The following is a 65175-nucleotide window of genomic DNA, read 5'->3' on the forward strand; positions in this document are numbered from 1 at the left end:
TCCAAATTTTCTACAATGAGCATTTCCAGGTTTTATAATGAGAGAGAAACCCTGATATTTTAGACTCGAAAACATTTGTTTTTTAAGAAACAAGTTCAGGTTTCCTTAAAAGATGTTAAATTGGTATTTTTGTTGAGAATATGTTCAGCTGTAAGTCATGAATCATTTAACGTGGATTAAAAAGTAGACCTAACCCAGGCAGTTACTAGGTTTGGTCAGAGCCCTTATCTCTATGACTATCTTGCATTCTCTTCATGCTTATAAAGAAGGCTGCTTCAACTCCTGCCATTAGACGCATGTTAAGGCAGGGAAAAGGTGAAAGTGTCCCAGTGATGATTTTAAAAAAGATCCCAAATTATTTGACATTCCTCCCTTGAGAGGTAAGGATCTATGTGCTTTCTTCTTGAATCTAGGCAGGCTTATGATTACCTCAACCAATAGACTATAGCAATAGTGGTGCTTTATAACTTCTGAGGCTGGTTCATAAAAGGTCATGCAGCTTCCACGTGGCTTTCTTGGAATGTTCGCTCTCCAGAAACTCTCTCTTGGGATGCTTCGTTTCAGAACCAGCTGCCGGGCTATGAGAAGCCCAAGCCACAGAGAGAGTTCAGAGGCCATGTGTAGATGCTCCAATCAACAGTGCCAACTGAGCCTAGCCTTTGGGTCATCCCAGCCCAAATGCTACTCATGTAAGTAAAGAGGCCTCCAGGACTTCCCTGGTGGCGTGGTGGTTAAGAATCGCCTGCCAATGCAGGGGACACGGGTTCGAGTCCTGTTCTGGGAAGATCCCACATGCCACGGAGCAACTAAGCCTGTGAGCCACAACTACTGAGCTGGTGCTCTAGAGCCCGCGAGCCACAACTACTGAGCCCATGTGCTACAACTACTGAAGCCCATGCGCCTAGAGCCCGTGTTCCACAACAAGAGAAGCCACCGCAGAGAGAAGCCCGCGCACCGCAACAAAGAGTAGCCCCCGCTTGCCGCAACTAGAGAAAGCCCGCGCGCAGCAACGAAGACACAATGGAGCCAAAAATACATAAATAAATAAATTAAAAAAAAAAAAAAAAGGCCTCCAGATCCCTGCTGTCCAATTCAGGAGCCACTGGCCACATGTGGTTATTTAAATTTACATTTAATTTAAACTAAATAAAATAAAAGCTTCAGTTCCTCAGTCACACTGGCCACTTTTCAAGTGCTCAATAGCTACATGTGAATTGGGGCTACCATACTGCACAGCACAGATATAGCATCTTTCCATCACTGGAGAAATTTCTATTAGATGAATCTGCTCCCGGTAAGGCCTGATTGTTTTCCCAGCTGATGCCTGTTTATGTCTCATTGGCAAAACAGTGTCACGATGCCACTCCTACTACAATGAAGGCTGGGAAGGTACGTATTTAGCTCTTATAGCCTCTTTAGTCAGGCAGACAAGAGGAAGGGGAGAGGGCATGGGAAATGGGTGAGCTAGCAACAGTGTCTGCTACAGTTGTGTGTGTGTGTGTGTGTGTGTGTGTATTTCTCTCTCTCTCTCTCGCTCTCTCTCCCTATATATATATATATATATATCTCCAGAATTGCAGGACCATAATATCTATTTTATAAAATAGAATTATGTATATATTTCTATTTTAAGCAGAGCTGCATAATAACAGATGCAATCTATGCTTTAAATTTATGTATCATTACAATAGAGCATTTTCAGTTTTCCTTAACATAGTGTGCAATGGATGAAATCCAGAATTCATATATTTAAAGTGATAACATTGGCTCACGGAGACTTTAAATAAATGTTCTTTGTACTTAAAATGTTGTGAACACTGTATCACTCCTAGGATTTGCAACTATAATCTCTGGGTGAGATCAAAATCCTCATTCTTGGCTAATGGAAAGAAATTTCAAAATTTTGTTTGCATTTTTGTTCATCAAGATAATAGGGAGAGAGCAAGTTATAAGAAGACATTCTCCTATCAGACCAAGTTGCTTCAGTGAAATTGCCTGTTCCAAAGATAAATGGGTTTGTTCAATGTTATCTAGTTATCTTGTAATTACAAATGTGTGTGTTCCCATCTCTCAGAGGATGTATGGCCTTCCTCTACTAATCCATATGAGAAACCACACTGAGGTTCCCTAAGTCATAAGTGCGTGCTTTCCTTTGAGAAATGTTTCGTAAAGAATTGGTATACTTGGCTTTTAATAACTAATGATTAGTTTTTAATTGTTCCTTATTCATAATTTTTTAAAGGTGCATGCTATGGTTTATGTTGCATGACTATCTAAAAGAAATGAATAACCATAATGATAAGAACAACATTACATTTGTATGTTGCCTAATTTTCAAAAAAAAGTTGGTTCCCTAGAAGTGAAATGAGCCTTAGTAAATACAGATCATGTGATGGTGATTCTTCCATAATCTTGTCTCAGTTTACAAGGAAGCAGAATGAGAATTAGAAAGTTTAGGACACATCTCTCTCAGAAATCAAGGTGAGCTGTGTGTGTGTGTTTATATGTGTGAATGAGGTAATAATTCAGGACACTTTCAAGAACTGTTGGAACTTCTCTCTCTCTCTCTCTCTTTTTTTCTTTTTCCTGCACCACGGGCTGCGGGATCCTAGTTCCCCCACCAGGGACTGAACCCGGGCCCCAGCAGTGAAAGCACGGAGTCCTAACCACTGGACTACCAGGGAATTCCATGGAATTTATTCATTTACCAAACAACCATTACCTTTATTGTAAAGCACCACTCCAGAAATTGGAATGCAATGATGTGAAAGGGAAGGGCTGTGATTTTCAGTGACTATCACTTGGCCAGAGAGAGGAATACCTGTTGGTTGTGATACCACCTGGAGCTTAATATCAAATTCTTTTTTTCCTCCATAAATTTAAATATCCATTTATCAGTCTACTCCCCTGCACAATTCTAAAGTAAATGTTAAATAGCAATAGGTCATATAAAGGGTCCTTTAAAGGGCAAAACTTGAATAAAGGGAATTTTATACCTTGTGACTAGCAAGGATGGAAGGATATGAATCTGGTTTTCTGTTTATTTGCAATCTATATTTGAAAAAGAACTACACTGTTTATTTTAGGGGCATTGAGTTTTAAATATGGAATTTTTTAATTGAAAGAGTTAAGAGATTAATCCAATAAATATTTATAGATGAGAGAACTAAAAGCTGAGAAATGGGTGAAATTCAGATTTCCCAATATCTGCTCTTCAGTACTTTTTCCTGTGTGCCACAGGGCCTCACTGTGTGTGTGTTGTATTTATATTTGGTTTGAAACCCTCTCATACCCTTGAGCTGAGCAGCAATAACTCATAAATGTTTTATATCTAAATTTCTGATTTAAAAATTCTATTTACCACTACTAATATTTAATCAATACCTATTTAATCAATATTTGACTGCTCTCAAATTTTAAACCTGGGATTATAGATTGGGGGCATTCAGAAAAGAGAATCTCTGTCTTCCCTTTAGAGAATTCTTGAAAAGTATAGATAAACTTTACAAAATTACAATTCATCTATCTTTAGTTAGACATATTAATCTCAGACAAGCATAATATGCTCCTCTAATTATAGTGATATATTTTCCAAATTACAAATCAAGACACATGGCCGATTCTTGGTCCTACAATTCTGGATGTTTGGTACAGTAATATTACTTGTCTAATGGTAAGAGAAATTATGCTCTGGAGCACACGAAAAATCAAGTGTTCTTCTGGGTAAACCATTCCCAAAATATCCTATCTTCTTGCAATTTCTGCGCTCAACTAAATATAAAATTTTAAAAATAACTCATTTTTAAAAAACAAATGGAATTAATATTCATTATAGAAAACAAAAAAAATACAAATGAGCAAAAAGAAGACAATACTGAACGAATAATATAAATTTTTTTGATGCAGAGGAAGGCGCGTTTTAATTTAAAATGCTTCCGTACTTTCACAACCAAATCTCACTCTTCCTCGTTTACAACTGAAAAACCCAAACACTAGGAAAGCAGAACTTGAGTAAAACTTCTATGTTCTTTAAAAACGCTGCCTTCGTTTTAGGAATCTAAACTAGTACAATAAACAAGAAATCGGTCACCTGACCACTCCCACCCTCAGCCTATTTCCCAAACCCATCTTCCCTCCTCCTCTCACACACTTTGGGACTTTAGAAATAAATATCCTTTTTTCAGTTCGGTTTCTTCTAAAAGGGGAGGAGAGGGGGACAAGAGAGTCAGTTTGGGGAAAAAAAGCTACGACGAGATTTCGCGTCCATAAAGCGAGTTTGTGCCCGAGGAGCACAACTGGTCTACACAGCTGGCTTCGCGAACACCCCACTCCTTGGTGAATTGCGGTTTAACTTCCCTATAGCAGGTTGAGAGTGCCAGCCCCTCCGTTTTGAGGGGAAGGCAGCGCCCCAACTGGTGTTTTTTCCAGGAAGCACTCCTTGAGTGCAGAGGAAAGGGGAGAGGGGAAGGCCAGGCGACGGGCGTTTCATTCATTGCTCCTCTTTCTCCCCCTCCTACCCTTCCCTCCCCCTAGACTTTCTCTCCCTTTTCCCCGAGAGAGTTTGACGTCGGTCTCCTGGATACCAGACAGCCAATCGCCTGGTTGCTAAGGGAGAAGCGTGGCCAATCAGGCGTCGTTGCTACCTGTGAGTAATATTTTTAGCCGCGAGGGAAGGTTGGTTCCGCTCCCAGTGTAACTTCGTGTATTTCTCTGCTGCAGGTTGTGGAAAAGAGCGCTTGCCCGCCCCCTTTGAGTCCCTCTCTTTCCCCGATCCCTATTTACTCGCCCATATTTCAACTGAAAATGATCTTAAATGTACAATACAGGAAGGCACCGTGTTTATTATGTGTATTTATGTTAAAGTAGGCTCTTGAAATACACGCATGCTTACATATATATACTTCGATACGTACGCAATTTGGCATGGAGGCCTGGATTGGGACATTCGGAATAAAATGTGATTCTTCTTAGTCTCAAGCCACCCCCACGTCCGAGTTGCTGCCGGGTCGCACGGGGAAGTCTGATGTGGGAAGCGGAGGCAGTTAAACTGTCAGCTGGGCGGGAGGTGTGACCAGGTGGTCTCTTCCCCAACCCCAGCCTGGCACGGCAGCTTTGGGTTCTGCGGTTGCCCCCCCCCCCCGATGGCAGTTGGCCTAGGCCCTTGAGGTGATTAATATTCAATTAATCGGGTACACGAGTCCCCGTCACACTTCGCCCTTTTTCTAGGCTCTCCTGGGTGCACTGGAGGCCGATTTGGTAACTCGTCCACGAGTGGGATCTTCCTCGGCCACAGTCCCACTCGGGTGGGATATTCTTTGTAAATTCTCCCCTCCCTCTCGGGGTCTTGGGCTCTCCTCCCCGTTTTCCCCAGCCGCTTCGCCCCCAGCTTCACTCCCCTCCCCCCTTCTCCCCGGCGCTCTCTGCCTAGACTTGAGTCAGCCATCCCAACCCACTTCTGTCGCCCTCACTGGCACGCCTCTCCCCCAATCCCTTTCCAAACCTTCTCTTAATCCCGCCCACAGTGACTACAGATCATCAGCTCATTGGCCACCCTGCAGCCCGAGAGGTGTGGCCTTGTCCACCCGGCCCTCCGCCGCCCGTCAGGACATGGGCCGGCGGGACCTGGCCAATGGCGTCCGGGGGCAGGGCAGGGGCGGAGCCAGCCGGCCAGGGTCTCCTTTGCAGGGTGGGAGGGCGGGGAATGGTGACACCGCCTGGAGCTGTGTGACGCGGAGCGGGCGCGCGCATCCCTACGGGAGGGGATGGGGGCGGGGAGGAGAATATAAAACGAGAGGCGGGGCGCGCGCCGCGGCAGAAGGAGCGAAGCTCTGGCCCGGCGCGGAGTGGGCGCTCTACGGGGACGCTGGGCCGGGCACCGGGCTGTGTGGAGAAGTGAGCGCGCTTGCCTGACCCCGTCCTCGCCACTCCGAGCCAGAAGGGGCGAGCTCCTGAGGCCCTCGTCCTCCGCAACCTCCGCCCGGCGGCGTCGGCGTGCCCTCGGCCCGGCCAGCTCGCAGCCGCCTACCCTCCCGTGCCCCCGCCCTGCCGCCCCTTGTCCGCCCAGCGGCCGGGTCTGTGGTGTTAGCAGCCCGTAAGTATCGAGGGGCGGCGGGCGGGGTCAGGAGGAGGAGGGGCTGCAGCGGCGTAGAGCCCCGGGCCTTCGGGGCTCGGGACGGAGGCGTCGAGGCCCGCGCGCGGAGGGGAGCCGCTCCCGACACCCGGCCTGAGGCGGCTCCAAGGGGCCCCGGCGCGTCCGGGGGCCGGAGGTGGGGCCGGCCGGCGCGTCGGGCTCAGCCGGGCCGGGTGACCGGGGAAGGGCGGCCGGGGGCGAGCTGACGGGAATCGGGAATTGGGGCGCCCGGGAGCAGCGGCTAGCTCGAGGGGAACGCTGGGGTCCGCGGGGCCGGTGGCCGCCGGGCCCGAAAATGGTGCCGGGCATCCGGTGCTCCCCGGGCTCTGGCTGGGTCCCAGGAGCCTCGGGGCGCGGGGGGTGCAGGGAGCGGCAGGTCGGGTTACGGCGGGGGGAGGGGAGCGGCTGACCCGGTGCGGCCGGCGCCGCGACCCGCCCGGTGTCCGGCCCCCGGGCCCCGAGTGGTTGCTTTTCCATTTCTCGTGGCCTTCCTCCTCCTCCTCCTTGGGGGAGGAGACTTGCTTAGGCTCCGAGGGCTGTGAGCAGAAATCTAATGAGACCCAACTGGCTGTTTATGTAATTCTTCACGCTCCTGTCTTTAAGGCGTTGCTTTGAAACTACCTTCCGCCGAATCTGAATTTCGCTCGACTGCACCTTCAAGCATTTTGGCTTAATCAGCTGCCTTTGCCAGCACTCGGGCTTTCGGCTTGGAAAGTGTAGTTTGGGGGAAGCCGGGGATTCTTTTCCCTTTGTCGCCACGAATATGGAAAATGAGACATGGATTAATACCAACTTGATTTTTTTTAATGTCCTTTAAAATCAACCTCAGTGTACAGATAGATCTGCAAATATCTTGTTTGCCCTTGGTCTTTTCTTATCCCCACCCAGTGCTGATCCAGCAAACGTTTAAAGGTCGACCTTATCGTAATGCCTCTCTGGCTGTTCTCTTACCATGAGGGAGGGAGGTGGCTTTGAAAATCAGAATAAAACTCAGAAACCCTGCCCTTTAAACAGAATAATCAGTAAAGTTTGAAATTAATTGTTTCTTTTGTTATACTTGATACCCAAGACGTATTTTCAGATTTAGAAAAATACACATTAAAAAGAAAAGCATAGAGAAGCTTGAGTATTACATTATGTGCCCTTAGTATATTTAAAACGGCAACTGTGTAGGATAATTTGGTTCATAATTGTTGTTCACTAGGATGGCAATTCATTTTGTATTTAGTTCCTTTAACTTTACTATCATGTACTTTGGAAATTAAAATAATCTTCCTAACTTCTCAAATTTTGAAATGTTTAATGATGAATTAGATTTAAGCAGTATATATCCAAAATGAACTGAAATACAGAATTCACTTCTAAGTTGATGAATAAGAGTATGAGCAACTTCTAAAACTAGCATGTATATATACATATATATGTGTATGTATATAGAGAGGTATGCTGAGTTTAGTTTCCAATAAATATTTTGAGAACTGCAGGAAGAAAAAGAAGAAATATGCTGTATATTCTGGGAATATTTTTCCTCTTAGAACTCTATTCAGAAACAGAAAGTAAATAATAGGGTTTTTTTTTTTTTAATGTTGTTTTAACTGAAAATCCGGTTTTCCCTTGAGATTTGGATCTTCAATAAATAATTTTCAATTGTAAGTTCCTATATTTTGTGCTGATTATATTTTTCAGACTTTCTAGCCTATTAGACTTTTTCAAAAGTGAAATTACTCTGGGGGTAAAAAAAGGTTGTGGGACTTAACATTTATCTTATGTGGACATGTCTCCTTTTGTTTTGTTTGTTTTAAGGAACAAGACCACTCAAGGTGAAGGATATCTACTAATACCAGCACTTTGAATGAAAATTTGTTTCTCTGCCACAAACTGAACACTTTTTTGTGTGTCTTGGGGAGGGAGTTGAAACACAAACCTAATTTTGTGGCATAGCAGCTATGCAGCTTGAAATCCAAGTAGCACTAAATTTTATTATTTCATATCTGTACAATAAGCTTCCCAGGAGACGTGTCAACATTTTTGGTGAAGAGCTTGAAAGACTTCTTAAGAAGAAATATGAAGGGCACTGGTATCCTGAAAAGCCATACAAAGGATCAGGGTTTAGATGTATACACGTAGGGGAGAAAGTGGACCCAGTGATTGAACAAGCCTCCAAAGAGAGTGGTTTGGACATTGATGATGTTCGTGGCAATCTGCCGCAGGATCTTAGTGTTTGGATCGACCCATTTGAGGTTTCCTACCAAATTGGTGAAAAGGGACCAGTGAAGGTGCTTTATGTGGATGATAATAATGAAAATGGATGTGAGTTGGATAAGGAGATCAAAAACAGCTTTAACCCAGAGGCCCAGGTTTTTATGCCCATAAGTGACCCAGCCTCATCAGTGTCCAGCTCTCCATCTCCTCCCTTTGGTCACTCTGCTGCCGTAAGCCCTACCTTCATGCCCCGGTCCACTCAGCCTTTAACCTTTACCACTGCCACTTTTGCTGCCACCAAGTTCGGCTCTACCAAAATGAAGAATAGTGGCCGAAGCAGCAAGGTTGCACGTACTTCTCCCATCAACCTCGGCTTGAATGTGAATGACCTCTTGAAGCAGAAAGCCATCTCTTCCTCAGTGCACTCTCTGTATGGGCTTGGCCTGGGTAGCCAGCAGAAGCCACGGCAACAGCAGCAGCCATCCCAGCCACCGCCGTCACCACCACCGCAGCAGCAGCAACAGCAGAAAACCTCTGCTCTTTCTCCTAACGCCAAGGAATTTATTTTTCCTAATATGCAGGGTCAAGGTAGTAGTACCAATGGAATGTTCCCAGGTGACAGCCCCCTTAACCTCAGTCCTCTCCAGTACAGTAATGCCTTTGATGTGTTTGCGGCCTATGGAGGCCTCAACGAGAAGTCTTTTGTAGATGGCTTGAATTTTAGCTTGAATAACATGCAGTATTCTAACCAGCAATTCCAGCCTGTTATGGCTAACTAAAAAAAGAAAAGATGTATGTACAAGTTAAGATGCTCGGACCCAAGGGGGATTTTTTTTTTTTATAACCTCCTTGAGGATTTTTTTTTTTTTTATAACCTCCTTGAGATTTTTTTTTTTTAAGCTTATAGTAAGGATACATTCAAGCTTGGTTACAAAAATAAAACATGCATCATTTTTCATTGCCAACCAAGCACAAAGTTATTTTATACTGACTGTATATTTTAAAGTATACTCTCAGATATGGCCTCTTACAGTATTTAAGATATAGCAAGGACATGGCTGATTTTTTTTTTTATAAAAAATTGGCACTAATAAGTGGGTTTATTGGTCTTTTCTAATTGTATAATTTAATTTAGTACAAAGTTTGTAAAATATCAGAGGATATATATATTGTTTCTACGACATGGTATTGCATTTATATCTTTTTACTACAGTGATCTGTGACAGCAGCAGCTTCATGTTGTATTTTTTTTACTGAAATTGTAAAATATCCATCTTAAAGACATCAACTATTCTAAATTGTGTACAGGATATTCCTTTAGTGGTGGAATTAAAATGTACGAATATTTGCTTTTTCAAAAAAATGTATTTTCTGTTAAAGGTTTAAAGATTTTTGCTATATATTATGGAAGAAAATGTAATCGTAAATATTAATTTTGTACCTATATTGTGCAATACTTGAAAAAAACGGTATAAAAGTATTTTGAGTCAGTGTCTTACATGTTAAGAGGGACTGAAATAGTTTATATTAAGTTTGTATTAAAATTCTTTAAAATTAAGAATGTTTATCGTGGTCTTTGTTTTTAAGCCTTTGCCAAAGATATAATTCTGGAATTATGATGTTGTAAATGCTGATAAGGCAGAAAGATCTGACTCATTGAATCACAAAGGAATAATGGAAAGCTGTTGCTCCACTAGTGCACAGATAATAGTTTGCCCCGTAAAAAGTTGTCCTAAAGCCTGCTTGGGACGGCTTTATTGTGTTTAGCAACTAACTCTGTTCATCCACATCTTGTCTCCCCACTATGGGGGTGGTATGCTAAGGCGAGTCAACCCTATTAAAATGTGTCATGCTGACATCTAAGACAGAGTCAGGTGATAAAATGAAATTCACTCATGTAAACTGAGAGGATTTATTTGAAATGTATATGGAGAAAGAAACCATTGGATCAGTTTTCTATTTCTGCATGGGAGATGAATAGCTCAGAAAACTTGCTTGACGAAGCAGCTGACCTAACTATTTAAAAAGAAGATTTAGGTCTGTTTTTACTAATCCTTACACTGAGTTTAGTCATTGTAGGTAGCTGGAGAATTGACGATTAAAATCTATTCAAGATTGGACAGGTATTTATATTAGTATTTGTGTGCATTTTCCTAGCAAAAAAGTTGACACACAGTTTTTGTGTTGGTTTTGTTTTTACAAGCAGATAGCCAACCTGCTGGTTTGGGATGTCAAAGATTAGTCATAATCTGTCAAATTGTGGTGGCTCCTTAAGGATGGAGGTTTTTTTTGTAACTGATGAGTTGGAAGGGTGAGACTATTTTTAAACTAAAATAATGAGTCATTTCACTGTTTAGATGTCCATTGATAACAGTGTTGACATCGCATTGGGGAGAAAATTGTCTTGAATTGGAAGAATAACTTTCTCTGCTTTTTTAGTAAGAAACCAGCACTGTCTGGGTTACTTGTGAAATAAATTTGGTCTCAAATGAGTTTTTTGGACACCAGTCTACAAAAGCCTTTTGTCTGTTACCCTCTCGGTTTAGAGCAATAAAAAGTTTTAAGGAAACAAGCACTGGAAATAACAGAGCTAAGCTGTTCTGTCAGCTCCATGGTGAGGCCTTTGTCCTTTAGTGGACAGAATGAGGTTATGAAGAAGTATTGGGATAGCGACTGGAACCGGCAGAAATTGGTCTGCCTATGCTATCAATTATGTGCTTTTGTGATCACGAAGTTTGAATAGCTGTAAGAACAGAGTAATGGTTTTAAGCACTAGTTTCTACTAGAAACTTCTGGGTGAAGTTATCATAGGCTTAACTGGAAGAAAACTGCCTTTTTATAAATGAAGAAAGGCTCAAGTTAACTTTTTCTAAAACTCAGAAGGCAACTGGCCAATAGATACACAATAGAATTTGTAACAATCTGGAACACTAATACATATATTCAGATTTTAAATAATTGAGCTTAATGTAAGTATGAATATCAGATCTTGGGGATGTGTGTACTGGCAAAAAAAATCTTAGGGAAATTAAATATTGGTACATATGTTGGTTTGGTGCTGAAAAAGTTAACTCAATTTTATCTTGATTGGTTTCCTAGCACCCCTTAGAAAACCTTAGAAAAGTTTACATCTTAGTCCCAAGTCTTTTTTCCCCCACTGCCATCACACTTTTGACCCTCTGTGTGGAGACTTTTAGTTTACAATTTTGATGAGTTAGTTATCTTAAAGGTTCTTTTCCATTTTTTTGTCTTCTATACCTATAGATACTATGGCAGCTTCTGAATGGCCCTATCCTGGTGTCCCTTTGTTTCCCATCTTCTAAAATCAGGTGTATTGTTAAATCTCCTTTGAATAACTTTAACCTATATTAGATGGCAAATGTAGACCTTCAGTCAAAATGCCTCCTTAAAGATAACACTATTTACTGTGATTAACTTAGTTTTTGAAGGTGAAACTAAAGTTGCCCTGAATTTGAAGTGTTTTTCTAATGTGTATTGGTGTTAATATCATTCTTGTATGTACCCACATTTTAACTGAGAGATTTAATCTAACAAATCTTCAGGACTTAAGTTATTTTAAAATAAGTCAGAGAAAATAAAGTACAGTTGAGCCTTGAACAGCACGGGGGTTAGGAGGGGCACCCACCGTCCACCCAGCTGAAAATCCATGTGTAACTTATAGTCAGCCCTCCATACCTGCGGTTCTGCATTGAGGATTCAACCAACCACAGATCATGTAGCATTATAGTATTTGCTACTGAAAAAAATCCACATATAAGTGGACCCACACAGTTCAAGCCCATATTGTTCAAGGGTCAACTGTACCTCTTTTTGCACATAACTTAAACCAATGAAGTAAAATGCTGTTTGGAGACCTTCCTACACAAACAGAAAATAGCATAGGTATGGCACATCAAATATATTTCCTTGCTTGCCTAGAATACATGCATTTGTCAGAGGCAGGATAACAATACTCTAGTACAAGATCAGATAAGAGGGGAAAAACCTTATTAGAAGACAAGGATGTAAAATTGCCTTTGCTTAATAAAACCCATTATAGTGTGTCAATCAGCTGATGCTTAATCAATTTGGCCCAGGAGGTCACTTTAGATCAGAGTTTTTTAGTTCTTTTGTTATATTAGGAAGACATCATTGGGTTTTTTTCTTAATTATGTTTTTTTTTTTATTATATATATTTTTGACTGTTCCACACGGCTTGTGGGATCTCAGTTCCCCGACCAGGGACTGAACCTGGGCCACTGCTTCCAAATCCTAACCACTAGACCACCAGGGAACTCCCACAGGAATATATCTTCATGTTTAAAGGACCTAGGACCAGGAATTCCCTGGCGGACCTACGGAATAAAGGACCTAGGACCAATATCTGTGTGCATACAATTGGAAAATAAGTACAACACTTGTACTTTTTTAATGTTTTAAATCATTCAGTTAAATACTTATATATCATTTACTATCTGCCATGCACAGTTCTAACCCAGTTTACAGAAGAAGGGCTGAGACACGGCTTAATATTTCATGGCCAGTAAGTGGTAGACCTGGGATTCAAACTCAGAGAGTCCGGTTCCAGAGTTCTTGGTCTTAAGCTCTGTGCTTTGTTCCCTCCAACTGGTTGCTCCTCTAATTTGAAGTCAGGGGAATAAGACCATTTTTGATGTATTAGCCACATGACTTGTAGAATCTCTGTACAAGAGTGTTAATGAGAAGGGTCTAGTGGAAGGCTCTTAGCCATTCTCCAGTCATGATGTTTTAAGAGAGATGCTTTGTATTTCCAGTGGCCATAAACTATAATCACAGGCTATCTGGAAATGTTTTTAGAAATCATAAAGTTATATCAATGCTCTAATTTTGTTGATTTTCTTAATTCAGTTGTGTTGATTACGTCTCTTATTTTGGAACCACTGGATGATTCCTTCAGATTGAGTAAGAGCTGTAGATTCAGTGGCCCTATTACTTCTAAGTAAAATTGTAAACATTGACCTCCTGGAGCTATTTTCACACACATTCCTTACCTGTGCTGTTGATAAACGATATAAGGAAAGGCCAAGTAAACTATCAAAACAGTGTTCAACAATGTGTTTCCAGTACCTATGATTTAAGTTACTTTGAAAAACTATCTTAAGGCACACCTTTGTAATTCATGATTTCTATATGTATAGATGTTGTGATAACTAGTCTTTTTGCTTTTATTTTTAAACCTTAAGGAAACCAAATGACCTCATTTCAAGCTGATTCTGAAAGACTTTCTTAAAAAAGATCAATGTATTTTGGTTTAAAATAAGAAGTGGTCACATTTTAGAAGCATATGCTATTATGAATGAACTTATATTCCCTTTATTGTTGCTATTAGTTTTGAACATGTTTAAACTGCACAATAAACAAAACTCAGTTTAAAAATAGCTCAGAAGGGACTTCCCTGGTGGCGCAGTGGTTAAGGATCCGCCTGCCAGTGCTGGGGGACACGGGTTCGATCCCTGGTCCGGAAAGATCCCACATGCCGCGGAGCAACTAAGCCCGTGAGCCACAACTACTGAGCCTGCGCTCTAGAGCCCACAAGCCACAACTACTGAAGCCTGCGCGCCTAGAGCCCGTGCTCTGCAACAAGAGAAGCCACCGCAATGAGAAGCCCGCGCACCTCACCAAAGAGTAGCCCCCGCTCACCGCAACTAGAGGAAGCCCGCACCGCAACTAGAGAAAGCCCGCACAGCAACGAAGACCCAACACAGCCAAAAATAAAATAAATTAAAAATTAATCAATTAATTTAAAAAAATAGCTCAGAAGAATTTCTGTAGTTTCTATATGGATTAAATCTTATACTAAGTGCCTACATTTTGATTTTGGGTTAGTTAGAATTTGATTGGACCAAATATTGCTGAACCATTAGATGGGCTTTTGGAGGTTTAGATTAGGCTAAAAGTCTTGTCAGTAATGGTATTTGACTTATGAATAGTAAACCTCTACTAACCATTCCTCAATATTTGAGTTTTAAGATTTCTATTTTAGGGGCTTCCCTGGTGGCGCAGTGGTTGAGAATCCGCCTGCCAATGCAGGGGACACGGGTTCGAGCCCTGGTCTGGGAAGATCCCACATGCCGCGGAGCAACTAAGCCCGTGTGCCAAAACTACTGAGCCTGCGCGTCTGGAGCCTGTGCTCCGCAACAAGAGAGGCCGCGATAGTGAGAGGCCCGCGCACCGCAATGAAGAGTGGCCCCCGCTTGCCGCAACTAGAGAAAGCCCTCGCACAGAAACGAAGACCCAACACAGCCATAAATAAATAAATAAATAAACAAAATTTAAAAAAAAAAAAAAAAAAAAAAGATTTCTATTTTAGAAGACGTGCTTTATACATATAGTCTGTAAGTGGAGCTTTGAGATCATCTTACAATTAGGCAAACCTTAGAAAAAACATTGGGAAGCAGCTCGTATCTGGAGGCTATTGGAAATTATGGGTCTAATTCCTTCCTTAAGCGTATTAAGTAATTTGACTCAGATGGCTCAGTTTCTTCATCTGCAAAGTAAATACAGTGATTTCAGTACAATTCCTCACAGAGTTTTGAGGAAGCAGTCACCTTGCTTTGAAGAATTGTAATGTGTTCTTAGGGGCTTACAGTACCTAGACACCACGAGGTCCAGAATTTTACCCATATTTGTTGTGTTGCCCTTTGAAATCAAAAAAGTAAATGAAGACCATAACTGTCTTTATTATAGTCAACATTTCGTTGTCCGGTCTATTATTTGCATCAACAGAGAATTAAATAAAAATTTTACAGTAATATCCTAAATGCTATTCTATTCATGTTTCAGTAGTAAATACCACTGAGTTTGTTTTCTAGTTTTGAGTCGCTGATAGGGAAACGAGTGTTTCAGCATTCTTTTTTATACAATCAGCAAGTTGATTTAAACCCAGTATACAAGTTGGCGTTCCTTTTGGGAGCAGCCAAAAATGTTTGTTAAAGTGTCCACACTGCTGTGAAAAGTATTGAAATGTTTGTTCCTAAACAGTACTGCTCAGGAATAGGAGTTGAAATGTAGCTCTGGTGGTAGATGTGTCATGTGGATAATGGTGCTAGCTTTATTTTAGTGCAGGTAGAAAAGGAGGTTTGCTTTACAGGAGGGAAAAACATTGAGGACTTGGAAGGAAAAACACATTCCTCATCTGGCATTATGAGCACTTTACTTCACTGATAAAATATGACCAGCGTGCAGAACAGAGAACAGGTGTAAAATATTTTTAGACAAACCTTGGCATATACTGTGGGTCGCATCCCTTCTGTCTATACACTCAAGTGTTTCAAAAATAATTGTGGAAAAACCACATTTACAAAATAAGCTAGACATTGCTTTTATGTTTTTTTTGTACTAAATGTGAAAGTCAAACATAAACTTCTTTCCCAACCATCAGGTTGCAGCTATTTTTAAAAACTAGTTCTCCACATGCCCTTTGACAGCCCTTGAGTCTCCTTTTCTCTTCCTTCCTTAGTGTTGTTGAGAGAGCTGGGAGAATATGGCACCATAGCCTCTTTTGGAGCGTGAAAGCTAGGTTGTGATATTTCCCCAAACTAGATTCTAATTCAAAACAATTTTGTACTTCCTTTAGGCTAGAAAGAAATAGGACAAGCATGGACATGGTATCCACCTAGCTTGGTTTCAAGCAGATGGGTATAAACTGATGACTTCTGGATGCTGACAGACGTGAACACTGGATACTCCTTCTATCTGTGTGGTTTAAGAAGTGGAATCATAGGACCCTACAATTGTCTCTTTGAATTCAGAGTCCAGATGCCCTGTGACATGGATTCAGTAGTTCTAGGCACAGTTCCTTTTTCTGTTTTGAACTAAATGCAGGTACTCCTTTCAGATGGCTTTTCTTGGCCATCCTTCCACCATCCATGGATTCATTTCTAGTAAGGATGAAGGTTGGATTTTGATTTGTTTTGTAATGATCATATCTGTTCACTGATAATCCAGATCTGCCTACTGACCTCAGAACTCTTTTTTTAAAAAAGAACACTCCTTGTTTTGTAAACTACCTGCCATTCATTCTTTTTTTTTTTGGCCACACTGCTGAACCAGGGATCGATCCCGCACCCCCTGCAGCGGAAGCGTGGAGTCTTAACCACAGGACAGCCAGGGAAGTCCCAATTCATTTTAAAGCTCTATAGAGTCTTTGTGACTTACTTTCTGCTAACTCCTTTCTATTTTCAGGAAACATGATGGGGATCCTAAACCATTTCAATCCAATGCTTAAGATAGTTGCAATCCCTGGGCAGCCTTTCTAGAAACTAAGGTGTCACCAGAGGCCCTTTAACTAGAGACTTTGAGAACAACCCGGTTTTCACAAGGCTATAAAGAGTTTTGCCTGGAGAAATTTCACCTTTTTGAATCTTACAATAGGTTGGAAAATAGATCGGAAGAAAGGCAGGAAACTTTTTTTTTTTTTTGTAATTTAGGAAGAAATATTTTTTGGAAGGAGACTCTTGTTTATTATCCGAGCCCCAAAAGTTCGAAGAACTTTGCGGGTTCTGTATAAAAGGAATAGAGAGACAAAGGTAAGACCTTATGTCCCCAAGAGCCTCTACCAAAGGAGAAGAGTCTGGTAGCAGGTAGAAAGGAAATTAGGGTATGTCTCCTCTATCTGCCCTTCCTTCACGTGTAGGAAAGGTGAAAGAAGGGTAAAGGAGGGAGCCTGTGTGTGTGAGCCGTGGGACTCATCCTGGAGATCGTTTCCCCTGACGGACGCTTTGCAGAAGTTTGGAGACCCAGGACAAGTTTCCTAGTCCAGGCACACCGCACTTTCCTGATGATTACGAGTTTTCTTCCAGACTTTGACAGTGGGTAGGTAGCTGCACCAGTACCTTACATGCAATCTATCTGAATGATGATGATTTTAATATTATCAAAAGTCTTGTGGAGTCCAGAGGCAATAACCAACCTCGGAAGCTCAATAATAATCGTCAACATTTCATAGTATGTACTGTGTGCAAAATACTGTTCTAAGCATTTGTACACTTTAGCTCACTTAAATTTCATAAGAAGTCTCTGAAGGTTATGCTATTTCCCTCATTTACAGAGGGAAGCAGAGTTTGTGACATAGTTACCCCCAGTAGAGTCAGGATTTGAACTGTGGGATTCTGTTTCCAAAGTCCATGATCCTTAACCATTACACTGCTCCTTTGACCTCCGTAGGAAGGCTTTATGAAAGAACCACACTTGATTACATAGGAGACAGTATCTATAAACTGCACTTTGTGCCATTTCCCTCCCCACACACTAAGCCTGGTCCTGTAAGTGGTCGTTTGCTCAGCAACCCCAAAATTGTGTTAATATCAGCCTTTGCCAAGCACAGTTAGGAAAGGGAAATATGCTGCAGAAACACAACGGGGAGTGGGTTATAAGAGTTTGCAGGTCATGGGCTAGTTTTATGTACCCACATCCTACTGCTGTCTGGGTGATCAGATTCTCTGAGAAGTAACTCAAGACACTTCACGCACCTGAAGTCTTTGGCCCTGGGCTTTACTAGTCCTTATGATAGATAGCAAAAGGGTCAGGTTGACTCGAGGGTCAGATTCCATTCAAGTCTCTAAATTGTATCAAACAAAGTGAGGTAGCATTTAAAACAGCCCCTGTGCTCACCCCCTTAACACATTTATTGACCATCTACTAGGTTAGGAGCTGGTGACGACATATATAAACCTTTAGGACCTTTCCAATGGCTTACACTCTAGCAAACGATAACACACACCGAAATAATCATACACAGGAGAATATGGAGGTATGAACGAAGAAAGGGAGAAATCATGTCCATCTGAGGGGTTCTAGATTGGGGAGGAGTAATCAAGTTATGAAGAATGGGTCACCTGGGGAAGCACACGCTCTCTCAAATTCCCAGCTGCAGTGAAGGAAAAACTTGGTCCTGGTTCTTTTTCTTCATCTGACGTGTCCACAGTGGGAGACTTTGTGCTAACTCTTAGGAAAAAAAAAAAGCAGAGGAAATCTGGCCCTGCTGCCAGCCCATCATTCCCAGGAAAAACTGCCTTTGACTTTGGACATTTTAATATTTTTTCATTGTTCCAAGCTTTGAACAGAAATATTGTGAAAGAGAGGTGGTTAAGAATTTCTTTGTTCGGGAGACCCAGGAGTGGGATGGGGAGGTCAGGGAAGAAGTCCAAGGAAGAAGTAGTGGTAGTGAGGGAGGGGAAGTACAGGAGGGGCAGCTCCAGTTCCTATCCTAGTTTCAGTGTAAATGCTTATCTTAAAAACCTCCTCAGGCTAGAAGCTCCCTCTAGGGGTCATCTCATTTGTTTTCCTACCTTTAGAGACAAAACCTCTTTTTGTTTTTGCAATTATCAGGGTTCACAGCAGATAGTGCCCTTCCAGAAGTTGGTGTCGGTGGAATCTGTGTGTTCACTGCACAAATTCAGACACCCCCAGCTCACTCCCACTTGCTGTACCCATCACCATATTCCACTCCTGGCCAAGGTTACCATCTTTTCAGAGCTCAGCTGTTCGGCTTTCCAGTTTGGCTTTTTCGATGCTTATAATATCTTCCAGTCTGAGCATAAATCAAAGAAAGGACTTTGGCAGGGAAGCTTTGTAATATCTAAGCAAGAAATTGACAGCCACAAATAACTTTTCCCCTGGGTCACTTTCCCTGAGCAATGCTTTTCTAGAGTCTCCCCTAAGTTTCCCTTGCGGCCGAGCACTCTGTCATCTACTGAAAATACTGCCACATGCTGGCCAATCCCCTTCACGTGACCTGGGGCTGTTCAGAGAGCATCACTGTTCTTTATGAAGCATGGGTCTTGCACTGGAACAGAAAACATCAGTGTCTGACCCCTGTCTCACCCCAGCTTCACCAGTAGGGATAGAGGTCTAGGCACCACAAGTTTGGCTCCAGACTCCTTGGTAACTGCTAAGAACTAAGCAAGAATGTTCTATAGGAGTGTAGGGGTTTCATTAAGCCTCCAAATAAAATTACTCCTGGTAACTCTGTACAGGAAAAGAGTATGGGCCTTGGGGTCAGACTTCGAATTGAATACCAAACTCACCCTCGTATGTGCCCCGTTAAACTTATTCAGCCTCAGATTTCTTATCTGAGAAAGCCTACTTGTTACATTTAGTGTGAGGACCGTGTAAGGGATATGAAGTATTGAGCGTAATCCTCTTCCCCACAGGGAATAACCTGAACTCTCTCTACTCTTCTGTGAGAGGGGCTTCTTGCATCCCCATCTCTTTCTGTCTCTCGGCCTGTGGCTTAGCCTTAAGGGCATGTGATCAGCATATCTAGGGGAGGTCAGCTGGCCTTAAACATGCCTTTTCATAAGAATCCTACGCAGTGAAACTTCCTGGTGGATTAGCAGGGAGAAAGGAGGAAGCAAAAGAGAGAAAACTGTACTTCACTATTCTTGAATCTGTGGTGGAATATCTTATACATGTGGTTAAATACATGGGCTTTGGAGTCACATAGACCAACCTAAGCTTGGATTCCTGCTTGGCCAGGGGCCTTGGGCAAATTATTCAATCTCTCTCAGCCTCAGTTTCATCATCTCTGAAATGGAGAAAATATTGAATGGAGGTGAATGATATACACACCACAGGTGTGTAAATATTTAATGAGATAGTGTATGTTGAGCGCATATTAGGTGTTGCAGGCTATTAGCAATGGAAATTATTAACCCTGCCATCAGGGCATCTAGGTGGTAAAGAGTGGGTATCTTCCATGAGGCCTGAGATGGGGATGGGTTGCCAACTGTGTAAGTCTCGCTGAAGCTGCATTCCGCTCATCCATGAACACCAGCTTTTCCTCTTATTAGGGTCACAGGGTGAAATTGTTGGTTGTGATGACTGAGAGGATTACTCTGAGTCTGAGTTACTGGTCACACCAAAACTCTGAGGCTGTTTCCCCTTTTATTCTGTTGCCCTTTTTGGTGCATTGAGATGCGGAGTGGTGCTTGAAATAAAGGGTAAGAACTCAGCTCCAGGGGCTTCCTTGGTGGCTCAGTGGTTAAGAATCCGCCTGCCAACGCAGGGGATACGGGTTCGAGCCCTGGTCTAGGAAGATCCCACATGCCACGGAGCAACTAAGCCCGTGTGCCACAACTACTGAGCCTGCGCTCTAGAACCCACGAGCCACAACTACTGAGCCCTCGTGCCACAACTACTTACTGAGCCTGTGTGCCACAACTACTGAAGCCTGCACACCTAGAGCCCGTGCTCCGCAACAAGAGAAGCCACCGCAATGAGAAGCCCGCGCACCGCAACGAAGAGCAGTGCCCGCTCGCCACAACTAGAGAAAGCCCGCGTGCAGCAACAAAGACCCAACGCAGCCAAAAATAAAAATATAATAAAATAAAATTAAAAAAAAAAGAACTCAGCTCTACACTTGGAGGTATTAGAGCCGGGAATGGTGGGGAAATGCTCTTAGGGCCTCCGTGGAGGTCTCAGAGGTTCCCCATCTCTACCTCATTATTACACTTGTCTCTGCTTGCTCCCAACCACCCAACCCAGAGTGTGTGTCTCTCTTTCCCTTCCTCTCGCTTCTCTCCTCTCTGGCTACCCTTATCCTGGACTCTTCCTTTGTCAGCAAAGGAGACTGCATCTGATCTTACGTTGCTGTCCAAGAGCAGCTTTGGGGAGAGGGGCCTGTTCTCATCTCCTGGTTCTTTCCAGCCACAGGCGGGAACATGCAACAGCTATTATTCCCAACCAGCTGGAGCAACCAGGCCCAGGGCTGACTACTACTGGAGAGGCACTATGGAAACCATTATTATTCCATTTTATAGGTGAAGATACTGAGGCACGAGAGGTTAACTTACCCAAAGTCACAGAGCCAGTATTTGAGCCCAGGTAGTTTGACTCAAGAGCCCATGCTCTGCCATGACTCTGGCCTTTCCTCACGGCCACTCACCGTGTATACCAGGGAAATTTGGGGGCCCTAAGGCCTAAAATATCTGGTGCCTCTTTTTAAAGTCTTATGCAATTCAATTCTAACAGCAATGACCATAACAAACAAATGAATTCTTAGCCCTTGATTCAGCACGTCCACAGACGTCTCTGAAGAGCTGTGGCGCACCTGGCCCGCTAGTGGGAGCACTTTCACAATTGTCGTGGGCCCTGTGCCATGCCATGAGAGGATGTGGCCTGTAGTCCCTACCGTCTCCCTCCCAGCAGCAGCCCCTCTTTGTCATATTTAGCTAAAAGTTTGGTAAACTCATCTTCCCCTGAGTGCCACAACTGTTGGGTCGTGGTGTGTATGTACTCATTTGTGTACCTCTTTAGGAAATCTGGGATATTGAGAAAGGCCATCAAGAACTTTATTTGCAAGAAGGCTTAACAGAAGCCTTCTGGGAGAAAAGATGAGGGGATTTTCTGAGGCTGAGATTAGAGTCTAGAGACAGTAGGGCAATTCCAAAAGCCCTTGTGGCAGTAGGATCCATGAGACCAAAACCAGGAACAGGAATCCCTGGAGTCCTTGGCAGGGCAGGAGCATAGGGTCAGGGCCCACACCCCTACACAAGATCTCTGCCGGAGAAAACAAGAATTAACGGTTTAACCCTCTGTAACAGGGCTATCCAACAGAATTTTCTGTGATGATGGAAATATTCTATGTCTGTGTTGTTCAATATGGTAGCCACTAAGCACATGAAATGTGACACTTGGACTATAGCTAGGGGGGTTGAGGAACTGAATTTAAAAATTTTGTTTCCTATGAACTTACTTACATGAATTCAATTCTAACTATTGGAGGGTGCAGCTTTGTGACTTTCTGTACCGCCTTGGCACTCCTGGAGGTCAGGGACCAGTTAGAAAAGGTGGTTACGGATGTTCAGGAGGGGAACGGCCATTCGGGGCCCTCAGCCTTTAGCTGAAATTGTTAAAATATATATGTTACCCTGGAAAGAATATGGGCACTAAAGTCAGACAGACCTAGGTTTGAATCCTGGCTCTTCCATTTATTAGCCTTATGACCTTGGGCAAGTTTCCTTTAAACATTTAGATTCAGATTCAGCCTCTGTAAAACAGGGACAATAATACCTATGTGGTCATCTCTTCCTCCATAAGGTCTGTAGGGCTTGCTTCATTCAGTCATTCATTCATTCCACAAATATCTGTTGTAACCCTCTATGGTCATGCCTTGTGCTGTGAACAAGGCCCTCCTGAACGTTGTTGCCTAGGGTGGGGTCTATCAAACGGTGAAATAGTAAAAGATGTAGCTGAGAGAAGGTTGTGAGGATTAAACTGGACAACAATTGTAAAGTTGTTCAGACTTTACAATTGTTAAAGATCAACTCTGTTGATCAGAGTTGTTCACACTCGGGAATTCCATGGCAGTGAATTAGGACTCAGCGCTTTCACTGCCAGGAGCCCGGGTTTGATCCCTGGTCAGGGAACTGAGATCCCACAAGCCCCACGGTGCGGCCAAAAGAAATGTGGTCCCAGAAGAGCAGCATTAGCAGAACCTGGAAACTTAAAAAAAAAAGAGTTGTTCACTCTCAAATGCCCATCCGTTCTCTTCTGGCACTGTGCTCCTCCCCTGCTGGGGTTCCTCACCGCTGCCCCAGGCCCTGTCTCTACTTCCTGGCTGTTCACACCGAAAGGAGACAAAACTGTCACCATCCTCTGCCAGAACTGGGTGTGTCCCTCACACCAAGCCAGAAAACAAATGATCAGGATGGGTATATCTTCATCCTGCTAGGTCTCTAGCCATATCCTGAAGACTTGAAAAGGACAAGAAACACACCCAAGTACCTCACCTCACCCCAACAGACATGCTGGGAAGAGGCCCTACCTCTGGGAGGGTCCAGTCCAGGAAGCATTGGAGATGCAGCCTATTCTTCCCTTGTCTGGGTGTCCAGGGTGTTGCTGGAGACCTGGATGCCAGAGCTTCACGTCCTGGGGTAAGTTGGGGTGGGACACAGAGACTCCAACCCAACCCCGAAATAGGAGCCAGAGAGGCGGGAAGGAGAGGGTGGTGGACTGCCCACCTGCCCGCCCTACCCGCTCCCTCAGGGCAGTGCTAGCTAGAGGGTTAGGCTTCTTTCCTCCTGACAGCTTGAGTGTCACTTTGACCTCAGGGCACATTCCAGAATGAGGCCACAGACAAGAATAGGACCCAGGAACCCTGCCTATATTAATCACACACTTCCAGAGAAGGAGGGAGACTTCAGACTCCTTGGGCAGGTAGGAGGAGGAGGAGGAGACAGTATCAGGAAGTGGAGCTGGGCAAAAGGAAGGAAGACCCCAAAGGAGCCCCTTCACAGCCTTGTGGTCTCCAGTGCACCGCGTGACCCTTGGTCCCAGGACCATTTGTTCATCCAGCGAATCCCTCTGGAGCTCTGCGACCTGGGCCCACAGGCCTCCCAGAGCCCTAAGCAGTGACCCTGGCCGGGGATCAGTGCGAGTGCAGAGGGAGATGGAGGCTTGGAGAAGAGTGTGCAGCCTGGGCACAGCGGAGGCGCCCCAAGGAGCTGAGTCTTGAAGGATGAGCAGGTTCAGGAATCTAGGCCGTGACTGCTCACGCGTGTGACAGAAATACTGTGTGACACGTAACCTCACACGCATGGGGTGGTGTGCATGTGTCTGACGGAAGACAGGCTCTTTGGAGACATTTGGGGTCCTGATAGGATTCCACACTGCCCAGCCCAGAGCCGTGTGTGTGTGTGTGTGTGTGTGTGTGTGTGTGTGTGCGTGCGTGCGTATGTGTGACATGCTGGGAGAAATAGCATAGCACGAGCATTAAGAGCCTGGAAGTCAGACTGCTTAGGTTCAAATCCCGGCTCTGCCACTTAGCGGCTGGGTGATCTTGGGCAAAGCTTCTTGTCTCCTCTGGCCTCAGTTTTCCCACCTACAAAATAGCATTCTGTCTCCCACAGGCGTGACGGAGCTGACAAGAGATGACATCCAGTACCTGCCCTGCAGTAAGCGCCCACTCAATGTTGGTGTTATAGCAGGATGGTGGGGCACAGGGCGCTGTCCTCAGTCTGAGGAAATGGCCATGTAGCTGTATTTATTCGCCCCCTTCACTCCTCAGGTTCCGACCCCGGTCCCTGCTCTCTGGCCCCACTGTCCAGGGGTGACATCAGACTATGGAGCAGCGTGTCCTAGGAGGCTGGAGGGGCTGGGGGACGCGGAGGGTGGAAAAAGCCAAGCTGTCCTGCCCCTGTCTTGTCCTCCTCCAAGCGGAGGCCTCAGGGCTCGTCTGGAGACAGCCGGCACCAGAACAAGCCTCTGAAGGCAAACAGAGAGATGGGCTAGAGGCGGAGGAGGGTGGAGAGAGGGGGAGCCAACAGATGCAAGCAGGGGAGGAGTGAGCCCCCAGCGACAGGAAAGCAGGTGAGTCTGACCTCGACCTGAAGGAGGGCTTGATCCCCCTATATCCGGGGGCCAAATCTCCCAGACTGGGTAGGCTGGCCTCCCTAGGTCACCTGGCAACCAGGCCCTGGGAATTCAGTTCAGCCTGCACTCAGCACCTCCCAGAAGTCAGTTACTATGTAAGGCCTGGGTGACAGAGGGAGACACAGACTTGGTTTCAAGGACAGAAAATAAATGCCATGTGGCAGGTCCACAACGATCATTGATACTACATCACCCTTTCCCCAAGTACCCATATTTTCCAAATCCCAAATCAACCTATGCGGGGTGGTCAGTTTGGGATGTACTCTGAGCAGCAGAATACAATATTTGAAGCTGCGTGGTCACTGAGCCTGTGAAACCTGAGGTCTGGATGGAAGGGCGAGGGGAGGAGAGCAGGGAGGAGTGAGGGGAGGAGAGCAGTCCTGGGGGAGTGAGGGGAGGAGAGCAGGGAAGAGTGAGGGGAGGAGAGCAGGGAGGAGTGAGGGGAGGAGAGCAGGGAAGAGTGAGGGGAGGAGAGCAGTCCTGGGGGAGTGAGGGGAGGAGAGCAGGGAGGAGTGAGGGGAGGAGAGCAGTCCTGGGGGAGTGAGGGGAGGAGAGCAGGGAGGAGTGAGGGGAGGAGAGCAGGGAGGAGTGAGGGGAGGAGAGCAGGGAGGAGTGAGGGGAGGAGAGCGGGGAGGAGTGAGGGGAGGAGAGCAGTCCTGGGGGAGTGCCCTCAGCCAGGGAGCTGCTGAGGGCGCAGAGGGCGCCCAGGGGCAGCCATCTGTGCCAGGTTCTGTTTCCTAGGCTTTTCAGCCTGACACAGTTAATAGGGTCGAGCACCCCAAGTCTCCATGAAGTGCTCTGTCTTACAGATGAGGAAACTGAGGCTCAGAGAGATGGCGGATACGTGTCAGAGCCCAAATTCAGCCCTAGGTGGGTCTGACTCCCCAGGCTGGGCCTTCCCACCCTGCCAAGCTGGGGATGGAGTGTGACAGGGGCCCCAAGTCTGCAGCTGTGTGTGGGCAGTGCCTGAGATCAGATCCCCTGAACCTGACACCTCCACCAGGTCGTCACAGGGCTCAGCCCCACATCTATGCAAGTGGAGGGAAGAGGGGAGGTGACAGGTGCTGGCATGTGGACACTTGCCCCCTCGGGCTCTAAGGTGATGTGCTATTTATTGGGGCACCTCAGCCTAGAAGCAGGTGCAATAGTGTGTCCCCACTCTGAGGGAAGGTAAGGACTCACTCCCTGGTTCCTGGACCTGAAAGGGGCAGGGCCTGCGGCTGGTGCTCACACCTTCTTGTTTAAGTTCTGTGCTCAGCATTTTCCCAGTGGTGACTTGAGAAGCTCCCACGCCTCTGGCCTCTCTTATCTCTCAGGGAGGAGCTTGTGTTCTCCATCCCGGCCCCTCCTTATTGCAGGGAATTATCTCTAAGGAGGGATTGACCCGGGCTGGGCTGGGCTGGGCCTGGATTCCTCCTTGGAGCTATGGCCTGGGAAGACCAGGGAAGTGAACAGGGGTCAGGTGTCCCTCGTGCTTAGCTGGCTCCCAGCCTAGGGGACAGACAAGCTGGGAGCACGCCCTGGCTGAAAGCTCCTGAACCCATCTCTGGGGAGGGGAGCAGCCAGGAACCCCTGGCAAAGGTGCTGCTGCCTCAGCCTGGGAACCCAGCCACGTACGTGCTCTGAGCACCCAGGGCTTTGGGACCAAGCCTCACGCAGAGGCCCCCTAGGGAGTAACAGCTGGACAGCATGGCCCCCTGACCACTCCTGTCTCTTCCACCTTTGTGCCCCTGAACTGATCATCAGCGTTGGGGTCTGGAGTCTGCCCTGGCCCACCGTGCTGTTGTGATGGGGCATGGGACCGAGATATGAGGCAGAACACCTGGGCCTACACCCTGTGCCTTCCTGCCCGTGTTCCTGGGTGAGTTACCTGGCCTCTCTGGCCTCAGCTCTCCTGTGCCTAATGTACAGAGCTGGGGTGGGCGCCGCAGTAAGGAGTCGTAGAGCTGCAAAGTGCACCAAATGTTAGCAGTGTCCCTTTATCACCTAAACAGGATCCAGATGGCCAGACTAACCCCCCCACCCCCCAACTCCCCCCCAACCACCAGGTCACCAAAGAAACGACACTACCCACCCCCACCGTCCCGCCCACACATTAGCCCAAACGAATCACACAAGAAGGGCTGTTGATACTACGAGCTTTTAATTGGTATCTTTCCCCCTACATTTGAGGAAGAAATGAAAATGCCCCACAAATACCTTCTTCAGCTAGGGAGGGGCATGGACAGAATGAAGGGCTGAGGAGGGAATGGGGGTAGAGGAAGAGCTGACGGTGGGTTTCCCCAAAGCTTTATCTAGTGGTGTGGTGGCAGACCTGCACAGGAGGTCCAGAAACAGAAGTCACCAACAAGCTGCCGCATACCCAAACCAGCCCTCCCAGGCCACACCTAGAGCCTCTCTCCAGGTCCCTGCAGCTCCCAAGGCCACCACCAGATGGGAGCATCGAGCCACATTCCTTTTCCTTCCCAGGCCTGCCTCCCCTCTTCCCTCCTTTCTTATTCCCTCACCAACCCCCTTCCCTGCCTGCTTTTCCTCTTTATTTCTCTTCCCACCAAAACAGATCCTGGGGCTTCTATCTGCTTTATGTCCAAGGAAGCCAGTGGCAGCTGAAAGCACGCTGTCTGTTAAAAATGGGATTTTTGACAGCAGGGAGAGCCAGCCATTGGTCTGCTTCTGGGGGAGCCCTGGGATCTGGACATTTGTGTTCAGTCACTATGAGCTGGGCAGTGACTAACATCTCTCTGTGGTCCTAGCATCTGGCACCCAGGAAGTGTTCAGAAAATGTCCACTGAGTTGGATTGAACAGAACTGAATCAATAAATCAACAATCAATAAACCAATCAATAAAGCCCAGGGAGAAGAAACATGAGAAACATGTATTCTTCACCACATGTGCTGTGGTGGCCTCAGAGACTGCCAGGCCAACTTGACCGAAGCACAGGCTGACCACCACCCAAAGGCACCTGCCCGGCAGCCTCCACTCAGGGCAAACCTCCTGCTTCTCACTTCCCGCAATCCCCACCATGAAGTGGTTTCTGCCCATAGCGCTCTGGGAGGCTGTGGGAAATTTGTCCAATCAGTTCCTGGGCCCTCCTTTCTATCCCCACCTACTTCTTTTGCAAACCACTTCATTCAACTATTCCTGTGACCATCATGCAGCCTCCATCTCTAGAATCCTGGCTGGGAGGCTGGCTAGGGGCAGGGAGGCTGGGAGAGCCAGGGGAGGGAGTGGCCAGCCAAGAGAAGATAAGAAGGCCAGAGCAGACTGGTCATCAGGAATAAGCTGCAGGTGTCTGTTGACTTCTCCTTTGGTCCCCCACAGCTAAAAAAGACACGGACCCCTCTTTATTGAACTCAAAGAATAGAAGTTGATCTAAGACCCTCGGGTGGCTTTTTTCTTTTCTTTTCTTTTTTTTAACATCTTTATTGGACTATAATTGCTTTACAATGGTGCATTAGTTTCTGCTGTATGACAAAGTGAATCAGCTATACATAAACATATATCCCCATATCTCCTCCCTCTTGTGTCTCCCTCCCACCCTCCCCATCCCACTAGGTGGTCACAAAGCACTGAGCTGATCTCCCTGTGCTATGCGGCTGCTTCCCACTAGCTAGCTGTTTTACATTTGGTAGTGTATATATTTCCATGCGGTGGCTTTTTTCTGATGCGTTGATTGATATTCCCCTGCTGGCCTAAGACCATCTAATCTGACCTTGCCCAGTTTGCCGACTGAGGGGTGCTGGGGATGGGTCAATGGAAGAGGGTCAGGGACAGGACTGGGGAGGGGCGGAGGGCCTCACTGCAAGCCTGGGAACTCCTTGAGGACGTCACAGGTTTTCTTGTGCATGACCTCGCGCAGCTTCCGAACCCGCCGGGTGCTCGAGGCTCCCACGAAGCTGTCGGGCCGCAGCATGGCCATGCCGCCGTCCACCTCACCCATGATGATGAGTGGCGTCTCGCCCACCGTCACATTGGGGCAGGGGCAGGTCCAGTCCACGTGGAGCAGAGTGACCTCCAGCGGCTCCCGGCCCAGGAACTTGAGGCCCATCTTCTCGTCCTTTAGGACCTCGTCCACAGTCACCAGGGCGCGACCTGAGTCGGGCTCCTCTGTCAGCTCAGAGATCCGGCCCAAGATGACAAAGTCGCTCCGACAGAAGCTGGTGACGAGCTTCTGCCTTGGCTTGCAGGCCCGGCAGCGCTGGTTCCCCCGAGGGAAGGGGCAGGACTCCTCGCAGGCCTCGCGGCTCTCAAAGTTGTTGCCGTTGCCCTCGCAGCCGCCGTAGACGAAGGACTGGCACTGGCCCGTCTGGCTGTTGTAGGCCCAGCGGGGCTCGTAGGCCTTGCAGGGCCCCTGCAGGGCGGGCAGGCTGCACACGGCCAGCGGCCCGCTCACGCAGGCCAGCATGCAGGCCTCGTAGGTCTCAAAGTGGTTGCGGTTGCGGTGGCAGTGGCCGAAGGTGAAGGTCAGGCAGTTGTTGGCCTGGGCATCGAAGTGCCAGCGGGTCTGCTCCTCGCCGCAGTCCTCGCTGTCGGGGGGCTTCAGGCACTCGGCTGCGGGGAAGGCTGTACCGTTCGGGCTGCTCTCCTCGGTGGCCGAAGGCCGACCCCCCCGGACCACCGACAGCGGGAAGTCAGCACGCAGGACGCCGGCGGCGTTGCGGGCCGTGCAGGTGTAGATGCCGGCGTCCTGGGGCTGGGCGCTGTAGATGACCAGCTGGGCGATGTTGGTGACCGCCACGTTGCCGCGCACGTGGTTGGGCCTCATGACCACGTTCTCCCGATCCTCCAGCTGCTTCTCCCAGGTGATCTCGGGCCGGGGCCGGCCCACCACGTCACAAAGGAAGCTCACTGTCTCACCCACAGTGACCGACTGGTGCGCGGGGTGGTTGAGCAGAGCTGGGGCCGCTGTGTCCAGCCCAGGGGTCTCTGGGGAGGCCGTGGTGGGGTGCACGGTGGTCTCGGGTGGCGGGGGGCTGGTGTTGGGCCAGGTGAAGTGATAGCGGCAGGTGACGACAGCCAGTGTGATGCCCTTGGAGCAGGCCTCGGCGTCCATGTAGCAGCGGTTATAGTAGGTGAGGCCGTCGGAGGCACAGGTGAAACTGGGCTCCTTCTCACAGCGGTCTCTGCACTTGCACACGGGCTGGCCGTCCCAGATGTCACATTCGGAGCCCTGCTGCAGACACATGAAATGGTCGCACGTGGCCTCCTTGGGCATGCCCACGGGGCCCTTCTTCCCCTTCACGTCCATGTAGCGGGCCGCCACACAGCTCTTGGTCCCACACACATTGGGGCAGCACTTCTCATAGGTCTCACACTCCTGGGGAGAGCCAGATGGAGAGGTCTGAGCAAGGAGGAGAAGGAAGAGAACACAGGCTTCCCCCCACCCTCCCCCATGGTCTCCAGGGAAGGGAACAAATATGTGCTCACCTACCATGAGAAAACCATTTCGATAATAATAATAGCTAATGTACTCATAGCACCCACTATTTGCCCAGCCTTCTTCTAAGAACATTTATATCTGTCAGCTTATCTAATGCTCATCACAATGGGTACAACCATCATTCTCACTTCACAGGTAATGATAACTGAGGCACAGAGAGACTAGGTAACTTGCCCAAGGTCACACAGCTAGCAGTGTGGGAAGAGGAAGGTCACATACTGTAAGAGGGAAAGTCTTCCTACTACCATGAGATGAGATGAGGATGCAGAAACTAAGGGAGGTGACGCTCAAGTCCACAGAGCTGGGAAGTGGTGGGAAAGGGCTTCAAGCTCCAGGTGGATGGGACTCTGATGAGGTATTTTTCTTCTACATCATATCGTTACCAGGATGAGGTGTCGAATGGAACAAACGAGCCTGCCGTTTTGTCTCTTCCAATAGGGATGCCCTGGCCAAATGCTAAGAAGGAAAAGTCGGACACCACTGGGACAGCTGTTCAAGGCTGTCCACATACACATTAGGAACAGCAGCTCTGATGCTGGCCAATGTTCATCCAAAGCCTAGAAGAAGGGCAGGCAGGACAGGCCCAGGACACCAGGTCTGGCCACTGTGGGCTGTGCCAGTTCCAACCTGTGGGACATTGCACGGGGAAATCAACAGGGAAAAAAGTCCCTTTGTGTGGCAAAGGTCAGCAAGGCCTTCAGCGAGGACTTGCCAGGCTGTAATTCCCTCTGATTCTCTGTGGAGCCACATACCGCATTAGTTTAATTCCTCGAAATTAGCAACATGCTCTGGGGCTGACACAAACAAGGATTTCACATGGTGTTTTCGCTGGGATGTGGGCAATGCCCCTAATCCTGAGCCCTGGTCGTGGCTCTGTGAGCTGCTCCCCACCAGGGCTGGCCTCATGCGGCTCCAACTTTCCCTTCAGCCCCTCCGACATTCCACATCAACTAAGGGCTACGTGGAGGCTGCCTGCTCGACTTGTTTACTGTTTTCCCCTCTTGGCTCAGAATGGGGACTTTGTTTTGCAGCCCTTGCTTGGCATAGGCTTCTAGGCCACACCAGGGAGGCTCTGGGACAGGGATGGACAGATCTCAGAGCTGGGGTCTGAAGGAGAGGGACCCAGTGAGAGGGTGAGGGCGGAGGGGGCTGAGCAGCAGAGAACCTGCTCCTTGCCGGAGGGTCTTTCAATTCCTTAAAGACTCTGGCCCCGGAAGCTCCTGCAGGACTCAGAGGTCCAAGAAAGGCTGGGTCCTTGGGGACCAGGGGAAGGTATTTCTGGGTACAGAAAACCTGGAGGGAATTTTTAGAACAGTTTTTGCTTAAGGGCTCAGAACATACCCATAGGCTGTCTATATCCCCAACCCCATGGAGATGCCTTCTCCCCAAGACACACAAAATCAGCAAGAGTCTCACTGTCTCCAAGCTCCACCTGATTTATCAGGCCAGCCTGTGCCAGTGAAACAGCCTTGCCTGCAAATGCAGCCAACTAACAGCATGACCTCAGCCGGAGGGGAACGCTCTGCCACCCTTCCCTAGTCCTTACCTTCCTCTCCCTCGGCTCCCCCACTGCTCCCTGCCAGTGAGAGGCCTGGATTGTCCCGTGGGCACTGTGAGGGGCAGGCCGCTCTCCCCAGGGCCAGCCTATGCTCTCGTAGGTTACATGCATTCGGCAGAGGGAGCAAGCATCATGGTCTCCCGTGGTCCCTGGTGATGACCAACCCAGCCCGAGCCCCAGGAGCTGCCAGACTGGCAGGACGTATCTCTGCCCAGGCAGGTGCCAGGTACTAGCAGGCTCTTCACGCCAGGGGAAGTGACAGGAACAGCCCTTGGACTCAGGAGCTGGGAGGGCATTGCCCTAGAACCAGGCCTGCCCTGAGTGCTGGGAGGCTCGAGGGATTTGGCAGGTTGAAAGCTAGTCTACGTGCCCCCTACGGATACCCAGAGAGTCTATTCAGATCCACTCCTGCCCACCCTCCCCATCAGCCTGCTCTGATCTCAGGGTCAGGGTCCAAAGCCCCGGGGAAGTGGCCCAGAGGCCGGATGAAGCCTCAGCTTTGTGGTCAGATGGATGCGGGGTCCAGGCCCAGCCTCCCCTCCCTGGCCACGGAGCCTTGTGCTGCTCACTGCAGGGTCCTGAGTTCCACTCTCACCTGTCGACAGGCTGCGGGTGGGTCATGCCAATCTCTCTGATGTGCCTGGCATAGTGCTGGCTCAGAGCAGCCCTCAGCAGACATGAGACCAGGAATCCAACGATTCCCAGTCCCTGAGAAACTCTGACCTCACGCCCACCTCTTCTTCCAGGCCTCGAAGTTAGACAGACATCACACCCTGTTTATCTCCATGTGGCCCGGGGCTGGGCTCCTCCACGTTGCAAGTCGTTCCCACCACCCAGCTCCCCCTCTCCCTCACTAGCAAGACCGCGTGGCCCATCTCAGGCTTCCGGATTCACACTCACCTGGTCCGTCTCACACTCCCGCTTGCAGGTGCTCTGGGCATCCACCCAGAGGTTGGGGTTCATGTCGTTGGGGCAGATGCCAGCGTGAGAGTATCGGGCGGGCGGCAGGGCCAGGCCTCGCGGGGGCACCCCGAGCAGCAGCAGGAGCAGCGCTGCCATCTGCCCCCAGCGGGACCGGGAACAGCAGCACCCCGGGGCCCGCATGGTGAGGTCTGCGGCGCCCAGAGACCTCCCCTGAGGTGGCGCCAGGGCTGGGGCCCCCAGGGCCTCGTGCTCCTCGGGGGCTGCGGACACCTGCCCTGCCCACCCCAGCGGGCCTCCTCGCCGCTGCTGGGGCTGCAGCTGCCGAGGCTGCCTCCACCAACTCCGTGGAGCCCGCCGGGCTGTGCGGCCTCAGATGAAGGGGGTTCCCTCTCCGGAGTGTGCGGGGAGAGAAGCTGCACAGGGGCCAGAGCCTGGATTTATGTCCTGGGCGCGCCACCCGACTGGGAGCAAGCTAACCTGACGCCTGTCACAGGCAGGCTGCCGGCTCCTCTGTCCTGTGGCTGATCACAGACTTGTTGCAGAAGAGGAAAAAAAAGCTGGAAGCAGTTTAGGCGGCGTATCTGGCACGGTGGGACACCTGCTTGTTTTTGACTCCAGGAGGCCTTTAACCCCTTCAGGGGCCAGAAATGGCATGTGCTTTGGGGGAGCTGGCTCCGGGACACGCAAGCTCACTGTACTCCACGAAGAGGCTTGCTTCCCTTCCCCCCACCTCTCGGCCGGGCCCCCTCCTCCCCTTGGCCACCTCCGAAGAACACACGCTCGCTTGTTACGAGGAGGGACCTGCAGCCGCAGGCTTAGCATCGCCGGCCCGATAGTGCATCTGAGAGCAAATGACGTGGAAAAACAACAAGTTCACGGCCATTCCAGGGCGGGCCTGAGCAGCCTGTGCTGTGTAAGCTGACTCCCACCCCAGCACCAGGTCCCAGGGTGGGGGGCGTGCGGACAGCTCCCTATCTCTCTGTCCCGGCAGTTTGCCTCTCAAGTTCCAACTTCGGGGAATTTTCCCCAAATCATTCCAGAGACACATACCAGATATGCTCCGGCTCCCCCGGCTCCGGGACGTATCACATTCCTGCTCCTCGACTGACACACTCCCGGCTCCAAGAGAACCTATGTGGTCACAGTGTCTTGGGACGGTGCTGGGCAGCCGAGCTGCCTCGCTAACGACCATGAAGGCTGCACTCAGGGAGTGTCAGTCAGCTCTCATCCCCCCCGATTTACGAAGGAGAAGGTCACCCCCAGTGAGCAGCGGTAGGAAGACTAATTGCTGATATTTACTGGGGCTTTAATGTGTGCCAGGCTGTGTGTATTGTCTCATTTAATCCTCACAACAAACTGTACCATCATTTTAGATTTGAGGAAAAGACACACAGAGAGGGTAAGCAACTTGCCCCGTGTCACACAGCTACGTGACCCCACCATTAATGAGGGACACCAGCTTGTGGGGCCTTTGGAGAGCACCCCTCCCCACCCAGGTGTCAAAACTGCTGTCAATGGGCAGCCCCAACTCTGGTCTTTACAGGCTGGACAAGCAGTTTGTGAAACATCAAGGGCTATATCTGTGGAGGGGACAGGAAAAGAGCCAGAACCTGCCATGGAATGGGGAAGAGAGAGATACCTTTTCAAGACCAACTGCAAAGGATTTGGGGAGCAGTAACCAAGCTGCTATGTCCTAGGGGCAGTTGATGGGGCGGGGCCCCAGTTATTTCACAGATGGGGAAACTGAGTGCCGAGCCCTGACCCGCTCTCCCCCTCCGGCTAGACCTCACCCTCCAGTTGGCCTGTGGAAGGGCAGCGACCCTCTTTCCACCCTGCAGACTTTGCTTCTTCCTCGTGGGCGGCGTGTTGCCTCCTCCCTGCCTGAGCCAATTCCTTCCCGTCGTGTGGGTCATTCTGCAAGATCTGTCTTTTCTGCTTATGTCAAAGAGTTAATGAAGGGTGTCAGATCCTAATCCCCTAAATTATTGGAATAAACTTCCCTCCGAGGCCGGTCCCAGTAATGAAGCCAGACAGCGGGCGGCGCCGGCTGCTTTGAATTCCCTGTAATTTCATAAACCCGTGTTCCAGCTGCTCAGAGCCGGGCCTCTGCACAGCACTTGATGAACGTGGTTTGTGCAGTCTCCTTTGATATCACAAAGGGAAATGGACAGTGACACATTTCTGAGCAGGACTTAGAAAAATTGTCACAGCCCCATTACGTGAGACAGGTATCTGGGGAGAGGAGGCTGATTTCTGGGGAGTCACTTGAGACCGTTAGGAAGGGGGGGGGAGCAGGGAGGGGTACAGACCAGAGGTGAGGGGGGGAGTCGGAAAAGCAGGGAACCTGGTCCATCCTACCCGATCCTCTGCGCAGTTTGGTCCTGTCGAGAGCCATGGGTCTCTCCCTGCCCGGGCCCCACGCCTGGCCATTCTGCTCTGAGAACTCTCAAAACAGCACTGGGGAAGAAGGGGCCCTAGAACACTCAGCTCTCCCGCTCAGCCCTTCCAAGTCTCCCACCAAAACACAGCTCAGAATAATAAATAACATCTGATCAGGGCTTGGCGCCTACACAGCACTTTCACCTACATCGTCACGCTGACCCTCACGCCAGCCCCGGAGGGAGAGAGAGGAAACCGAGTCACAGAGAGGTTAGGTGGGGCTGCCTGGGGCCCCCGAGGCTCACGCCTCCCCTCTCTGACCCCTGTCCTGTGCTCTTCACACAACCCCGTGCAAGCTTCCGGCCCCTCCAGAAAGGCCCCCGCTGGCTGCCCCACCAGCCCAGCTTGTTTATAAGCTGTTCTAGGAGTGCTTTGAAGTCTCCTCCTCCTGGGCCCTCCCTCCCACGGTCCCTGGATCTGGCTCCCTCTGACTCTGTCTCCCTCACACTCTTCTCTGGATGGTGGCATGGAACCCACGCTCACCAACTCCCCGGGACCAAAGGAGGGCTCAGCTGTCCGTTCCCACCTACGCAGGCCTCTGGGGAATGGAGATGGGCTGGGTCAGCCTGAGCAGGGGCCTGAACTTGGGGGTCTCCCCTGCTTTTCACCCTCCTCAAGGACATCAGGCACAGCTCCGTCAGGGAGAGGGCTGGGTCCTGACCTCGTCTCAGAAGAGCCCCACCACTGTGGGAGGGCAGAGGGCCCATGGACCCTTCACACCCTCCAGGATGGGTTCAAGGCCTACTCTAGGTGCAGCCAGTAGAAAGTCACCCAGGACAGTGAACTCTGGGTGACCCTTGACCCCAGGTTCACCATTAGCCGAACAACTCCGGAACCACTAGAGTATTGACAGCACACTGACACTGCTTCCTAAATGGGCCAGGTCTCTCCCCTCCAGACACTTCAGCCATAAACGTGGTGGAGACCCCTGGAGATCCACAGGGACAGCGTCTCAGATGCCACGTCCCTCGTGCACAGACCAAACCTCTTACCTTTTGAAGCGTCTCCTCCCTCTCCTTTCTTGATGTTTTTTAGAGCACCTACTATGTGCTAAGTTGTGGGTACACAAGGATAGATGGCAGTCCTCATCCACAGAGAGGACACAGTCTTGGCCAGAAAACAAACATGCAAAAGCATAAGAGTAGTATTCGCTGTCTTAGGGGTCCTTACACGTGCCGGGGAGCAGAGAGGAGGGAGAGGCCTGGGGTGGCGGTTGTGCAAATGTGACGCGGGCTGGGTCTTGAGGCCTGAGCAGGACCCTGTTTCCTACACTTCTCCAGGGACAAGCCTGGCCCACAGCACGCCTCCTCAGCCAAGGCCCTCCCTCCTGGAGTGCAGGCCTCCAGAAACAGAGGTGAGAGGGAAGTACATGGGTTTAGGAGACAGGGTGGGGGTGGGAGCTGCAGGTCTGGCTTCTGATTGGAGTGGCCCTAGTGAAGTCAAAGACCAGCCCATTCTGGTCCATCCTGCTTGGGCCCCCAGACCTGAGACAGCCACACTTTCACCCAGATGGATGGGGGAGGCCAACCCCCTGGGAACCTCCCTGCCCTGATGCTGGTTATTTACACGTATGTGGGGAGGAGGAAAGATTTGAGGAGCAGGAATTGGGGTGTTAGGGAGAAGGAAGTCCTTAGCGATGGTGCTTAGATGGGTTCTCAGAAGGCCGGGCAGCCTTGGCTAAGGCGGTGATTAGTCAGAGCCAAGCCAGGGAGTTCAATAAAGCCGGCGGCTCATTACCCAGCTGGGGACCCCCTGCCCGAGCAGCCCAGGGCCTGGGTTACATTACAGGGCTGTGTGAACTCTCCCCTCGGAGTGAGACTACACCGGCCTTGGAATAATTATGGGGCCTCAGCAGATGGTGGAGGCGGACGGGGGAGACCTTCAGCTGTGGGACACGTGACCTGTCAGCATCTGTGCAGAGCAGGACATGGGAGGGTCCACGCTGGGCCTCGGGGGAGGCAGCACTGAATCAAGGTCTGAGAATGACGGAGTTGGCCGTGGCAGGGCCTAGCCAGTGCTCTGGGCCAGCCAGGCCTCCTTTACAGCCCTGCCCAGGCCAGGGGGCCTGCTGGTGGGACCAAGTCCCTGGAAGCTTGAGTGCCAGCGTCTAAACGGATCCGTGTGTCATGCCGCAAGGGCAGGAGACACATCTTCTGGCACCTGTGAGTCTTTGTATGCCTTCCTGGAGCAGGCGGACGTCAAGGCACTCGGGGATTTCAGCCACCTCACCAGGAGGCTCCATGGTGCCGAGGCTGAGCACCGTGCAAGGAGTCGGAGGACCCCCTCAGCACCCCACCTGAGGCCCCTTCCCACTCCCTCCTCTGTGATCCCATGTCCCGAGACTCCTCCAGCTCTGCCTTGACGAAACTGGCTTCAAATATCCTCCGGCAGCTCTCAGCCAAGACAAACACGGAGGGAAGAAGACGGAAGGCCGCGGGGCTCCACCTCTCCACGCTGCTGGGGAGAACGAGGGCCTGGGGGTCCAGCAGGAAGACTAAAATGGGGCTTGGCCCCCCTCCCGCTCAGGCCTCCCCTACCATAGAATCTTCCTCTGGCTACTCAGCTCTCCTCACTCCCAAGCTCTCTGCCTCACTGTTTCCTCCTTTTGGATGAGAGAGGAGTGAGGAGGTCCCAGACTTGGGTCTCCCTGCTCACCCACACGCTGCTGAGCCAAGAAGGACATGTTCTCCAGAACCAAATGCAACCCTAGTACCCATTCCAACAGCACAAAATGTGCAGTGACCAAGAAACAGGCCTTTTCCTGACTGACCATTATTGCAAGACCTCTGGCTTAAAGATGACTTCCCCACGTTCATGATGCAGGCCAAGCATTTAGCATGGACCACCACGAACTTCCACTTCAGTTTACTTCTCCAGTCTTATCGTTGCTCCCCTTTCTCTCAAATTTTGGAAGCTGCCACGTTGCTCTTTCGATCTTTAAAATCTTCACACAGGCTTTCCCTTTAGTCCTTGCCGTGGACGCCCTCCCTTCCCCTGGCTGGTTCCATCTTCTCCTGGCCAACTGCTTCCCAACCTGTCTTAGAAGCTGCACCTTCCAGGAGGCTTTCCTGACCTCAGAGGCTGAGGGAGGCCCAAGTCAGCTTGGGGGTTCCTGGTATAGTTTTAAAATGAAAAAGCAAAACCAAAACTGGGATACAGGGCTTCCCTGGTGGCGCAGTGGTTGAGAGTCTGCCTGCCAATGCAGGGGACGCGGGTTTGAGTCCTGGTCTGGGAAGATCCCACGTGCCGCGGAGCAACTAGGCCCGTGAGCCACAATTACTGAGCCTGCGCGTCTGGAGCCTGTGCTCCGCAACAAGAGAGGCCGCGATAGTGAGAGGCCCGCGCACTGCGATGAAGAGTGGCCCCCGCTTGCCACAACTGGAGAAAGCCCTCGCACAGAAACGAAGACCCAATGCAGCCATAAATAAATAAAAATTTAAATTTATAAAAAAAAAAAAACAAAAAAACTGGGATACAAAACCTGTGGCAATGTTTAAATATTTGACCTGGTCAGGACGTGTGTCTGTGCCTGTGTAAATGGTAAACTGGTTTGGATGATAATGTCAAAAATCCGCATTTGATGGGGGGAGGGATAAATTAGGAGTATGGGATTAACAGATACACATTACCACATAGAAAATAGATATACAACAAGGATTTACTGATTAGCACAGGAAACTACATTCAATATCTTGTAATAACCTATAATGGAAAATAATCCGAAAAAAGAATATATATATATAAAATGAATCACTTTGCTGTACCCCTGAAACTAACACAATACTGTGAATCAACTATACTACAATTTTTTAAAAAAAAAAAATCCATACAATGGAATATTACTCAGCCATAAAAAGGAACGAAATAGTGCCATTTGCAGAGATGTGGATGGACCTAGATATTGTCATACAGAGTGAAGTAAGTCAGAAAGAGAAAAACAAATATCGTATAATATTGCTTATATGTGGAATCTAGAAAAATGGTAGAGATGAACTTATTTGCAAAACAGAAATAGAGTCACAGATGTAGAGAACAAACTTATGGTTACCAAGGCGGGAAGCGGCTGGGTGGCATGAATTGAGAGATTAGGACTGACATATATACACTACTATGTATAAAACAGATAACTAATGAGAACCTACTGTATAGCACAGGGAACTCTATTCAGTGCTCTGTGGTGACCTAAATGGGAAGGAAATCTAAAAAAGAGTGTATATATGTATACATATGACTGATTCACTTTGCTGTACAGCAAGAAACTAACACAACATTGTACAGCAACTATAGTTGAATAAAAATTAATGAAAAAAATATCCACATTTGAGGCCCCTTGCGAGTACAGCCTGGCCCAATGGCCCTTCTGGGATTGCCTGTGATACACCTGGGCATAGTTTATGTGGTATTGAAATTACTTTCTCCTCATCTATTACCCAGACTGGCCTGTGAACTCCTGGCAAGCAGGGACTGTGTCTGGTCCATGGTTCCAGCAGAGAGCACACACTGAACCAGTGTACATTGGAGGAATGAATGGATGGTCCCATCAAGCAGACAGTGTGCTTGCAGGGCAGGGATGAGCATTCCTGGTGTCTGTCACACCTGAGAGAGACTAGTTAGTCCCAGGACAGGAAACCGGGACTCCAGAGACCAGCTTTAGTCAGGCAAGGGAGGATACACCCATCCCTGGGCCCATCAGCCAACTCTGGGCAAAAAGGAGCCTGGAGTCTGCGAGGGGCAGGCCTGGACGGAGGGGTTGGAGAAAGCTTGGGCAACACGTGGACAGCCTTAAGGATAGAAGGAAGGTGCCCAGTGGGACCCACCACAGCTCTCACACTGCTCTTCACGTATGCATCCCTTGACTTCTCCCCAGGTCTCCACGATATTTATTTAACAGCTGAAGAGCCCCTAGTCAACCATGTTTTCTCTGCTTCCAGAATGATCTTTTCAAATTCCAAACTTGAAAATGTTGCTTCCCTGCTGTAGTGGGTTGAATGGTGCGCCCCCCCCAAAAGATAGGTCCAAGTCCTAATGCCTGGAACCTATGAATGTGATCTTATTTAGGAAAAAGGTCTTTGCAGGTAGGATTAAGTTAAGGACCTTGAAACGAGACCATCCTGGATTATCCAAGAGGGTCCTGAATCCAGTGACGGGTGTTCTTAGAAAGGCTGAGGAAGGCTGAGACACAGAAGAGGGGAAGGCCGTTAAAGACGGAAGCAGAGATCGGAGCGATGCAGCCACGAGCCCAGGGATGCCTGAGCCGTCAGAAGCTAGAAGAGACAAGAAAGAGATTCTCCCCTGGAGCCTTTGGAGGGAATGCAGCTCCACTGACACCTTGATTTAGGGCTTCTGGCCTCCAGAACTGAGGGAATAAATTTCTGTTGTTTTAAGCCACCAAGTTTGTGATAATTTGTTGTGGCAGCCCTAGGAAACTTATACACCTGCCTCAAACTCTTCCACGGCCCCTCCTGGTCAGGATTAAATGGCCCGGGGAGCCCTCAGAGATCTGCCCCTGCCAGCTCTCCAGCCTCGTTGCTCACCCTGCATGTTCCAACTGTACAGAATTGCTGATGGTCTCCAAGCATCCCACCAGGGTGACCAGCCCTCCTGGTTTGCCTGGGACTGGCCTGGTTTTAGCACTGAAACTTCTGCATCCCAGGAGACTCCTTAGTCTTGGGCAAACTAGAATGGTTGTTCCTGTTTTTTCTATGCTGTCTATATCTTAGTTGAGGCCGTTCCCTCTGCTTAAATTGTTCAAGAAACTCTACTTCAGGACAAGACCAAAAAAACTGCCAACGGGGGCAGGCCAGAGGTGAGAGGTGGGCCATCTACGCCTTGGGGAGCCCAAACCTAGACCACACAGTGAACCATGAAGACAACATTTACCTTGCCAGGGACCCAGAGTCAGCTGGCGACAGAGCCTCAGGCGCCCAGGAGGGGTTGGCAGCCCTGGTGTGGCTCTAGCCCCATGGGAAGCGTCACGGTTGGCATGGGTGCGGGTGAGCTGAGGCAACGGTCCAGAGGAGCTGGCTGTGAAGGGAGTCACTGCATGGATGCTGGGTAAGTGGGGGCACGGGCAAGGCTTTTTGGCAGGAGGAGTCCAGTTGTCCTGAGGGTTAGAGACAAGCAGTCAAAGTAACTGTCAACTAGGAGTGCTTTTGGCAGCATTTAACAAACCCTGAGCAGCTGTGGCTTAAACTATTAGGAGTTTAATTTTCTCACAGAACAAGAAGTTCAAGGCAGCTTGGCTGATTCCTCAAGGTCCTGGTTCTTATCATTTCTGTCACCTTCAGCACGTAACTTTTGGCCTTAATATCCGATGATGGTTGCTCCCCTAGATACTTCCTCATTCTGGACCCAGATTAGGGGGAAGGGCCAAAACCCTTGGAACTGTGTCTGTTTATGCAGGGAGGGAAGACTTCCTAGGAGCCTCAGGCCACAGCACTTTGGCCAGGACGGTGTCACATGACTCTAGCTAGGAGGGAGTCTGGAAAGGTGATGGTTCTAGCTTTGCAACAAGGGAGAAAGGAGTTGTGATTGGCTTCTGGGGGCGGCAATCCACAACATCTGCCACAGGGACCATTCCTAGGACCCAATGGCTGGTTAAGTGTCTCATCTTTTTTCTTTTTTTTTTTTTTGGCTGTGTTGGGTCTCTGTTGTGGTGTGCAGGCTTCTCATTGCAGTGGCTTCTCTTGTTGCAGAGCTCGGGCTCTAGGTGTGCAGGCTTCAGTAGTTGTGGCACGCAGGCTTAGTTGCTCCGCAGCATGTGGGTTCTTCCTGGACCAGGGCTCAAACCCATGTCCCCTGCATTGGCAGGCAGATTCTTAACCACTGCGCCACCAGGGAAGTCCCGAGGTGTCTCATTTTTGCAGCTCTTGGTCTTGTCTGTACTGTAAAGTAGTTCCTGCTTCTAGAATTGGAGTCAATTGACATGCAGGACAATGTGATGTTAGGTAAAGATGGATGAGGATTCTGAGACTCCTGCAGCTCTGTGGATATCAGTGAGCTATGATACAGCTGGACAGCCCCACAAGCCCCTAGAAGCTGGCAGGGTGCTCTGCACAGTGGTGAGTGTGATCAGTTTTGTCGTGCAGGGCTTGCTGATGACTGCAATCCCCAGGGAGAAGCTGGGCAAAGGGGTGACCTGGGGAAGGGACATTTAACTCACCTACCTTGACAGTGAACATCTCACAAACTGAGCCCTGCCCTAAGGAAGGAAGGGAGGCTGGTGTCAGGTGATGCCAGAACTTTGAAGATGAGTTCAAGTCTACTGCCCCAAGTCTGGACCAAGACCGAACCCAGACGCTGAGGCAAGTGATGGGAAGGTGGTTTAGGTGGGAGGGTGAATTGTTGTACAATTCATAACATACCAAATATTGAGATGATTTTGGGGGGTGCTGGGCCAGTCCCAGGGAAAGGGAGTTGTCATTCAATAATCATTCCTCAGTAAAAATTGATTTTATGCCTGCTGTGTGCCAGGCATTGTATGAGGCAGTGGAGATACAAACCAGGAATAGTCTTTGACCTCAGGAGGCACAGTCTAGGTAGAGAGAAAGGTGTGGAACAGCTCACTATATAGTCAGAATCCAATTACAGCTGATGCCTGCGAGGAAGGAGTCCAGGAGGCCGGGGGGCATCCAAGGAGGGGAGGAGTGGGTCAGTCAGAAGAAACAGGGTCTAACTGAAGTGAGGAGAGCCTTAGGCAGATCAGTGGCAATTCTGGTGTGGCTGGAGCCCAGAAAGAGAGAGGAGTAGCTGGTGGCCCAGGCTGCAAAGGAAGGCAGGGGTTAGACCCTAACGGGCTTATAAACTGTGGTGAGGGGTTTGGACTTAATTTTAAGGCTGGACTATGCCACCGGGACTCTGAAAGGTGGCGAGTATCAGATGCGGAAAAGAGGCGATGGGCAGGAGAGTGAGAAGCCCATACTTTTCATGTGGGCCCCGGGTAACTGTCACACAGGACAGAGGAAGGCAGACTCTGCTCGCGGGCCAAGGCTGGAGAGGGTAATGAAGAACTGAGGACACGCAGGCTGTGCCTGGTTCCTGGAAGTAACCGCTGGCTGGCGGAGAAACGGCTCCGTGGAAGCTTTGACTGACAGGCCAGGGGCTGCCCTCTGCCTTCTTTCAGTTACTGGAAGTTATGTAGGAAGGAGCAGAGGGGGAAGGGAGACAGGGAGGAGGAATAGGTGCTGCCCCAGAAAGTGAAAAAGAGAGATTTTCCATGTAGGAAACTTGCCGAGGAGAATATAAGCAACTGTTGAGTTTCATCACAGCTTCCTTCAGTCAGCTGAGGCTGGTAAAGGGCCACGGGTTTTGAGTGACTCAGATGCCAGACACCTACCGGACCTCACTGAAGACTTTCGTGCCCAGTGAACAATGGGACTTGTTTTAGTCAACTCTGTACAAACCTGTGAACTCATTCTACCAGATCCAGAAGGCCAGAGGTCAATGCCTCATTAGCACAGCTGCCACGACCTGGCCCTTTTAGTTCCTCCTAAACTGCTCCGTTAGTTGCTTCCCTGGAGTCTGTTCTCTTTGTTGTTTTACTCTTTTACAGAAACTGATGGTCAAGATGGTCTCAAAGTAAAGACACCCAACAGGCTTTGGGCGGCTAGAGCAATTGAGAACTGAACCCAATAGCAGAAGCCTTGCTCTACTCCACAGGGCAAGAGGGCTGGTGGCATTGAACAACAGGAGGCAGGTGCTGCAGAAGGGGCTGAGCTGAACCAAGCCCAATTTTATTTTATTTTTTTAAGTTTTATTTTTATTTATTTATTTATTTATTTTATTTGTTTATTATTTTTGACTGTATTGGGTCTTCGTTGCTGCGCGCGGGCTTTCTCTAGTTGCGGCGAGTGGGGGCTACTCTTCACCGCGGTGTGCGGGCTTCTCATTGCGGTGGCTTCTCTTGTTGCGGAACACGGGCTCTAGGTGCACAGGCTTCGGTAGTTGCAGCACGTGAGCTCAGTAGTTGTGGCTCGCGGGCTCAGTAGTTGTGGCGCATGGACTTAGTTGCTCTGAGGCATGTGGGATCTTCCTGGACCAGGGCTCGAACCCGTGTCCCCTGCATTGGCAGGCAGCTTCTTAACCACTGCGCCACCAGGGAAGCCCCCAAGCCCAACTTTAATCTGTGACCCTTGGGAAAGAAAACTCCTCTTCCATAGGGGCTTTGACTGCAACATATAGTAAGAAATAGTAAGAAATATATTCTTCTTTTGTGATGCAGAACACACATTCGTATGCATAATTGAAACAAATGTTTTACAAAATAATAGTTACTCCTTCTACATGTGATGCACTCTTCTATGTTCCAAAAGTTGAAGATCACTTGGGAAGGTTGGGAAGAACAAAAGGCCAGGAATTTGAGGATTTCTGTTGTCTCTATCAGAAGGCTCAAGGCTGCAGGATACAAAGTTTATACACACAAGTCAACTGTTTTCCTTTATCCCATCAATGACCATTTGGAATTTGAAATTAAACAGACACTAACCACTTGGAGAGAAACACGTGAATACCTGGAGAAGCATCATGGTACCAGACTTGTGAATGCCTTTTCTTGGACCTTCCAGCCCAGCCCAGCCACCAGCTGAATGCAGTTGGGTGAATATCCCAGACAGCGCCACACAGAGCAGAACAGCCCCGCTGAGCCCTGCCCAAAGTCCTGAGCCACAGAACCATGAGCAAATAAAATGCCTAGTTAGTTAAAGACACTAACTTTGGGGATAGTTTTTACAACAATTTATAAATGGAATAGGCATGCCGGGATAGCGTGGAGGCCAGTTTTAGGTGCTCAGCTCATGACAAATCAGGAGTCAGAAACAAGGACGCTACCAGAGTTCCCTGTAGAGTCTGAGATGGAACACTTGGGTCTGTCCCTGAAGCGATGTCGTTAGAGGGGCCTGGAGTGTGGGCTTAGAGGAGAGCGCCATCAACAGACCCTAGGCCAACACACCCAAAGCAAAGGGTGATTGATTATTTGCAGTTTACTCAGCAAACATTTTTTTTTCATTGATTTTTTTTTAAAACATCTTTACTGAAGTATAATTGCTTTACAATGGTGTGTTAGTTTCTGCTTTAAAACAAAGTGAATCAGTTATACATATACATATGTTCCCATATCTCTTCCCTCTTGCATCTCCCTCCCTCCCACCCTCCCTATCCCACCCCTCTAGGTGGTCACAAAGCACCGAGCTGATCTCCCTGTTCAGCAAACATTTTTAAGGAGCTGTTGTGTGTCCTGTGCTATACTTTGAACCGGGGAGATGGTGGAAAATAAGACAGTTGTGGCCTCCATTTTCAAGAATTTTAAATTTTGGTGTAGGTTACAGAAACTAGACAACTACACAAATGAATGTCAGTGACAGATGATGGAGGGTGCTTACAGGAAATATGCAGGTGTCTGACAGTGGGCGACAGGGCCCGGCCGCTCTCCCTCACTGGTCCATGGACTCCACCTGTGAGGGGTGAGAAGTCAGCTGGAGGAGGCTCTGAACACCTGGCCGGGCAGATTCCAGGGGAGAAAAGTAGGGGCACGAGCCCATTTCCAACGTAGGCAGGGGTCAGGGAAGGACTTCCAGAGGAGGTGATGCTGATCCTGAGCCCTGAAGGATGAACCTCACGTTGCCGGGAAGGAGGGACCGGCAAATGCAAAGGCTATGCAGAACATTCGAGAAGCTGGAAGACAGCCAGGGTGGCCGGAGAGGAGCAAGGCGACACAAGTCCAAGGGGGACTTGACTCAGAGGGGAGACTCTCTGGCCCACGCCAATACCACCACCAGGAAGGAGACCCTGATTTTACCTTCCATTTAAAACATGTTTCCTTTGCACTTTGGATTCTGTTTTGGGCAGGTGTTGGGTGGGGAATTTGAGAAGACAAACATACGAAACAAATCCAGTCTGCGCTAAGGGAAGAGTAGACCGCAGGAGAGCCGTTGGCAAGGCACTGCTTGCAGCAGATGGGAAACATACTGCGTATTTGGAAATCTCCTAGGGGCATGAAAGAGGTAAGTGGGGGAAAGCTACTACCCACTTCATGGCAGAATGGTTGGGGACACAGCTGGACACAGAGCAGGGGCAGAAAATGGGCCAGGCCCATTTGTCAGGAACTACTAGAAGGACTTCCTGCCAGTGAGGGGTCCAGGGGCAGGTGCCTCTCTAATGTTGAGCCCGGCTGCCAAGCATCATGGCTGAGGGCAGAAGGGTGCTGTTTCCAACTCCAGGGCAGCACAGGAAAGTGGGAGTGAGCAGGAAGATGGAGAGGGGGCAGGAGACACCTATTCAAGGGGGCCAGCCCTCCATACCTTCAGGTTTCAACCCACAGGCAGTGACCTTAAGCCTGCCTGCTGCCCAGTGGAGCCTCCGATAGCAAAGATCAGGAGAGACAAAGACCCCGCCACTGAGGGCAGAGAGCATTAGTGTGTTGGGATGACGGTTCGATGCCTGAACCCTGTGACTAATCCACTGCCCTGAAGGTTTCCCAAAGAGGGAGTGGGCACACACAAAAGACAAGTGCCAACGGGACCAGCACATTCATCAACCTTAGTCTTAAGGGCTTAGTGTCTGAGCCACTGCAGAGACTCTCCAGTAAGACAGGCCCTGACTGAGAAGGGGGCTCTGGTAAAGGGCCTCGGGGCTTCACCTCCCAGCTCCCCTCCCCAGGGTTCAGGCTTTGGGGTCAAAGCTGGTTGACTGACCAAACACCCAGTCACACGTGGAGAAGGTGCACCAGGAAGAGAGGACAACCGGGGCTCTACCAGCTCACCCATCACTGGGACAGCGGCTCCAGGTCTGGCTGCCACGAGAAGAGAGAAGAAAGGGAAAGAAGCAGACTGTTTTCATGGGAGAGATGGCATGGACAGAGGGTGCATGTCAAGGCCTTTGAAAGTAGCCCCATCCATGAGTAAACTACTGGTGAATACATGTTCTTGGAAGCACCCAGTGAGATGAGCCCCCTCCTCTCACCCCCATCCTCTCTGTCTTCCTTCCTATTACAGCCACACCGGTGTGTCGGGTCCCCCCCTTCTCTCCCCTTCCACCTTCTCAGGAACTTCCTAGCATCAATTATGCCTTCTCTCTTTCAAACATCCACCACCTCCTCTTAACTGGGTCATTTCTATTAGCATCTGGACACACTCAAGTCTCTCCCATCCTCAACAAATAACGAAATCATTCCCTCCACCCCCACATGTTAGGGAACCATTGACCAAAACTGCCCGCCTTGGCCGGCACCATGATAACCGCTTGCCTGAGTTGTTTTGCAACGGGAGGTCCCAATAAAGAATGTGCTGCTGCTAACCAGGAGAATTCGGGAGGGGCCAAAAGGAGGAGGGAGGAGATGATATGTCCTGCCAACCTCCCAGAAATCCTCACGCCGGAATCCATCTTGGCTGAGAGATGCACGTGCCACCCGGGAGGACCCTGAGTCAGACCAGGTATGGGCCAAGCAAGATGATTGGCCAGAGACAACCTGGAAACTAACCTCATCACCATAAAACCTGAGATTGTGAGCCACGTGGCAGAGCCTCTCCTGGGTTCCCCTACCCTGCTGCTCTCTGCCCGGGCACCTCTTCCCAATAAAGTCTTTTGCTTTGTCAGCACCTGTGTCTCCTCAGACAATTCACTTCCGAGTATTAGACAAGAGCCCACTCTCAGGCCCCGGAAGGGATCCCCCTTCCTGCAACACACATACCCCCTCCATAGACAATACTCATCCCAAAGTCAGTCTACATTCTCTGTGTCCATTTTCTCACCTTCTGAGTCCTGACTCACTTCTCACTCTTCGGCACACTCTGATCCAGCTTCCCACTCATCACTCTGCCAACAAACCTGCAGCTAAAGCCACCAGCGGCGGGCACAGCCCTAAATGGCTCACGCAGACCTGCTTCTTTCTATCTCTGCAGCATGTGGCCTGTTGACCACTGCTCCTATGCTAGGACCCCTCCTGCTTTCCACCCACTTCCCTGGTAGCTCCTCCCCAGACTTTGTTCAGCGGGATGTGTCCAGGCTGCCTCCTTGGCCCCTCCCCCCATAGCCAGGGGTTTCCAGCACTGGTTGCACATTAGAGTCACCTGGGGAGCTTTTAAAAACTACCAGCACCTGAGTGCCCCTAATTAAAGCAGAGTCACTAGAGTGGGGCCAGATGTGGTAGCTTTAAAAGCTCCCAAGTGATTCTGAAAGTGCAGCCAGGGTTTCAAGTCATTGCCCTGGGCGTGAAAGAGGTCGCTGCGTCCATCTGGGTACCAGTAGCCTTCAAAGCCCTATCTGCAGGCTCGGAGACATCCAGAAATACCTTTGCTTCCCCAAAGGCAACTAGCCGGACGTCATCGCATAGCGGAAATTGATTCCTCTCAGCTTTTGTAGAAGCCATTCCAGAGTCTAACACGCTTATCGTAATGCTAAAGTCATACGGTTCTTCCTTTTATCTATATATAATCTGCATTCACATTTCCATAATGAACTAATTAGGGAAGACATTTTCCTTCTGGCCTATGGAAGACCTTAGTAGCACATCCAGAAGCAGGTTTATTATTTTTATCTCTTGAATCATGAATGAAAAAACTCTAGAATGCTAAAATGCCTGTGACTGAATCATGATGCTTTGGTTCAATTCTCTGCTTCTCTCTCTCTCACAAGGAAAAAAAAGTCACTGCTTTCTGCTTCCTGATGCCCTGGGAAGCAGTCCTGCCCCTCCTGCCACTCTCACTCATCACACTGGAATGTGATTAGATGTCTCTCCAACCAGACTCCAAGGCCTTTGAGGGGAGGGACCATGCGTTAGTCACCACTGCATCGTCCATGCCTACCATGGCGCCTAACATAGGGTAAAGTTTTGTGGAATGAATGGATAAAATTTCACGGAATAAGCCTCCACTCTGGTTGGTTCTCCTGAATAGATTCATAAGGAGGAGACACGAGCTCTCAGCTTAGAAGCTGTATCTGGAAGGCAGACTTGTACTGTCTGCAGATAGTATAGGCTCCTCCTCTGGGCATGAACTTGAAGGAGGGTCTTGTAGAGAATCCCAAGCCTGGCACACATGAGAGTCACTTGGAGGGCTGGTGAAACCTGTCCTGATCTCACTACGATAAGGAACCTGTCTCTTCACACACTTCCACTGGCTGCAGACCAGAACTGGGGGACAATCTGGCACTCCCCAAAGGCAAAGCTTCCTTCACTCAAATATTTGGAAAGAAAACTGAGGGAAAAAAACACCGAAGCAAGGAGATTCACAAGTAATCCAGGTAGGAGACAACTTTCTGGAGCAAGACTTGTCCCAGCGCCCTTTGCTGGGGTGGGGAAGCCCCACGTAGGCACAGAAGCGATGCTGCAGACGGTGCTCACCAATCTGGCAGCCTCCCTTGCAAGACAAGGAGACGCCCCTGTCTCCCCTGGGGGAGAGTGAGTGATCTGGGTGATTTGAGTGATGGCATATGTGGGGCTCAAAGGCATGGGAGTTGAGCCCAGGGAGCGATCTGGTTCTCCAAACCAGATCAGCCACCAGAGCCCTCAGAAGCAAGAAGCACCACTGTGTCTCCCAGTCACCCTTGACTGTGATCTGTTTCTACCCACAGAACACTTCCGACTCAAAGGTGAGTCCCGCCTCACCCCACCCCAACCAATTTTCCAAAACCAGCTGAGTGTCCTACAACTTAATTCAGTTCTGACGCTAAGGACCTGGAGTTAGCACCACACATTAAGGCTCGGTCCCACAAGATTGCCCCCACTTCAGACGCCAGTCACAAGTCTCGGACCACCAGGACTTTTGACCAACCAGCTACAAACTTAAGGGGTTCCCACAACCCCCTCCTCAGGTTCGATAATTTGCTAGAATAGCTCACAGAACACAGGAAAACAGTTTACTTACTATTGCCAGTTTATTATAAAGGATACAACTCAGGAACAAACAGAAAAGATGCATAGAGCAAGGTGTGAGGGGCTTGCATATCCCTCCCAGCACTTTGATGAGCTGGAGGCTCTCAGACACCCCACCCCCCGCCATAGTTTTTATGGAGATTTCTTTATGCAGGCGTGATTGTTCAGATCACTTCCTCTCCCCTCCTAGGAGGTTGGGTTGAGGCTGAAAGCCCCACCTTCTAGTCACGCCTTGGTCTTCCTGGTCCCCAGCCCCTATCCTGAAGCAAGCTGGAAGTCATCCCTCCCCTGATGCTATCCTGAAGCTATTCCCACTCCCCCAACCCCCCACCCCCACCCCGACCCCTCCATCCCATCATCTCCTTAGCCAACAAAAGACACTCATCACTGGCGAGTCCAAGGAACTGGGGACTAAGACCAAATGTTATAACAAAATATGCTTCTATCAGTCAGGAAATTACAATGGTTTCAGGAGTTCTATGTCAGGAATGGGAGACAAAGTCCTAGAGAAAGAAAAGTGGTGGGTGGACCTTTGGAAGGAGTAGAGACACCTCAAAGTGTCTCTACGCCCCCAGTCTCTGCTTCCTCACCTCTCCCGCTCAAGGCTCTTCACAGGCCACCAAGGGCCTCCCTGTCACTTACATCATGGGTCTCATTTGACCATTCCACAGGTGTCTATGAAGCACCTGCTTGGTGCCAGATGCTGTGCTAAGTGCCCTGTGGCACTTGCGGAGCAGTGAGGCTGGACCCAGCGGGGAGGAGAGCGCAGAGGAAGCACAGAGTGGGGAGGGAGCCAGAACTGGGCAGCCCACAGACCGCAGAGGGAGCAGGCTGAGAGGTGGGTCGATGGGTGAGGAAAGAGTGTTCCAGGCAGAGGGCCTGACAGGCTGAGGGTAGAGGGCAGAGGAGCCTCTGAGAAACCAGAAGATTAACACAACTGACTGGATTTTAGAGACCAAGGAGGTTGAAGGGGAAAGATGTTTCCAGGGAGATGGGCAGGAGCCATGGCAGACAGAGCTGTGCGGTCCGTGGTGAGGAGGAAAATCTGAGTCCTCTCTTCTTCATCCTCTCTGTCCAAGTGACCACCTAGTTACCTCTAAGATAGCTGTTGCCTATTCAGTTCTCTGTGTCCTCCTTGTTCCGAATCTGGCTTATGAGACCATCCACCTAATCCCTGGAACCTGCGAATAGTACCTTATATGGCAAAAGTGATTAAGTTAAGGATCTTGAGAGGAGGAGCTTCTCTTGGATTTTCTGGGTGGGCCGTCATGCAGTCATGTGTATCCTTATAAGAGAGACACAGATGAGAAGACAGAGAGAATGGAGAAGGCAGACATTGGGATGATGCAGCCGTAAATCAAAGAAAGTCAACAGCCACCTGAAGCTGGAAACAGCAGGGAACAGATTCTCCCCTTGAGCCTCCAGAGAGGGGGCTTGACTTCAACACCTTGACTTCAGACTTCTGGCCCCCAGAACTGTAAGAGGATAAATTTCTCTTGTTGTAAGCTACCAGATTTGAGGTGATTTGTTACAGCAGCCACAGGAAACTAATGCAGTGAGAACCTGCTCCTTTCCTTCCAGGGCCTAGAGGCTGCCTGCATTCCTTAGCTCACGTCCCCCTCCTCTATCCTCAAAGCCAGCAGCGCGGCATCTTCTCTCCTGTCTCACCTCTGCCTCCCTCTAATAAGGATGCCTGTGGTTACATGGGGCCCACCTGATAATCCAGGACACTGTCCCCATCTCAAGATCCTTAACTTGATCTCATCTGCAAAGTCCTCTTTTCCATATAAAGTTACATAGTCACAGGATCCAGGAATCAGGACACGAGCATCTCAGGGGGTGAGTGGGGGGGAGGGGGTGTTATTCTGTGAACCACACTCAGGTACCCAGCTTCAAGGTGCTTTCTGAGCGTTTGTCTCCAGGGGTCTCTAGAACTGTGCTTAAGTTCTTCTCTTCTCACCGGGAGACTCGGTCCTCTCCCTCCAGCTCCTGCTCTGGAGGCACCTGGGGCTCCTTTGAGGTGGGTGGCAGATATGCTCAAGGGTCTTCAAACTTTCCAGGTGCTCCGCCAATCCCTGGAACCCACAGCCCTGAGAGGCACCCCTCCCCTTGGCTGCCTCCCTTCCACCCTCCCTCAGCATCCTCACTACCACACTCTAATTTACCCCAAACTCCAACCACCTCAGGGTCCACAACACATCTTGGCCTCCTGTCTTACAAAGGTCATGGCCGTGTTTCCACAAAGCTCACTCATAACCATGTCCAGAGGCAGCACTTAGTGAGGGCGTAAGTGGTCCACTGTCAGTAGAATCACCCAGGACAAGACATGGGTCAGGAATGACCCACAGGGTCAACATGGCCCTGTCACATTAGCCCACAGTCAGCTGGTGTGGGGTCAAAGCAATGCTGAGTGAATGAGGGATTCTGCCTCAATTTCAAGTGCCACCCTTCTTTGGAGCTGCTATGTTGTTCCTAAACACCCGGGCCTCCTTTTTCTCTCTATGGCATATGTTGTTGCCTGACCAACGCCTCCACTCCCCACATCTTCCTGCTGGCTGAACCCCAGTTTGGTTCACCCTGCTCTTCAAGGAAGCAGCCATGATCTTCAGGAAGACTGGGCCTGTCAAGCCCCAGGGGTATGAATTTTAATTGCTCCAAAACAATCCTGGTGGCTCGGGTCTCTTGCCAAGAGACTGGTTAGGCACGCTGGGCAGGCGAAGCAATTCCAGCCAGTGAAACATGGCAAGTTGGCTTGAGGGGGGGGGGCGTTTCATTTTTAAAAGGAAGGAAAAATAAAGATGTTGCATCACTCTGCCTCTGAGTCTGGTGGTCTGATGCCTGGACCTACAGAGTCTGTCCTGGGAGTCCAGGAGAGCCAGGCAAAGGGGTGGACAGAGGAGACAAGACACAAACCTGTGTCCCTGGGGTGGGCGTCCAGCGAACTTACCATTCCCGGACCTGCCCTCCCGCCAGGCTCCCCTCTCTGCATACCCTCCCGCGCAAGGCCCTCCCTGACCCAAGTGCTGTTGGTGGTTTCTGCTCCTTTTTGCTCGACGCTCCCCACCCGTGGCCTCTTGGCATCCTTGCAGCAGCCACTGGTTTAAAGGCGCCCACCCCACGCTGGTTTCTGGCATCACAGTCGCCCCTCTGTCCTTCGACTCCAAGGTGGGGCACGGGCGGAGCCACAGAGAAGCTCCGCACGACGGTCGCCAGGTGTATACACGGGCGTGAAACGGTTAAGCTCGGCTGCTGCTGTGGGGGTGGGAAGGGGATTAGCTTGGAGTTGACGGCTACCTGCACACTGGGGAGGCCTTTTTAATCCTCACTCAACTGGAAAGTTGTTCCCCTCCTGCCGAAAGCCAGGGTGGTCCACACAGCCCTCCTGTGGCTGGAAGCGGTGCAGAGAGACTCCCCGCCCCCAGGTCACTGGAAGCCACACACAGCAGGGCCTGGAGGCTGAGCCCACCCTGCTGGGTTAGGAGGAGAGACCCCGGAGCATCAGAAGTGCAGCGGTGGGGCTCCACAGACGTGGAATCGGGATTGTAAGAAATCGATGCCGGGAGGCTGAGAGTCTGCTCTGCGCCTAGGGTGACCAGCCGGGGATAGAGGGGAGGGTCTGTGAGTAACCCAGGACCACGACAGCCAAGGACAGAGAGGGGCCCAAAGGCCAGGACTGGATGGGGCACTGCGCTCGCACTCCTTTGCTGGGCCGCCACGGTCCCTTCTTTGGATGCGTTTGGGGGCAAGCCCCAGACTGCCCTCCTGGTCACTTGGAGTTGTGTGACCACCTCAGTGTGCTCGTCTACTTAGCTGTGCGGCATCACGTGGGTGTGCGCCAGTCACTCTCCTAGAATCACCGGCACTGAGTCCCCAGGAGAAAATCGTCAGCTATCCCTGACCACACTCTCCCTCCCTCCACCTTCCAGCCAGTCACCAGCTCCCTGCGAGTCCGCCTAGGAAAACACACACACACACACACACACACACACTTAAGCACAAACACATGTACATATGTGTGCTTACATACCCAATACCCCTGTACATACATACATGCACGTATACAAAAATATACACTCACAGCTCATGTACACAAGAGCCACCTGGGGTGCTCCTCAGAAATGCAGCGTCCTCCATCCCACCCACCACGCCTGGGGAGGCGGGAAGCCTCACAGCAAACACGGCTTATAGACAGGGCTCTGGAGAGCCTGGCGTTTTCATTTTCCATTCCCAACCACCAGCCTTGACTCACATTTCAGGTTCCTAAATTCCCACTAGAAACTGACCCTCGGCCTTGTTTCACTGGAAGCTCTGATCCTCCCTCTTCCCTCACGTTTCAGGCTGTAGCTCTGGCTCCGGGCGCCTCCGGCTACTGGAGAGGCACGAGCCCAGGAGCGTGCCACGCCGGCCATGCCTGCCTCACCCTCACATGCAGATTTTTGACCCCTCTTGGAAACTACCAAGGTCACTTGGCTGAGGAAAGGGGAGACAACAGTGGGTGCCCCCAGCCAGGAATGACCTCTTCTGGCCGTTCCACAGGCTGTCGTGCCCCTGGACAGCCTCTCTGGGTGTGAGAATCCTCTGGAGGCCACAGAGTTTAGGCATCTCTAACACCCAAGGCAGAGGTTCTCACTCTTGAGTGTGTAAGAGTTTCCCCCGCACCTTTCTAGGTCCCCAGCCCCATCCGGGGGGCTGACAGAGCCGGAGCTAGACAGGCAGGCGTGTGGTAGGCGAGGGTGTGTGGTGGGTGAGAGTGTGTGGTAGGCAAGGGTATGTGGTGGGCCAGGGGAGCGAGAGAGAGAGGGGACAAGAGTGTGGGTGACTTCTGTGGTTGGAAAGAGCCCGGGGATGATCCTCACTAGGCAGGTGGTGTAGACGTGGCAGGAGGAGCCCGGCCAGGCCCTGTGGGGCACAGGACACCAGTGTCAAATGGATGGGAGAGGGGCCAAGACCATGTCCCTTCTCTGAGGCTCCCAGTATGTTTTTTTTTTTTTTTAACTCAGGAAATACCAAAATAATGTATATAACTGAGTCACTTAACTGTACAGCAGAGATTGGCCCAACATTGTAAATCAGCTATACTTCAATTTTTTAAAAATTAAAACGAAAGAAATACCAAAATAGGGTTTCTAAGACTGTGTCATATTTTAAATGTTGTATTCATTAAATTAGTGCTTTTGATGCACACACACACAAGCAATGAAATATTTTATTTCTCTGCCCCCAAAAGTAAACAGATTGATGTAGTTTTGAGTGATATAAAATATCAGAACCTTTGCAGTAAAATCACATTAATTTTGCATTTTGAGTAAGACAGAATATTCTACTGATTGCGGTTTAATGATAACCCTGTGTCGCCGTGTGTTGGTTTCCTGCGGCTGCTGTAACAAATTACCACAAGCTTGGTGGCTTAAAACAACAGAAATTTATTCTTTCACACACTCTGGAGGCCAGAGGTCTGAAATCAGTTTTTACTGGGAGAATCCATCCCTCGCCTCTTCCAGCTTCTCTTGGCTTCTACCTCCCTGGCGGCATCACTCTGATCTCTTTTCTTCTTCTGTGGGAACATCTCCTGAAGTTTCCCTCTTATAGAAATACCTGTGGTGGCATTTAGGGCCCACCCAGATAATCCAGGATAATCTCCTCACTTCCAAATCCTTAGCTTAATCACATTTTGTGCCATTTAAGGTGATATTTACAGATTCCAGGGATTAGGACCTGATTTCTTTGGGAACCATTATTCAGCCCACCAAACACTGATAACATGTAGACTTAAATCTTTTAAAAATATCCTACACTAGACGGATATTCACTCAGCATTTCTGTATGTTTGAAAATTATTATAATAATATATTGAGGGGGAAAAAAGAAAAAAATATCCTACACTAAAAAGTGCTATGCACAGATAATTATAGGACTTGTAAACACAATTAACTCACACAAGTGCTGTGGTCCAGGGACATGGCATCAATTTAAGGCTGTGTGAGAACATTCCAGTCTTGCACGTGCCTCTTTGCTTCTGCACAGACAACCTTGCCTAGAGAGAACATCCAAGCTCTCCATGTGAGGTCTTCTGGAGACACAAGGGCCAAGCCAAATGGCACTCCAGCAACCCCACCCCTTCCTCACCTGAGACAGGTCCCAGCGCTGGTGTATTGTGGACCTCGACCTCCCCAGGCAGGGAATCATTTTGGAGTCCTATTCACATCCTCACCTGAGACTTGATGCTTCAGGGATTTGTCTGAAGGAGGCCTATCTATTCTTACTATTCTTACTGTACTGAATTACACATAAGATAAAACTTACCATTTTAGCCATTTAAAAATGTACAGGGCTTCCCTGGTGGCACAGTGGTTGAGAATCCGGCTGCCAATGCAGGGGACACGGGTTCAAGCCCTGGTCTAGGAAGATCCCACATGCCGCGGAGCAACTAAGCCTGTGCGCCACAACTACTGAGCCTGTGCTCTAGAGCCCGCGAGCCACAACTACTGAAGCCCGTGCGCCTAGAGCCCGTGCTCCACAACAAGAGAAGCCACTGCAATGAGAAGCCCACGCACTGCAATGAAGAGTAGCCCCCGCTGGCTGCAACTAGAGAGGGCCCCGTGCAGCAACAAAGACCCAATGCAGCCAAAAAATAAATAATAAATAAATAAATTTATTTAAAAAAAATAAAATAGGGCTTCCCTGGTGGTGCAGTGGTTGGGAGTCCGCCTGCCAGTGCAGGGGACACGGGTTCCAGCCCTGGTCTGGGAGGATCCCACGTGCCGGGGAGCAATTGGGCCCGTGAGCCACAACTACTGAGCCTGCGCGTCTGGAGCCTGTGCTCCGCAACAGGAGAGGCCGCGACGGTGAGAGGCCCGCGCACCGCGATGAAGAGTGGCCCCCGCTTGCCACAACTGGAGAAAGCCCTCACACAGAAACGAAGACCCAACACAGCCAAAAATAAAAACTAATTAATTAATTTAAAAAATAAATAAATAAATAAATAAAATAAAATAAAATAAAGTAAAAATGTATAAATCAGTGGCATCAAGTACATTCACAATGTTGTGCAACCATCATCATTATCTAGTTCCAGTCACTCCCTGTTCCTCCCTCCCCCAGTGCCTGGCAACCACTGATCTGCTTTCTGTCTCAATGGATTTGTCTATTCTGGGTACTTCCTATAGAAGGAATCATACAATGTTGGCCTTTTGTGTCTGGTTTCGTTCACTTACCATAATGTTTTCGAGATTCATCCATGTCGTAGCATGTATCGGTACTCATCCCTTTTTATGGCTGGACAATATTCTATTGTTTGTGTGTACTACATTTTGTTTATCCATTCTTCAGCCGATGGACATCCGGGTTGTTTTCTACTTTTGGCTATTCCTGGCTGGAACCCCAGAGCCCCTCCAGACCCTGCATCCCTCAGCCCTGATTGGGGCAGTAGTGCTGCCTGTAGATCCATGAGCTTCAGTGCCAAAACAAGCAGGGCCTTAATCCAGCAAGGGAGAGAGTGTGGCCCTGGTACACCAGGGTCCTTAGTTGGTGCACGTCCACTGCTGGTTGCCTTCTCTCAGGACTGCTGCTCCCCTTCTTCCAGCCCGATGGCCCCAGTGCTGCTGCCATGGCATCCTAGGGTCCTACCTGATACAGGCTCCACAGCTCCTGGCATTTTCCACGAGCAGAGGAACCGGGTCTGCAGCGGGGAGAGAGGCAACAACGTGGGGAGAAAGCGGCAGAGCTGAGAGAGAGGAGGCCCGGCGTCGCTGTGCTGGACAGCAGGTCTTTCCTGCAGTTTGTGGGTTGATTCCTGTAAATTCCTCTTTCTGCCTAAGTTACTTCATATTGGATTTCTGTTGCTTTCAACGCAAAGAATCCGACTGTGGCATCATCAGCCGTCTGCCACCACAAGGCCTAGTGCTCTCTGACGTGGAGAAAACAGGGAGCTCCACTTCGCCCAGACTACCACCACCTCAGGGTAGTGACTCCGTGGGGACCTAGGTCTGTCAGTGAAGTTGGAACTTCTGGGACGAGCTGCATGGAGCTCAGATCTTCATAAAATGGGACATCAGGGGCATGCACAGCCTTGTCAAGAATGCAAGGTTTTCCAGTTACTCCTTGGATGGCTTGGCACCTGGTAATTGACCCTTAGCTGTGAGATGCCCCTGCCACTCCCCATGTCATTTAATGGGTAGCAAATGGGATCCAGCAAGGGACCTCCATCCACCTGGAGAACATTCTTGGGTGCTGCCCAATGGGGCCTCAAAGGAGTCACTGGCCCAGGCAACATCACCTCTGAGGCAGCCCATCCTCAAGCCCGTGTTTCCCCAATGCAGGCCTCCGGGGCTCTGCTGTGTTTGGCTGGGGTTTCTCCTGCGTTCAACTGGGTATTGAAACTCCCAAGCTGGATTCCCTGCCAGGTGCATTTGTCTTTGTCTGGTCAGCAACCCTCCTCACCTCCTCCTCATAACAAATTTTGAAATCAGAAAGTGTTAAGCCTGCCCTTTGGAGATGAGACGTGCAGAATGATGATTATAGAAATCTCTTTTGTTTGGTCTTCTTTAAAAGGGAACAACGGACCAAGCTATCTTCTTGCCCCCAAAGGAAGTACTGTTGATTATTAAAATAGTGTGCTTACTTTGTGCTAATGGGAAAAGCTGAAGAATATTAATGAACTCATGCACTCCACAGAGCCCTGATTATCTGCCTCATCAGGCAAAGGTCCCAAGTACAATTAAAGTAGACTCTTCTCTGGCCTCTATCAGAAGAGATTTTCTCTGAGGATGGTCTGACCACTGCATATAAAAAGATGAGCTGTTCTCGTCATTTTTTTCTACACAGTCTGTCTTTTCCATATAAACTACAACCCTTAATATCTCTGTACCTCAGTTTCCTCATCTGTAAAATGGGATAATAATACTTTCTCCATAGGCATATTTCGAGTATTTAAAAACTACAAATCAGACTTCCCTGGTGGCTCAGTGGTTAAGAATCCGCCTGCCAATGCAGGGGACACGGGTTCGAGCCCTGGTCTAGGAAGATCCCACATGCCGCGGAGCAACTAAGCCCGTGCGTCACAACTACTGAGCCTGCGCTTTAGAGCCTGTGAGCCACAACTACGGAGCCCGCATGCCACAGCTACTGAAGTCCGTGTACCTAGAGCCTGAGCTCCTCAAGAGAAGCCACCACAAGGAAAAGCCTGTGCACCACAACGAAGAGTAGCCCCTGCTCGCCACAACTAGAGAAAGCCCGTGCACAGCAACGAAGACCCAATGCACCTAAAAATAAATAAATAAATTAGTTAATTAAAAAAAAAAACAACACTACAAATCACTTAAGAATTGTGCCTGGGGGACTTCCCTGGTGGCACAATGGTTAAGAATCCGCCTGCCAATGCAGGAGACTTGGGTTTGATCCCTGGTCCGGGAAGATCCCACATGCCACGGAGCAGCTAAGCCCGTGTGCCACAACTACTGAGCCTGCACTGTAGAGTCCTCGAGCCACAGCTAATGAGCCTGCGTGCCACAACTACTGAAGCCGGTGCGCCTAGAGCCCATGCTCTGCAACAAGAGAAGCCAGCGCAATGAGAAGCCCGTGCACTGAGACGAAGAGTAGCCCCCGCTCGCCATAAATAGAGAAAGCCCGCGCACAGCAATGAAGACCCAAATCAGCCAAAAATAAATAAATAAATAAGAAATGGTAATTTAAAAAATATAAATAAATTTAAAAAAATAAAAAGAATTGTGCCTGGAACTTAGCAGCAATAAAACATATTTGTCATTATCATCACCATCATCATTATAAATATCAAAGTTGTAAAATCCATTTTAGATAATTGAGTGAAATCATAAAGCATAAATAGTACAGGATGCAATGACAGTTCATGAATTATGCCTATTGTTGATCACTTCAGACAGAAACAGTGAACTCACTAGATTCTTTTCCTACTATAGTTTTCTACTAGACTAGGTTCCTTTGTTTCACATACAGCTGACTCTTGAACAACACGGGTTTGAACTGTGCTGGTCCACTTATACTCTGATTTTTTTAATAGTAAATACTACAGTACTACATGATCTGCAGTTGGTTGAATCCACAGATGCGGAACTGTGGATATGAAGGGCCGACTAAAAGATTTTTAACTCCTCAGAGGTCTGGCGCCCCTACCCACCACCCCCCCCATTGTTCAAGGGTCAACTATACTAAGAAAGCTCAAGCAGGAAAGTAATTCAGTCTGCTATTCTTCTCTGCAGATACTGGTTTTAGAATAAAGGTGCCTCTGGCTCTTTCTGAATTTTAATGAAAGCTAAGCTTTATTTCTTCCACCGAGATCCTGCCCCAAGCTGCAGTCAGCCACGACTCAGGCCAAACCCTATTCTCCTGGCTACATGCTTGCCAAGACAGACCCGTAAGAACACTTCCTGGGGCTTCTCTGCTGAGGCTTCCCCCTCTCATGTGATGGGGTTGGAAGATGTGGATGCAGCTCCTGGAGGATGGACACCTTGACTCAGCTTCTGAGGTCTCAGGGACACCCCGGTTGATGCCACTCTCTAGGGCTTTCCTCAGTGTCCTTCCAATAGAGGCTCCTTGTTTCATTTTAACTAGTTTGAGTAGACTTTCTGTCAAAGACACCCAACATTAGTAGGGTTCACCAGAGACCAGAGAAACTCCATCACTCTTTTCTCACCACTATAGCCAGCCCCTCAACAAGGAGAAATGTCCAGCCTCAAGTGGCAGTCCCGGGCCTCCAGAAGCCGAGAAACCCATTCAATCTGCCTCCTCGGTCTTCTCTGAGCCAGCTTCACCTAGCGTGCTGCCTTCTGTGCATTGGTGGGGCCACAGGATTACCATAGGATCCAAACACAGGTGTACCGCCTCTTTGGCGAAATCTGGTCCTAGCTGAGGTCAACATCCCAGATAGAAGCAATTAAGACCACCTTCAAGGGTGGACAAACCACTTTACAGGAGCCTGACTCCCCAAGGTGGTACTTCAGACCACCAACAGCCCAATCCTCCAAGGCAAGTGACTTGGCTTGTGACTAGTGAGATGGGCACTGTTCTCCAAGAAGTTCAAGTTCCACATCTGATACAGGCTGGGAGCCCAGACTTCTGAACAGGTGCCAGAATAGCTGGAGATGGAAAGTAAGGGAGCCTGTGGCCTGAAAGTTTATGGTTATCTTATTATCAGGGTAAGTTAATGCTGCAGTAAACAAGCCCGGATGATAATGGCATAAACACAGTTGAGTTTATTTCTCACTCACATGAACAGTCCCAGACGGGTCCAGTTCTGGTGGCTGGGGATAGAGCTCTCCATGGGAAAATTCTTCAAATCCCTGGACTCTGTCAACTTCAACACCTGGCTTCCAAGGTCACCGTAACGAAAGGGGAGAGGTCATGAAGGCCCATGCAATGAGAATGTTTTTTATAGTTATGGCAGGCCTAGAAAAGTGATCACATTTCATGGGCTAGAACGCAGTCACAGGGCCTCATCTAACTGCAAGGGAAGCTGGGAATGTAGTCTGGCTCTGTGCCCAGACGAAGAGGAACAGCCACTTAGAGAGCAGCTAGCGTCCTCGTGGTGGTCGTGGACGTGAGGCCGCCTGTGCGTGGTGTCTGTGCTCTGCAGTTCCAGAGCCACCTTGGCAGCCTCCATGGGGGTGGCTCCCCAGTTCCACCAGCTGCGGAAGGCTGCCTCCGCAGTGCTCACTCATCAGGGGTGAGCACTAAATTACCCTCCCAGATTCTGTGCCCCACCCTTCACGTAGGACCCAGTCTAGCACTTGGGACCCTCGATCCTGACCCAAGACTGAGAGCCCTCCGGCTACCATGGCAAAGAGTTCCAGGTGCAGCCCCGACCTGCACTCGCTGCCTCATGGCTCTACTGCCGCTCTGAGAGCAGTGGACCCCTCCTGAGATGGCATCCTTCATTCTTTTCCTGGACCCTTTACCCTACCGACCCCAGCCACTGCCACTCTCTCCACAAATGACCCAGCCACCTAAAGTCGCAGTTCCTATCCCAGGTTGAACAAGCACTGTTGCCCGTCAACCACTCACCACCCAACAACCAGTGAGCAAAGAAAGCTTCTCACCCACGTCCTTCGGGAGTGCTGAAGATGTCCGATTCCCTACAGTGATTTTTGGAACCTGTGTCACATTCCTTCCCGTCCCCAGTCGTTCTTCTTGTGAGGCCAGGAGAAGCAAAGGCTGAGTGATGGATTTGCTGGGCTGAAGAGAGGCCAGCAGAGCCCAGGCCCCCGACCCCTCCTCACTCGGGGGGAGGAGAGAGCTGGCAGTGGGCACACCAGGTGCAGCATCTTCTCGCTCCTGGTCCTGCCACCCCCAGATGCCAGGGCTGGCTCCCCTCCAGCCACCCACACCAGTGACCTGCTGTCTCCTCGGTGTCGCCCACCCCCCTCCATGTGGGCTTTGGATGCAGCCGGGCCTGAGCTCCAGCATCTGCCCCTCCTGAGCAAGGCCTGGCCCATTTGCAGGCCTCGGGTTTCTCTCCTGGGGTCGCTCCAGGCATCTTCCGCTGTGGCAATGCCTCCGGACAGCTGAAGAGGCCCTGGGTGTCATGCAGAGAGAACAGGAGGAGGTCAGACCAGCCTGCCCTCAATTCAGGTGCCACCTCTTCCAGCTGTGTGACTCTGAGCCAGTTCCACCCAGCATCTCTGTTGCCTCCTTTCAAAGTACAGATCCCTGCAGGGCCATGGGAGGCAGTTAATCGAGGTTGGCAGGGGTTCTTTCCCCAGGCTCCTGGGCCACCCCCGGAGGTCTAAGGAAGTGCTGAGGCTGAGGCCACATGGTGTATGCCTGTTGCCCGTGTCGCTCTAGGAGAAGGGCCTTAGCTTTTGTCTGGTCCTCAGAGGGGCCCATGAGTCCAAGAAGTCCCTCACCCAGAGCCCCCCACTCTCCCCACTTTGGGCTGAGCATCTTTCCTGGGCTCCCACTGCCTTCCATCTTGCTCTGAGCTGCATTTACCGTGTGGCATTGTGGTGACCCATCTCCCATACCAGGACTCACTCACGCTGGGCCATGCTTGTACCCTGCCCCTGACCCTGGGGTTGTTTGCAAAACAGGGTCTTAACAGGTTCCTTCTCCATCTACCATAGTCTTTTTCATCCGGAAGCCCTACTACCCTCATCCTCCCCCTTCACCTGCCCTTTGAGCAGCAAGCAGCGGTGTTCCCCAGAACACGCCCTCCTGCCACCTCTCCCCTTGCACTGGCTCCTCTGCCCCCACAGCTTCCACTAGGCATTAGTGAAGGTGACACCAGCCACTCTGACATGCATACCCAAGGTTTCAGTGGCTTAATGCAATAGAGAGGTGTTTCTGCATATAAAATCCAGCTGGCACTGGGTTCCACAAAGTCACCAAGGGATCAGCCCCTGCCTTCTTTACCATGTGGCTTCCATGGTGGCCTTGGGCATCTACATCCAGCCAGGGGCCTAAGAGGACATGGAGAACAGTGTGGAAGGTTTCTTGGGTTTTTATTTTCTTGGGAAGTGACAGATGCAGATGTCACTTCCACCCACCTTCCGTTGGCCAAAACACCATCTGTCTTAGTCTACTCGGGCTTCTCACAGGTCTGGAGGCTGGGAAGTCCAAGATCAAGTCTCCGGCGGATTGGGCGTCTGGTGAGAGCCCACTTCCTGGTTCACAGCCAGCTCGTCCTGCTGTGTCCTCACATGGGGGAAGGGGCGGGAGAGCTCTGCGGCCTCTTTTATAAGGGTCCTAATTCTATCCATGAGGACTCTACTCTCATGACCCAACCACCTCCCAAAGACCCCACCTCCTGAAACCATCACACTGGGGGTAGGATCTCCACATATGAATTTGGGGGGAACCCAAACATCCAGTCCATAGCACCGCCCATGGCCACAGCTAACCGCAAAGAGGGAGGGAGATGTGGTCTAGGGGTGCACCTGGCAGCAGGGGGGTTAGGTGGGGCGAGCTACAAACTAGTCCCTGCCCAGGCTGTGCCTCTGGTCGCTGAAGCGCCGTTTCTCTCTTTCTGTACCACGCAGAACACACTCTCACTCCTGTGCCCTCACTTCTTCCTGGGACCTTGGCCACACCCTGGGACCCCTAGGAGATGCACAGTTCTCTCCCCAGGTCCAGTGTGGTTCCTTGTGACCTGGAAACCAACAAACTAAAAGAACAAGTTATCTGTGTCCTTCCCTCCCCCTGCCCCCACACACACACACACACACACACACACACACACACACACACACACACAATCCAGTGGCAGGATATCCACAACACACACCCCAGTCAGGAGAAGAATGGAAGGTAAAGAGCAGGCTGTGATCACAGCAACTGTGAAATCCAGCCAGATAGGCGCTGGAAAAGAGGCTGCCAGGAGATTCTGCCCTGTCCAGTGTCCTCCGCAGTCCCCGTTCCCCCTCCAGGGGCTTTTCCTGCCGCTCTGCTCCAGCAGCCTGTTTGGAGTGGGTGTTAGGGAAGTGCCTTCCTTGGTCACTGCTTCTCTCCTTCAGCCTGCAGCGCCTACTGCTAAAAGTTCTGAGGCCTGAAGGTGGTTTTAAGGTCCAAAGGATCAGAGATTTTTTTTTTTTTTAGTTCAGGCTTCTGGCTTATTTGACAGGACGGATCCCTCAAAACCTGAAAGTCTCCTCCTCTCCCTGCTTCCAATCAGTCTCAGGTGCCAGTGACCACATGCAAAATTCATTTTGAACACTGTTCTCCAGACTGGTTTTTGGCTTCCTGCCCTCAGGCCATCTCCCTGAATGTACTAAAGGACGCCGGAGGCTCTCAGGCCAGGAGGAAGGACCCCCTCCTTACTCTGACCTGGCTCAGGGCTAAGGCTTAATGGGCCTTCGCTGCTCAAAGGGCTGTTGAATATGACTTCCTTCTGTCTGCATCTAGAAGCAGTCAGCTTTCCCAACCAAGGCCCCAGATTTCTGGAATCTTTCTATTTCACTTTAGTTTTGCTTGCAAGTCAGCCAGTGTTTGCCTGGGCTCATCTTATTCCTCTAATACCTTGCTGAATACTGTCTGTGACAGCCAAGGCTCTCTATGACAATCTGCTTTACAACCGCTTCTCCGAGAATGAGGACAGTGGCTTGCTTATCTCTAGCAACCGTCCTACCAAAGATTTTGCCGCCGCAAAGCACGGGTCTCCACCTTCCCAGACCCGCAGCGGTCTCCTCGCCACCTCCCCCACCGACACAAACCAGTGCCATACATTTCAGATTTTCAC

At 49.7% G+C, this 65175-nt stretch overlaps 3 protein-coding genes across 3 annotated transcripts; 1 reads left to right on the forward strand and 2 right to left on the reverse strand.

Annotated features, from left to right (window-relative positions):
* The first annotated feature begins 5815 nt into the window (after nucleotides 1–5815).
* Nucleotides 5816–9897, forward strand: TOB1 (transducer of ERBB2, 1). Its single transcript, XM_036837490.1, has 2 exons — nucleotides 5816–6091; nucleotides 7934–9897. Exon 2 carries the CDS (start codon nucleotides 8077–8079, stop codon nucleotides 9109–9111), a length of 1035 nt encoding a protein of 344 aa, XP_036693385.1. The 5' UTR covers nucleotides 5816–6091; nucleotides 7934–8076; the 3' UTR covers nucleotides 9112–9897.
* On the reverse strand, nucleotides 6119–6607 carry LOC118886686 (proline-rich protein HaeIII subfamily 1-like). Its single transcript, XM_036836756.1, has one exon. It carries the CDS (start codon nucleotides 6605–6607, stop codon nucleotides 6119–6121), a length of 489 nt encoding a protein of 162 aa, XP_036692651.1.
* An 18452-nt stretch (nucleotides 9898–28349) lies between the features above and the next one.
* On the reverse strand, nucleotides 28350–32731 carry WFIKKN2 (WAP, follistatin/kazal, immunoglobulin, kunitz and netrin domain containing 2). The gene is made up of 2 exons (XM_036837332.1): nucleotides 32645–32731; nucleotides 28350–30063 (listed from the first exon to the last, which is right to left on the reverse strand). The coding sequence occupies exons 1-2, from the start codon at nucleotides 32705–32707 to the stop codon at nucleotides 28543–28545; spliced, it is 1584 nt and encodes a 527-aa protein (XP_036693227.1). The 5' UTR covers nucleotides 32708–32731; the 3' UTR covers nucleotides 28350–28542.
* Nucleotides 32732–65175: the final 32444 nt, after the last annotated feature.

Source organism: Balaenoptera musculus, chromosome 20 (genome assembly GCF_009873245.2).
Source record: "Balaenoptera musculus isolate JJ_BM4_2016_0621 chromosome 20, mBalMus1.pri.v3, whole genome shotgun sequence".
Taxonomy (NCBI): Eukaryota; Metazoa; Chordata; class Mammalia; order Artiodactyla; family Balaenopteridae; genus Balaenoptera; species Balaenoptera musculus.

Coding starts and splice junctions, on each gene's coding strand:
- WFIKKN2 (XM_036837332.1), bottom strand. CDS start 32,707: ATGAACCCCAACCTCTGGGTGGATGCCCAGAGCACCTGCAAGCGGGAG. Junction 30,064..32,644: donor GGGAGTGTGAGACGGACCAG/GTGAGTGTGAAT, acceptor GGCTCTCCCCAG/GAGTGTGAGACCTATGAGAA.
- TOB1 (XM_036837490.1), top strand. CDS start 8,077: ATGCAGCTTGAAATCCAAGTAGCACTAAATTTTATTATTTCATATCTG.
- LOC118886686 (XM_036836756.1), bottom strand. CDS start 6,607: ATGGAAAAGCAACCACTCGGGGCCCGGGGGCCGGACACCGGGCGGGTC.